We start from the raw sequence: 62,206 nt of genomic DNA on the forward strand, positions 1-62,206 counted from the left end.
AATTGCAACGCAAAAATACGAAACATTTCAATTTAATGAATCTTGTTTTCCATTCAAGACAGGAATTCCTCAAACTCAAACTAGTGCAAACTCTATACCACCATCTCTGTTAATTCCTTCTTCTGTGCTTCAGACTAAGCCCATAAGAACTAAGGATACTGACTTACCGTCTATACCTGCTACGATCACATCGCATCTCACGGATCAGGTTTCTGCTCCTAATTACACCGAGGATCCTTGCTTTCCACCAATCAGTCAGAATTCTGCATCCAGGCCAAAACACTCCATGACTACAAGGATGCAAACCGGTTCTCTTAAACCCATCAACAGACTCAATCTGCTGCACCAAGAAGTTGTGCATACTGATCCTACATCTTACAGTGTAGCTGTTAAGAAGTTGGAGTGGAGACGGGCTATGGCCGAGGAGTTCTTTGCTCTACAAAAACAGGGAACATGGGATCTAGTACCACCTCCACCTAATGGATCTATTCTTGGCTCTAAATGGACATACCGCACAAAATACAACTCGGATGGGTCCGTTGCAAGATTCAAAGCTAGATTGGTGGCACAAGGTAATCAACAACAACATGGTCTCGACTTTCATGACACTTTCAGTCCGGTAGCTAAGCTACCAACAATTAGAATTCTTTTTACGATAGCATTGTTCTACAAGTGGAACGTTCATCAGTTGGACGTAACAAATGCTTTTCTTCATGGAGACATTCATGAAGTTGTTTTTATGAGACAACCGAAGGGGTTTGAGGATGCTTCACACCCGAATCATGTTTGTCATCTTCGAAAAGCTATATACGGCTTGCGACAAGCACCCCGACAGTGGTATACCACGTTCACCACTCATCTTCTTCATCTTGGGTTCCAACACAGCCAGGCGGATCCCTCCTTACTTCTACTACATAAAGATCAGATACACATTTATTTACTGGTGTACGTGGATGACATTTTGATAACGGGCAATAACACCAAGGCAATAGATGATCTTATAGCTCAACTTCAATCAAAGTTCACAATGAAAGACCTTGGTACAGCAAACCATTTCTTGGGAATCAAAATAGAGTCGGCATCAGATAAGTTTTTCCTTTCTCAAGCTCATTATGCAAACTCTATTCTTCAACTCGCCGAGTTGCAAGGTTGCAACTCGGTGGCTAATCCGTCTGTTACCAAACTGACAGATAAAGAAATCAACGATCCACCTTGCTTCAGTTCAAAACTCTACCGAACAATTATTGGGTCCCTTCAATATCTAACTCTAACAAGACCCGACATTGCTTATGCCGTTAACGCTCTATCTCAACACATGCACGAACCGGCCGCTCAACATACTGCTCTATTGAAGAAGCTTCTCAGATATATCAAAGGAACTATAGAGTTCGGTCTTCCTATCACTAGATCAAATCTTTTACTTCGCACTTACTCGGATGCCGATTGGGCTTCGGACCCTATCACTCGCAAGTCTACTTCGGGATTTTGTACATTTCTAGGTACTACTCTAATATCCTGGACGGTTAAGAAGCAACCTACCGTGTCAAGATCTTCCACCGAATCAGAATATCGTGCACTGGCTTCGGCAACAGCCGACACTATCTGGATAAAAAGGCTATTGGCTGACTTTCATATAGATCATTTACAACCTGTGGATATATTCTGTGACAACACTTCTACCATTGCTTTGGCGAACAATCCAGTGTTTCATGCGCGCACAAAGCACATTGAAATTGATCAAAGATTCGTCCGTGATCATATTCAAAACCACACCATTCGGCTGCTACCTATTAGTACAATAGATCAAATAGCCGATATTCTAACAAAACCTTTGTCCACCATTCGTTTCAAAGACCTTCGTTCCAAACTAACCATTGCTACCAATACTTAGTTTGCGGGGGAATGTTAGCACAGTAAATACTTAATGTTAATATAACTCTGTATATCTTAGTCTAGTTGTACACGTAGGCAGTAACACATAAACAAATGTCTATTTATACCTACAGGTGCGGCTGTACTAGAATAAGGAAAATAATACATTTACATTTATCTTCTTGTCTTCTTCTTGATTACTCTTGGTTCTCTGAAATGAAGTCTTGAGTTTCTACAATTTACACATCTAACACCTAAACTTACCTATTTACACACATACCACTAAAAAGCTATTTATCTTTCTAAAATACCACTCCGTTTACTCTCCCGTGAAAACCTGTCTGATACCCTTATTTGCGCGCAAAACTCATCTTCCTCAGCATTTGCTCATCTTCTCCATTCCTTCGAAGAACAAAACACATCTTTGCTCCCGTCAAAACGCGGCCCACCGTTCCCATTGACGCCTCTCGACTAGCCTCATGTCTGTTCTACCTCTAAAATAGAACAAAATTAGGTAAATAGCCTCTCGTCCCATCCAAACTCCTGTTTCAGTTGTTCGATGCAAGTAACTGAAGCAGATAAGGAGGTTTATGGCTGGTGTTTGTGAGATCTAAATGTATAAACCCTAAAAACAGAAAAAAATTAAGAAATCTATATTCTTACATATAACTAAAAAAAATCAATTTTACATATAAGAATTTCTTCATTTTGAACCACAACTAAATTTTTTGAGAAATTGTACATATATTCAAGTTTGAGAAATTCTGGTGTGGTTTGAGAAGCAATGGAGAAAGGAGCTGCTATTTTTTCATCGGAGCTCCTCTGCTCAGTTTGCTTCTCTCATATCCTTTGCCCTGTTTCCTAAGTGAAGATCTCTGTTTGTTTCCTTTGCCTGGGGATCCATGTTACTGTGAGATCTTTTGTGTTTGTTGAAGGGATTTGTGAGAGATGATAGAATTCCTTCTGTTGATGTTTGTATGAAGTCCTGTAATTTTGTCTTGCAAGCGAAGAAGCGAGCGATCGAATGGATTTTCACGGAGCAGAAACGGAATGGTATTATAGAAAGGTAAAGAGCTTTTAAGTGGTAGTATGTAAATAGGTAAGTTTAGGTGTTAGATGAGTAAATAACATAGTTTTAAATGTTATATATGTAAAAACCCCTATTATTTATTTATAAATTTAACACATGTACTTTTTTTTATCATAATCTATTATATAATTATAGATATAAAACTCACTCTTTCTTGTAATTAAAGAAAATGATTTCATAATTGAAAACATTTATCTGATATTATTGTAGGGATCAAGGAATTTAGTGTCTACTTGTGGATGGTTGAAGTCTAATAATGGAGTTTGATGTTGGCAGACACGCAACAATATTTTGATGATAGAATTCAAACGATACAGGTAGTGATTTTCGATGGTTGTCGTCACTGGTGATTACCGAAAAATATCATATAGTTCTTGTTGCATCCATTCGGTGAAATAAATTAAAATATGGTTCTATATTTATTATATATGATTTCTTTATAAGAGATCATTATAACTATCGACCGCTAAGATCGAGTGCAGCTAAGCAAGATCTCATGAATTCGAGGACCATAAGTCCCCTGTTATTGCTTGTTTGTGGGCGGGTGAAAATTTTCTTGAGCTACTGAAATGGTTGTAGCGTTGGTGTATGTTAATATTTCTAAATCTAAACACTGAATAATTTTTGGTTCCATGGCATTTCTAAACTCTAATACCAGAAGTAGTGATGACTAGTTCACTAATTTTAAATATAACTATTTGCTTAATTTCTCTACGAGATATAATTTGCTTTGGAAAGCAAATTAATATAGTCATTTTCTTACTATTTCTAGGAGTTAGACTTTTCTTTATCATAAATTTCATGATGATGACTAAGTTATTTTCAAAAGCTGAATTTTTTTGTAAGAATAATTTAAAATTATGTAAAGCATTTATTACTCATAATATTTTATAATCTAAAGAAGTTAAAGATTTTGGTAATTACTTAAAAAATCCTGATGCATATCTACATAATTTTTCTTGTAAAATGAAAAGCTTCTTTAAATGGTTTTATTTTTAAATCAGCTCCCCAACCTTGTTTGGATGCATCAACTACTACTATTTTATAATCTAATTCTAAAAGTAAAGTTAATTTTGGTAATGTTTTATTTTGATTTTTATTTTTTTGTAATATCTTTATATCTTCTGAATTAAAATATTTTTGTCCAATTTTACTAGTTTTCTTATATAAAGATTTTATAGTTTTACCTAAATCTTTTATATAAGGGCGTGCATAATTTAATAAACCTAGAAATTTTTGTAATTCTTTGGTTTCTTCTATTTTATCAGGAAACTCTAATATTTTTAAAGCTGTATGATCTTGTATTTATATTGTTCCATTACCAATTTTTTGCCCTAAGAAATCAATATATTTTTTTGCTACTTCAATTTTTTTATAGATAAAATAATACCATGTGTTATACAGAGTTGTAGAACAGTTTCAATATGTTTATAATGGTCTTTTAATGTATGTGATGCTATCAATATAAACTAAAACATAATCTAGATGTCCAAAAAATTTATTCATTTTCCGTTGAAAGATACTAGGGGCATTTTTTAATCCAAAAGACATTATTTCCCATTCATAATGTCCTATTGGTGTTGTAAAAGCTGGACAAGGTATAGAATTAGGATGAAGTTTAATTTGCCTAAAACTTGATTTACAATCAATTTTATTAAAATATTTGTTATCTTGAATTAGACTGATAAGCGTGTCTTTATCAGCTATTTTGTAACCATCATCTTCGATATTATCATTTAGTCTTTTGTAATTAATAACCTTACGTGCTTTATTTCTTTTTAACTCAGCATGATTTCGTATCATGAATGCTGCTGATCTGTAGGGTGATTTTGATGGTTTAATTAATACTAACTTTTTTTAATTCATCAATTTGACTTATAAATTCATCTTTGTCTTGTGGTGAATATTTTAATTCTTTAGTTTTGATTATTAAGCCGGGATTTAAAATGGGTAATTCTGCATATTCTTGATTTTTATTTGAATGTTTAATAGGATTTTCACCTATGATTTGGATTTCTTCTGCTAATTGAAATATTTTTTGTTAAAGCTTTAGGAATGCTAAAAGTTGTTTGGAGATCTGAGCTCTTCAATCTAAATATAACATCCCTTTTCTATCTCTTTATAAGCCAAACGATTATAAGCCAAACACGAGGGATACAATGCAAATATATTATTTGCATAAAGGAGCAAGTCAACCTTGGGATCATAATTTTTCATCAGCACGAATTGGGAATAAGTTATGAAGATTTAATCATGTATGGTTTGATGAACACAAATGCTGATTAGAGTATAGTATTATAAAAGATACAGCTTACTGCTTGTATTGTTATCTTTATAAACCTGAGTTTGTAGAGTAAGATAATGATGATAGTTTTGACACTAAGAGATTCATGAATTGAATAAAGAAGGATAGCTTTTATTTTCATATAAGTCAAATTAATATCGCTCATAGTGTTACTTGGTATAAATGCTAAGATTTAATAAATTATGATCTTGATATTAGATTTGCTTTTGAAAGGCCTTCCTATCAAAATCTTAGGGAATATAAAACGCGTTTGACTACTAATATACGTGTGCATTTTCTTTAGCATCAAGGTTTAGCTTTTAGTGGGCTTCAAAGAAAAGATCAAGAAATCATAAATGTCACGAGTTTGGTAAAAGTATCTAAGCAAGACACCAAAATATGAGAGATAATGGTTGTGACATATTGCTAAAAGATGTTTATTTATTCTGTGAGGCAAAGAATATAAATGTGTCAAATTTGAATGTTATTATTATAATGCGATAAAGATCAATGCAAAAAGCTGACATAATCACAAATAAATATCATTATCAAGTTGAATTTGTTTTATAATGTGACTGATATGTAACTTTCAGAGCTCAATAATAAATTTGATAAAATAAATATATAGCTACTTATGTGTGTGACATGCTTGAATTCATGTGATTCATTTTCAACTTTTGATAAAATACGATTGATAAGTCTGACCAAGTTTTTTCCATCATATTTTTCAAATATAGATCTCATCATAATAGACAATCAACTTGATAATTTAGTTATTGAGAAGAGATCTAGTGCTCCATTTATGAAATTGAAAAAAACTTGGAGAACTTGCTTAGAAACTGGTGAAGACTAAGAAGGATGAAGTTTATCGACCTTTTGGTATTCCTACTTATAAAGCCTGTACTGATTTTGCCAATTGCTATAACAATAGTCGAACAAATATTCTCAGCTATTAAGATTGTAAAGAATATTTCAGGAAATCATATAAGAGACTCCTGGATGAATGAATATTAGATACTGTGATGCCCCAGATATCAATAGTGAAAGGATTCGTCTGACATTCTGATCGAACTCCATTTCAGTTGCCTTGCTCGGACCTGAAAATTTTAACCACATATAATGAGCTTTACAAAGCCCAGTAGGTCACCTAATACCTATAACTGAAATCAAAGCACGGCTATGCTATCAATATGCATGTCAGTCAATCAAATCCATATCAGTCAATGGTCAATAAGTCTATGCAATACGGAAATCCATAGTCAATAAAATCAAGTCTGTACAGCGGAAACCAAATCAGTAGTCAATGCAGTACGGAAATCAATAGTCAATAATCAATACAGCGGAATCGCGTCGGACGAAAAGCGCTCCGCGGCCTCCAAAATCCAGCTTTTCCTCTTTTCCCTTTCTCTTTCTCTCTCCTCAAAATATCTGATTTTATAAAAAAATGATTTTCTCTCTCCTCAAAACGAGCTGATTTTCTTATATCATTAAGCTGATCGGCCCGGCCGATCGCCAAATCGTCCCGGGACGATCAGACCAAAATCATCGGCCTGGACGGTTCCCAGAACTATTTTCAGACCGATATTTTGAACAGTACAGATCGGCCTGGACGATCTCACGATCGTCCCGGACGATCCTGGGAGGAAAATCCAAGTCAGAGAGGAACAGTAAGGGAACGAAGTCTCACAGATACATATATTGAAAAATATATCTTTAACAATATTGAAAATGAAAGAATTGTGCAACGATTTCAAAATATGAAGACTCGAAAAGAGAAAATTTAGTCAATGTCGATTTCAAGTCCGGATGAAAAAAGTTGAGGGTATTTTAAAATCAATGATTTGTGTCCTATCAGAAAAAAATACCCGCTCCATCAATAATCAAAAGTGGTGTAAGAAAGAGATAAAAATCACTATATAAATCAAGTTTTATCTTTATCACTAATAGTCATATTAATTTTTTAAAATATTAAATAATGAAATTAAACTCATTTAAATGTGATTTAATAAATATATTTTTCTTTTATGTGAAGTAAATAGTATTTACTTTTGATAAAATTGATCACAGAGAGTTTTTGATCATTTATAAAAACTCCATCTCAAGTAACAAATTTTTTTAGTGGGATAAAGGCTTGATGTTGTTGTCGTTGTGAATCCTCTAAACCCTCCATCAAGACACGCCCATTAAATATAACGGAATTATTGTGAGAGCTTCTCATTCATACTTTACCCTAATTTCATTACTCCTAATGAATTCTTATACATCGTTATTTATAGTGTACTTTAGTATATAAGAAATTTTTTCTCATTAAAGATAATTTTATGTGAATAAAATTTAACGTATCAAGTCAAATATTTCTTAAAAATTATATATTCCTATGCATGAAAAAATGATAGATATTTTTACGGCTCACAAGTGGCTAAGTGCGAATGAATGGTCCCAAGTGGCAGTGCTAGTTAGGAGTGTCAATTCGGGTCGACGGGTCGGGCCCGAACCCGAGTTAACCCGGTTCTAAATGGGTCAACTCGAATCCGGCCTATTTTTTGAAAACGGGTCAGCTATCTCAACCCGGACCGACCCGTGCAGGTTGCCTGGTTGACACGACACGACCCAATTATTTAAACTCGAAGCGGTAGCCGGCAGTGGCAGCAGGCGCGGCGACATCAGGTGAGTAGCGGCAGGGCACAGGCGGACCAAGTGGCACCGCGGCAACGGCCAGCGGGCTGTCGGCAAGCTTCGCGACTGAACCCGAAGCAGGTGCGGGGCGCTGGCACGCGAGCGGCAACACTGAAGCCGGCCTTGCTGCGCTGGCACTCGAACTGCAAACGACGAAGCCGAAGAGGGCAACGGGGCGCTGGCGACCTGGCACGCGTGGGGCAACGCGAGCAGCCGAGCAGGGACCATTTCCAGGTCATGTTTGGGTTCCTGGGTCGACCCGAACCCGACCCGATTTTTGAAATGGGTTAGTTTATTGAACCCAACCCCTTTCACAAACGGGTTGACCCAAACCCATATTTTTCCATGTTGGGACTAGCTAGGTCGGGTTTTGAGTCGGGTCAAAAATTGACACCCCTAGTCTAGTAAATTTGGCCATGGTCAGGATTTGAATGTTGTGATCAAGTTAATTTGCTGTTATTTCGCCACGTGGAAGAATCAGTGAGGCTGCCCTTACATCAGGGGGTAGAGGTGTCAAAACGGTTCTTTGGCTCAGGTTATGGTCGAACCTAAACTTGATCCACTGTAAGCTAACTCGACCTGAACTTGACCTCGGCTATGGTAGCTGGTCGGGTTGGGCTCAACTTGAATTGACTTGCCAACCCGGTTTTGTGTGGGCACGACTGCGGCGGTTGAACTGGCGAAGCGTTGTGGGTAGGTGAATCGATGAAGAGTGTGCCGGTCGACTTATGCGGTGTGGAGTGGCCAGCATGTACACTCCGTACAAAACACATGGCACATAGAATCAAGCCCCATCGAAGCCAGCAGGTGCTGTAAGAATTGCGGGCGAGGCTAGTGTGGACAAGGCAGAGCCGAGATCGAGCATGACAGAGCCAGGATCACATATTTGCGTGCGGGATAGGATTTTTAGATTAGTTCTGGTTGATTTCAGATTTTCGGGTCAACTCGAACCCTTCACAGTTTTAGAAATGAGTCGGAATCTCAAACACTGATTTGACTTGTAAGACAAACAGGTTGACCAAAAATCAGAATTTTTTTGGTGGTCAAGTTTTGACGCCCCTAAGCAGTGCTATGAGTATCATCACATGCAATCGATAGTTGTGTCTAGCTTGAGCGTCGTACGGAAAAAATTAATTTTATACGGTCACCGAACGGCGTCTGCAGGAAAATCAAAAGGCGCCACAGCTATGAACCGATGCTTTGTATCAAATGATATAGCGCACTCTATTTTGTTTCTAAACATCTGATGACCTAATCACCGCACAAAATAATTTTCTTCTTCGGGTTCTCTCAATCTAACGCCGAATTAGGGCATGCAAGGCTTCTATAGCGAACACCAGCGCAATAATAAGATGTTCAATTGTCACGTGTTAGCCTTATCCTCAATATTTTTTTTTTTGGGGAAATTAGAGGGCAAAGCCCAAATATCATTAAAACAAAATTCTAGTTACATGTGAGAAAAAAAAGAACAGTAAAGGAAGTAAAAACTTCCAGCAACAGAAAAATTGGAAATAACAAGAAGAAAAAAGTCAGTTGGAGGCATCCAAAATCGGGCTCAGGGTATTGCAGAGAGAGCAATCGAACCCCTGGTTGCAGAAATAGAAGCATAAGTTGGTCAGGTAGCCGAAGAAGACCCCCTGCCGTCCAAGGGGAAAAAGGCAATACAAACATCATCGCCCGCAAAAACCACCCAACCGATCAACATCAGACAAAATTCATAAGACCATCCCAAAACGGTCTCTGAGCCCATTGTAATTCTTCCAGTTTTTAACCTTGGCCAAAGTAGCATGTCGAATACTATCAGCAATAGCAAAAGGATTTTTCCAGACATTTTCAAATTTTCTAGTGTTTCTTTCCCTCCAAACAAAGTAAATAGTGCAATTAATCACGAAAAAACAAAACTGTTTTTCCCTGCTGGTGAAATGAGAGGAGCTTCCAAAGTAGTCATAAATCTGCAATAGGTTTGGCCTTAGAAGAAAAACATCCAGTAATGGAAGGAGAGAGTTTATAACTGTGAAAGTGAAGTCACAAGCGAAGAATAAGTGTGAATGGCTCTCAATACCAGAATCACACAACGAGCAACCATCCAGAACATCAATTCCCCTCAGCCTAAGTTGATCAGCCGTTTTAAGTTTACCAAGAACTGCCATCCAGGCATAAGAAGAGTACCTCAAAGAGAATCGCTTATGCCAAAGAAAAGAGTGCCAATTAACTTCATCCAAATGCTTGAAATAACTATAGTAAAAAGTTGAAAAATTGGGGGATTCAGAGCCGTCCCAGGCCGTAGCCGGTTGCTCTGAAAAATGTACCCCAGCAAGAGTATCACGCAAAGCAATCGGAGCAGAGGAAGGAAGAGCCCAGCCAAAACTGTCAGTGAAACTATCCACACATTTTTCCTCTAAAAAATAGGAGGGAAAAATGTCATTGAGAGAGTTTCCAAAGCACCATGGATCCCAATTCATGGATAACTTGCTGTCAAAGGAAATTTGAAACCTAAAACTGCTTTTAACCGAGAGAGCCACCGTATGAATCTTCTTCCAGAATCTGGAAGCCATAGAATTGACAGGCTTCCAAGGAGAGATGTATTTATTCCTGAACCAAGACATTGCTGCATTATCTCTAGTAAAGAACCTCCATAAAAAAGAGCAAAGGCTGGCATGGCAAAGTGCATCAAAAGAGGGGATCCCGAGACCCCCATATATAGTTGGTAAAGCAGTTTTATCCCATGCAATCAAATGAAGCTTCTTGTCATTGATGTTGCCATGATACAAAAATTTAGAACAAAGTTTGGAGATGTATTTGAGACAAGCTTTGGGAAGAATTGCCCCTCTTATCCAATAAGCGAGAGTATTGGCGATTGTAAATCTAATAAATTGGACCCTACCTGCAAAAGACAAAAATTTAACTTTCCAACCATCCAGTAGAGTAAAAATTTTACTCATGAGTGGTTGGAAGTGAGAAAAATTGAGGCGGCAGGCAGCAATCGGGATGCCCAGATATTTGAGGTAAGAGCTAGAGTTCAGGATGCCAATAGTCTCCCCAACTCTGTGAACAGCAGAGACATCCTTAGAAAGAATAAGGGAGCTTTTAGAATAGTTAACAGTAAGACCTGAACCTTTAGTGAAGATGGAAATAGCCTTAGCAAGAGTTGAAGTGTTAGCAGGAGAAGCCTTTCCAAAGACCAAAACGTCATCTGCGTAGAGCAGATGAGAAATCTTGCAATCTTTCATTTGAGCGCCAATAAAAGGAGGGACCATATTCTCCAAAGAGCAAGAGAAACCATCCATGACAATGCAAAATAGCAAAGGGGATAAAGGGCATCCCTGCCTTAAACCATTTGAGGAAGCAAAATAACCATTTAAAGAGCCGTTGATGGAGATAGAGAAGAACACATTGGTTATGCAGCCTTTGACCCATTTAATAAACTTACTAGGGAAACCCTTTTGGTTAAGCCTTTGGAAAAGAAAATCATGTGAAACCGAATCAAATGCTTTGAAGATATCTATCTTTGCACAAAAAGAGTTTTTAATACTTTTAAGGATGTCGGAAGCAAGGAGAATATTGTCAGTGGAACATCTATCCTTGATAAATCCCGATTGGCTCTCATGGATTATATACGGGAGAACAACTTTTAATCTATTGGCCACAAGCTTGGCAATAATCTTATAAAACACATTGCATAATGAGATTGGCCTATAATCTGAAACAGAAGATACATGTGGCCCTTTAGGAATTAATGCCAAAACAGTGGCTTTAACTCCTTTAGGCAAATAACCAGAGTTGTAAAATTCCATCACAGCTCTATGAATGAAGTGCCCCGTGATATGCCAAGTCCTCTTGTAAAAAGCAAAAGAAAAACCATCAGGCCCAGGGGAGGATGTGTCATTCCCATCAAAAACCACTTTCTTGATCTCAGCTAGAGTGAAAGGTAGCACCAAAGAGTTAATCATTTCCTGGGGAATACATTTACCACTATTAATGAAAGGAGAGTCAGCTTGAGAGGGCTTAGGAGCATTAAAAAGCTTTTTGAAATGTTGGATGAAAGAGGCGGCAATGTCCTGCTGGTTACAGTAAGAACCATTATCATCAGAGATATCATACACATTGTTATGATTCTTCCTAGCCCGAATTTTTGCATAGAGAAAGCCTAAATCATCCTCTCCATGAGACAACCAATTTGTTTTTGCACGTTGGGTGACCCAGGAGGTCCAAGAGGCTTGAAGGCTAGCAAGCTTGCAATTAATCTCTTTCAGTAAGAGATTCAATGAGGGATCCAGAGGAGAGCTTTGAATGTTGTCTAAACAGGTTTGAAGGTTACCTTTGAGTTCCAAAATGCTGTTGGAAAGAAAGTTGGAAGAGTTCCAATCCTCAATATTCGAGCATTGGTCTGTATGAAATAAAAACGTGGCGGTTCTTTATTACATCTTCATTTGCTGTTTCCTGTTGTGAGGTCAAGCAAATCAGAAATTTCGTAGTAACTCCCGGCACTCACTGCGGGCTCCACGCATAGGACAAAAGCTATGCAATATCTTCTAAAGCTTATTTTGCTTTGGAAGCTGTAATGCCTCATTAATTGCACTTGTTTACACAGCGGGTAAGCCAGCCGCCCCTATGCGAACACTTTCACTGCTCCAATGGTCGTGAATACGAACACGCTACACGCTTCATGATTCTGAATCAGATACATTGTCGACACGTAGCCAACTTGTCTTTGTCCATCTGCCGGAAGAATCCAAAGGCACCCCTTGGCAATAAGGGGAACACAAGCTGGCTACTACACCATAAGAAGATTTGATCCTGGTGTATATTACACGTGTGGAGCTACTTTAATATTTAAAATTAAAATATTATGACAAATGTTTTGAAAATTAAGTTGCTATCTTAATTAAATTTAATTTTTTATATTAATTATAAAAAAAATACTATCACATAAATATTTTGTGAGACTAAAGTTTAAAATTGTTATGTTTTTATTGAAGCAAGTCTAATATACTAATAATTAGTTAAATTTATTTTATAATTTATCTCAAATTGAATTTAATAAATTATATGAGATGTCTTAATGAAAACCTTTTATGACCCATTTTGTACCCTTAACTGATTTGTCACCAATTCACAATATTTAATTTAAAATGAAAAAAAATATAAGAATATTTTAATTTATTTAGTGGCTAGGAGGTGGTTGAGGAGAAGCATAGTGTTCAGATTTTTCTTCATTCTTTCTCTTTTTTTTTAAGAATGTAGGTCTATTTATAATTTTTTTGAGAGTAACATCGCTAATAAATAGAGAGAATATCAAGGATATGTTAGGAGAGTTATATATGGACGGCTGATATCGATTCTCTTGATCATAGATCATTTTATCGAGCATTTGAGTGCATTCATAATGTCAGAATTTGGCGATCTTAGACTTGTTGTATTTGCCTTGTTGAGCCGCTCGATTCAACTATAAGCATGTCACATTTGAGATCATTTGGTCTTCCAATTTATACTTTAAAGCATCCAAAAGTATTTCATACCCTCAATTTGGACCTATTTGGGTTTAGATTGGATCAAATTTAGTGTAGTTGGATTTGTCTTTTCGAGATATTCAGTTCGACTACAAATTTTTTTAAATTGCAGTTCAGATAGCCTGAAAATTATTTTTAAAATTTCTAATTTAATTTTCTCTTGAGATTCATGTCCAATCAAAATAATTTTTTAATAATATATCAAATATAATATTTAAATATTATACATAATAATAGTTTCAATATAATTTTTAAAACTTCGAAGTTCTTATGTAATTTTATTTTTATTATTTAAAATTATGGTGCTTAACTATAATTTCTTAATTAGGTCGGGTTGAAGCATTTTTTATTACATTAGTGATTTGACCCAATGTCATTGGGTGTTTGGGAACAACTTTAACATGTTAAAAAATTTGTTAAAAAGGACAAAAAATGAGCGTTTTTAAAAAAATTAAAAAAATATTTTTATCAGTCCCCCACATTAGAGGAATATAAGAATATTTTTTTTATTTAGGCATGTTACTCTTGCGTAGGCTATATTTTTAATGGGAGAAGAGGAGTAACAACAGCGCTCCAAACAAAAATTATATTAAAAAATATTTTTTTAGGAGGGGAATTTTCAAAAATATTTGAATTGTACTTTTATATGCTGAGCAGCTTTTTTTTTTGGACATTATCAGCTAAATATTGAGGAGATGTAACTATTTTTGCTTTAAAATATTTTTTTTTCTATTCAGCTCTTTAAATAATTGCTAGAGTACTCTAGCAGCCAATAATTCGACAACTTCCCCTTATTACTTTTAATATTTCTTTTTTTTTTAATAGGAACTATGAGTAAGAACCTGATATATTAAAAATAAAAATTACATGCATAAATTAAGTAGCTCTAAATAAATAAATAAAAAACAAATATATTAGCATATCTCGAAGGAACATAAAAAATGTTATATATATATATATATAATTTTATGAGAAATTATCTCTTCCTTGAACAAAAATCTACACAATTTATAGCTCATAAGCAGTCAATAAAATGGAGTAATAAAAACAATTTGCTCCCTTAAACTACTATCAACTAACCTCATTTGTTGACTTCATAAAAAGCTTTATCAAGTCTTTCATTATAATTTTAAATGGATTACTCAAATACATATATATATATATATATATACTCTCTAAGAATCTTTAGTTGATCTTTTATATTGTTGTCAACATCATAGACCTAACAATTCATCACCAACTTCCACTGATGGCATGTTATCTCCTCCAAGTGAAAGCACATTAACATTTCCTCGTCTAGCTATGTCAAACCTACTAACTTTTTTCTAGCATATGAAAGTCTTTCCAATTCAAACTAAATAAGCTTTATTATTTGCAACGAAGTTCAAAATGCAACTCTCAAAGTGTATTGAGGAAAGACTAATTTGATTGTTCAGATCATTCAATTTGAACCAATACTCTCTGTCCTCATTATTAATAATATTGTGAAATGTTGATTACTCTTGATAGTATTTAAGAAAGCACTACTACATTGATTCTCAACACTTCTTGAAAGCATGTATAGTTTTTAATAATTAACAAAAATTTCGTCATAAATTTGCTACATAGACTTTTAACAAATGCACAAACATTATTGAACATAAGACAAAAAATGGTGAATATATTAGTTTAATATTCATTTACTTCATGAAATGTTGAATGCCAAGGATCAAGAGAATGAAATCATCCAAGAGCTTCAAGAAGGTCCATTAAAATATACACTCGGTTAGCACTAGCCAAATAAATTGGCAAAGTTATTGGATTTGTGTGTGTGTGTGTGTAGCGGAGGGACTCATGCACACATCACATATGCAAGACTCAAATCCAACACCTCTTGGTTGATAGCCAAAGCTCCTAACCAGCAGACCAACATGAGCTGCATAAACAGTATAAAGTTGAATCTTTTACTTCAAATACATCACATACGCATGGCTCGAACCCAACACCTCTTGGTTGATAGCCAAACTCCTAACCAACTGACAAAAATTGATTGGATAAAGAATATAAAGTTGAATCTTTTACTTCAAATACAGTCATCATTTAGAAGTTGCACAAAATACATAGCAACATCATCATAATTGTCCAAAAAAAACATCATTGAGACTTCAAATCAATTGACAAAAGAACCCACCAACATATCTAATGTCAAAATTAATGACTTGATTAGTGCAAATTGAACTTAGAAGCCCACCAACTTTTCACACAGTGGTTAGAGAGAGATGTTGCCACTATCAAAATTGGTCTTCAAGCTGTATTCCCTAATGGGTATCCTATGCTAAGCTAGTCAATATAGGCTTCGTTTGGGACGGCTTTTTTATTGCTTTTAAAACGGAATTTTAGTACAAATTTTTTTATTTTTTTATTAAAACTCCGTTTTAGAAAGCAGTAAAAAAATCGTCCCAAACGAAGCCATAATCAAAGACACAAAGACACATATCAAATAAACTTCTTCTACTTGGTGAACTTGTTATTGCAACAACTTCATAATACATTCTATTGTGATTAATTCAATAAAATATACTCTGGGAACTCGCCCACATGGCTCTACTTAAAATAAAGAATTTGAAGTTTTATTTTTAATTTGAAAATTTAATATATAATAGTATAATTTTCAATTGATTCTATTGAAAATATAAGAATCAAAACAAATGGTCTTATCCTGTCCCTTTCTAGGCATCTTAGGTTCAACGTCGATTTCAATGGTCAGGTTTTAGTGTACTACCAAATTCCACCGGCTTCCTAATCCATCTTGCCTTTCCAGTTACTTAATACGCAAACCACTGGCTGCAAGGCTTAGAAATATAATGATGAAAGCTTAACTTCTCATATATATTTAGAATGACATTGTATTCTTAGTGTTAAAATATCAAAATAATATTTTTTTCAAGACAAATGCCAATGGACCAGAAAAAAAAAAAATTTCCTGTGAAATTTGAGGCTCAGAGAATAGTAAATGATAGGATAGATGTTCTTCTATAAAGTCACATAGGGGTGTTAATATTTGAATATATTGTATTTTTTTAAGCCAACCAAATAACCCTTTTATAAAGAACATTTTCTTAACTCCCCTCCTTTAAGTCAATGTGGAACCGAGATCATCGTGCAACACATCAACACCAGCCTTCACACACTTTTTACCGTTATTTCAAAGATGTAAACCGTAGCTTGAATTATATATGTTATACTAACAAGTTCTTTGAAAATAGATGAAGGGTAATCCTCTATAAGGTTGTACTAAAATTAGTGAAGTATTTTTTGACTAAGTTTTTGTTAAAAAAAAAAAATTTTGTACAAAAAAAACTGCTTTAAGAAACAGTAAAAAAGTCATCACAAACCAAGCCTAGGTTATGTCTATGATTTTCCTTTTTATAGTTTTGTAGATTGAAAATCTTGAATATTATGTGCATTATTGCTTATTTTATTATTTATGAAATCTATATTTAAATGTAAGATAATAAACTCTCTCGATACTCATAATATTTTAACGTACAAAAATTTATCACTATTTGTAAGAAACACATCATACATTTTACTTATTAATTAATGGAGCATCACTAATCTCCGGCTCTCCGTCCCCTCACATAATTTTGAAATAATTATAACAATTAAAACATTAATGCATTTGCCCCTAACACTCTCGCACCCTCCAAAGATGACAGTGTTCACTCATAACATACACTGATAACATCCCTTAAAATATCTTCTTTGACAAGTTTCATGTGTATTAAAATTTTGCTCATAAGTTATGAAATTATTTTTATGAACACAAAGTATTTTATTTGTCTTTTAATTTTTTTTTTAATATATTACTATCTTGGAGGATCGTAGTTCATTAATTGCAGTTGGAGCTAGGATTGCAACCGGGCAATATAAAGTGGAGGGAAGACTATTTTTGTAGAATTTATGGTTTTGTGATTTCCACTATGGGTGCAAACGAGCCGAGCTCGACGAGCTGCTCAGTTTTGCATTCGCACACGCCTGCTTTCGAATATTCGTCCCACATGCGCTTTGGGGTTCACACGCATCACGAGGTTATGTAGACAAGAGTTTCTACGGTTCGCACGCTGCATGAGCTCCGGTTAGCTTTTATAGCATAGTCCTGCATTGGGCACCCATACCCAAACTCACCTATGTGCCCATCCATACCCAATGGTTATTGGTGGATACTCAACATCAGTGGATAAATCAATTTACATTGTTAATCACCATATGTTATATATTACTGCAATCCTCTACGCAGTGCGTAGCATTGAATCGTGCTGTGACCATGACAAATTCTGATATGAAGTTTGAAAATCTCAATTCATAGCAAAGGGCAACAAGCCTCAATGTCATTAGTCCATGGCAGACTACATTCAAAAAGCACAGAAAGTGGTGAGTATGGGTGGGAACAACATCCCGAAAGTCACTATGGGTGGGCGTGGGGACCCAACTAGGACCTTATATAGGGCCTTGCTTTATAACCTAAGATGATATCATTTTATAATAAATGAACATAACATAGTTAAAGAAATATGACATAATTTTTAAAATATTGTTAATGAAAAAAATCATAAATAATAAACACCTTTTGGGGGCATCTTTCATCAAAACCTCCAAGAGGAGGGCTCCCAGCTCCATCCAATCCCATGGCAACCTTGACTTGAGGATTAAGATTTTTAACCATTCATTTTCGACAACCTCAAACATATTATATCAAAGGGCTAAAGGTACTAATCAAACCATATGTTAACACAATTTTAAACAGCTCGTAGCTGATGAGGAATATAACGATCATTCGAAAAATAAAATAAAATAATTGCTCCAAGCTTATTATTATTAAGATTATTTCTAGCTGCTACGTTCGAGTAGGCTCAAAATTTAATCGAATAACTTCACATGGAATCCATTCTAGCTGTCGAATGATTAACAATCTTGTCTGTAGGGCATCGTCTTGAAAATGACTAAGACAATACAGCAATAAGGAATAGTTGAAGAAGCAGCGAAATGTGGGGCCCTGTTATCGATCACAATATTTCTCTGGAATCTCTTAGGTGAGCCGGTTGAGAGGATAGATTAATAAAAGCATACAAAAGGATCACCGTGTAGCGTTTTAATCTCGAATCTTATCAGCATAACAGTCTTATCAATGAGAAAATAGCCATCTTCCTTGTTATTATTATTATTATTGCTCTTATTGCTATTGCATCCAAAAATATTCATGGAGGTATATAAATTTTAACGTCCTAATTTTGTATAAAGATCAAGCACGCAAACAAATAAAAGATATGGATGTAGCGTTCATAAGAAACAACAAACTTTTTACGTAGAAACCCCTGAAAATGGAGAAAAATCATGGGGGTCTTGCTCAGTTTAAATGAATTCACTAGTGTTTGCAGTTGATTACAAATGAGGCACTTCCTTGGGGGAAGACATTGGCTCAATGTAGCAAATATACATAATATAGAGTGCATTACATGCATGGTGGGAGTTGGAAGAATCAGTATTGACATGTTCGGGCATAGAGGTTGGAAATATCGTAGTCGGGTGATGGTGGTCGGAAGGACCGTAGTTGGTGGACGACGTACGGAGGTCGGAAAGACCGTAGTCTGGTGACTGTGGTCGGAAAGTAAGTAATTAGAGGACAACGGAGGTTTCAAAGACTGTAGTTGTGTGACTGTGGATGAAAAGACCATAGTCAGGAGACGACGCTCGAGAAGACCGTAGTCTGGAGATGGTGGTTGGAGAGATCATAGTCAATGAGTGACAGTGGTCGGAAGGATCGTATTTAGGAGCGGTTGGGGAGATTGTAATCAGGAGATGGTGTTTGAAGAGACCTCAGGAGATGGTGTTCGAAGAGACCGTAGGTGGCGAGCGATGGAGATTTGAAAGATAATAGTTGGACGATTGTGGTTGAAAGGATTGTAGTAGCGCAATGGAGGACGAAAATGCCATAGTCAGTGACGGTGGTAGGAAGGATTGTAATCAATAGGCGACAGTGATCGGAATGACAGTAATTATCTCTCACTTATAGGCTTAAGTTTTTCGATTAGATACGAATTTGATTGTTGGTATATTTGATCTAGTTTTAGTCTCATTTATGTTCACATTCCCTAATTAGTGCTATTAGAGATGATGATTTTGTTGGAATTAAAGGCGTTCATGTAATTTATGGCTTTGATTGCCTTTGGTGATTTGTACTTTGGTTGAGCAAAGTCAAAGTACATGTGCTTTCATTTAATTAACTTCTATTTGAGGAACAATGATAGTTGATGCAGAGTGATCTAACACTGAAAAAGAAACTATTATCACGTGTTGTTTAGAGTTCTTTAATTTATTTAAACAAATTTTTATTCAGTTATTGCTCATGGGTCATTTAACTCGTTTTTTAAGTATGGTCGAGTTATAAAAAACCATCAAATAGTTGAAAAGTATTTGATGTAAAAATTCTCAGTAGTTTGCTCTCACCAGTTAGCCATTTATAAGCATAAACTTTTAGAGTAAAAATAATTAGTATTTAATACAAATTTTATCTCCTTTAATTCACACTCTTTAACAATATTTAATATATCTATATAGCATTTATATAACATATAATATAATAATTATATATCTAATTAAAATTCAATATTAGACTTTCTTACTGTATCAAAATTTTAACATTTGTACTGAAAAGCTGCTTTAAGAAGCAGTAAGAAAGTCGTTCCATTTGGAATAATTTTCTTATTGTTTTCTAAAGCTGATTTATAGTACGAAAATTTCTTGTTTAAAAAATATTTGTACTAAATTTTTTTTTTTCAGAAAGCAATAAAAAAGTCACCACAAACGAAGTTTTAGATGTACCAATAAGACCTATATATATTTTAATCTGGGAAGGTTATTTTTACATAGTTTTTTTTTTTTTTTTTTTTTTTTTTTATTTTTTTTTTTGAATTTTTAATCGAGTGGATGGAGTTGCAATAATTCGAAAGAATAATTTTGAGGAGATATCTTAACATAATGTCACCCATGTTCTACCACATATCATTATTGATGCACATTAAGCGCATATCAACGAAGGCATCAAAGTCGGTGCGAGGACTCAAAAGCATTTACAGTTTACTTTTACTTAAGCTTTACAATATCAACGTGAAAGTGGTTGATATTAGTTGTAGCGAATCCCATTGACGAGGCACATGGATTCATCATCCAAGCTCGCCATGGAAGAATCCTTTTGGTTTTGAAGCAGCTCATAGTCGCTGGACTAACAGAGCAACTGCGCATATATATAGCTGTAATTCTATGGCCAATTTTCTTTTGCTTGCTCGTACAGCACTTTTTAACTTTTTTTTTTTGCTATCCACTACGGGCTTCGAGGCTGCTGCCTTCTTATATTGGGGAATATTTGGAATGGGGGATTTGCTTGGTGATATTTTGCTTTTGGGTATTTTCATTCTGGTTTCGTTTGTCCAATTGAAGGAGAATCTGGCTCCTTCAATTCAATTTCATATTTGCTTTTACTTTAATTGGTATTAGAATTTGAAGAACTCAGGTCATATTTGAGGTAGGAGGACACTATGATGTGGCTATATATCCTGTTGTGTAGGTACAAGCACGTTGTCATGTAATTGCATGATTAACCTATGAAAAAATGAAACAGGCTGTAACAATTGGGTATAAATTAGAGGGAAACCTCAAATTATCGCAGCTTAAATCTGCTGGAAAACGAGGAATTCTGTCGGAAATTATGCATTTCCGGCGAATTACCGGCGGGGATATGGTTGACGGTAAAATGAGTGTCGGAAAGTTTGTTCTAGCAGAAAATTTCCACCTGTGATATTTCTGTTGTATTTACCGACATAATCCTGACATAATTTTGTACAAATATTCGTCGTTTACGAATTACTCTTCCAGACAGTTTATCCGCAGGAATTTTCGGCAGAAACATACTGCTGGGAACTAACCGGAGGACCTTTCCGATGGTTTATCCGCCGAGCCGGCGAAATTTTTTCAGTTGGAAAAATGATACCATTTCATTGTATCTCCAACTTTTTTAGAATATTCTATTGGAAATTTGTATCATAAATAAAAAAATGGCACTCCCTCATATGTTTTCTATAACATAACAATCATGCATAAAAAATATACACATGTCATATTCACATTCAAACATTGAACATAAACACATGCTACATGCATGTAATAACATATTTGATCACAAAATATTATTGAGCAATCATCAAAGAGTTTAAAAATAAACATAAAGTTCATTGCACAAAAAAAAATGACAATAAAATAAATAAACATAGAAATAAAATGTCTAACATAGAAATGAAATGCCCACTAATAACAAAAAAAAAAAAATTCCATCAGAATTTGTCTCATCAACATCCTCCTCTACTGTATCTACTGATGCTGACTGCTTTACTGAACAACTCCCTCAATTTTTGCAACTCATCCAACAATTGACTTTGCTGCATCTGTATCTACATGCAAGCTTGAATTTTTTGATTAAGATGTAGATTATTGATAAGATGTTTGATGAAGAGCTAATATACTAAATATGAATATGAAATACATGACATGCATATGGCTACTGTTCACTTGGCATAACATGCATTTCAGCATAACATATGCTGGGGCGGATCCACCTTATGTCGGGGGGATGCACAATTACCTTCCCTGAATTTTTTTTTTTAAAAAATGTATTATATGATTATGTAGGTAATTTGTCCCACTACATCTACTTTTGAGTCTTTATTACATAGATTTGTAAATTGTCCAAGATTATGGGGAGTTTGGAGCGCAGCGAGGGGTCAGCTTCATACAGGGAAGAAAGCCCTTGGATATAAAAAAGCAGAAATTTTTTGGGCTTATACAGGAAGACGACGCCAATAGGCCCCCTCCCCTCCTAATCTCCACCTTTTTCCATCGTTGCCGGCACCCGTCGTCGTCGCTCACCACCGCCCACCATCGTCATCACCCGTTGGTCATCACCAATTTTAAATTTTACACTACATTCATTTTACTTAAGTTAAATAAAAAATGATTCACATGAATTTATTTTACACTATTTCAAATGAATTTAATTTTTTATGTTATATTCCTTTTGCATTGTATTATGCTTATTTTTTAAGCCAACAAAACATCTAATACTATGATTTGTTGGTAACGAAGGTTGAATAACTCTTCGAACTTTCAAAAATTCTCCCCTCCAAGGAAATGCCCGCCACCCATGGCGCGGCGATCCTTCCACTTCCTCCACCTTCACCCTTCCCCTTCCTTCTTACAAACCCAGCTTGCCCACTCCCACTTCCTCAAGTCCGGCCTCACCGCCGACGCCCACCTAGCCGCCAAAATCCTCTCCCTTTACGTCACCCACCACCGCTTCACCGACGCCACCGCCTTCCTCTTATCCCTTCCCGAACCCGAAACCTTCTCCTTCTCCTCTCTCATCTCCTCCCTTTCCCGTTCTCCCTTCTCTTTCCTCTCCCTCCTCCCCCGCATGCTTTCTCTCCGTTTCCTCCTCGACCCCTTCGTTCTCCCCTCAGCTCTCAAGGCCTGCGCCGCACTCACTTCCCTCATTGCCGGCCGGAGTCTCCACGTGTTCGCTGTAGTTTCAGGACTTTGCAATGACCCCGTCATTTTGTCCTCCCTCCTCCACCTGTACCTGAAGTGTGGCGTCCAAAATGATGCACACAAAGTGTTTGGCAGAATGCCCCAACCATCTGTCGTAGCCTATAGTGCCTTGCTCGCTGATGCTGCTTCTCGTGGCAGTGTTTCCGTAGTAAAGAGGCTCCTTTATCAGATGCAGATGTCTGGGGTGGAGCCGAATTCGGTCACTTGGAATGGCCTCATTGCAGGATTTAGCCGAAGCGGGCATCCCCACGAAGCACTTTCCATGCTTCAAAGTATGCATTTTGAGGGGTGTGGGTTGGATAGTGTCGGTGTCTCCAGCGCTCTGTCTGCGGTGGGGGATGTAGAAGATTCTTGGGTGGGTTTGCAGATTCATGGGTGTAGCATTAAGCATGGATTCAATTCAGATGTTTGTGTGGTGAGTGCACTCATCAACATGTATGGGAAGTGCCGGGTTACGGAGGAGATGAGTAAGGTGTTTGATGAAGGTGGTCATATGGATGTTGGATCTTGCAATGCCCTTGTTGCTGGGTTTGCTCGAAATGGTCTTGTCTGCGAGGCTGTGATGAGGTTTAGGAGGTTTCAAGAGCAGAGAATTGAGCTGAATGTTGTGTCATGGACCTCCATTGTTGCTTGCTGTGCTCAGAATGGGAAGGATGTGGAAGCAATGGAGTTCTTTAGGGAGATGCAGGGTGTCGGTATTCGACCAAATTCTGTGACTATCCCTAGCCTTTTGCCTGCGTGTGCCAACATTGCTTCTTTGATGAATGGGAGATCAGCCCATAGCTTCTCTCTTCGAAGTGGAATTTCACATGATGTGTACGTTGGCAGTGCTCTCATTGACTTGTATGCTAAGTGTGGTAGAGTTAGAGAGGCCCGGGTTGTCCTTGACGCAATGCCGATTAAGAATGTAGTATCATGGAATGCAATGTTGGGTGGTTATGCCATGCATGGAAGAGCAAAAGATGCGATTGATCTTTTTTGTTTGATGGAAGTGAGCGACCAGAAGCCTGACTCAGTAAGCTTCACCTGCTTGCTTTCATCCTTCAGTCAAGCAGGAATGAAAGATGAAGGGTGGTTGTTTTTCCACAAGATGGAGAAGGAATATGGAATTGCTGCGAGGATGGAGCATTATGCATGCATGGTTAGCCTCCTAAGTCGAGCTGGCAAGCTGGATGAAGCTTACAAATTCATGGGAGAGATGCCGTTTTACCCTGATGCTTGTGTTTGGGGAGCACTTCTCGGTGCCTGCAGAGTGCATGGAGAAGTGAGACTTGGTGAAATTGCTGCAGAAAACCTGTTTAAACTTGAGCCTCAGAATGCCGGGAACTATGTTCTCTTATCGAACATTTATGCGGCGAATGGAATATGGGATGGCGTGGATAGAGTAAGGGATGAGATGAAGAGATTGGGCGTGAAGAAGAACCCTGGCTGCAGCTGGATTGAGATCAAGAACAAGGTACACATGCTTCTTGCTGGAGACAGCTCACATGCAGAAATGGAGCAGATTGTGGAGAGATTGAAAAAGCTTGGGGTTGCCATGAAGAGACTTGGTTATCAACCGAGCACCAACTTTGCGCTGCAAAATGTCGAGGAACAGGATAAGGAGGAGATGCTTTGCGGACACAGTGAGAAGTTGGCTGTGGCATTGGGACTTATAAGCACCTGTCCAGGGACTCCTCTCAGAGTCATAAAGAATCTTAGGATATGTGGCGATTGCCATGTAGCTATAAAGTTCATATCAGAATTTGAAAGGAGAGAGATACTTGTGAGAGATACCAATAGATTTCATCTTTTCAAAGATGGGAAGTGTTCCTGTGGGGATTATTGGTGAAAAGCTTTGGCGTTTGCTGCTCCTGCTTAACCTACCTGGCGATAACCCTCGAGCAGAAAGAGCGAAAGGAGACGGTTCCTGCAATCTTTAGGCAATGAAGACTTGCCGGGTGAGTCTTTACAAATTATAAGAAATTCCATAGCAACCATAACATTTAAGTATCATAGTTTCAATGGTTACTGCTGCAGCTAGTGCAAGCTGTTACGGCTACTTAAACCATTTTAACTTCATCATGGAATATTTAATGTGTTGTTGTAGTATTTGCTGAACGGTTATGTTTTGTTCATGATTTCTACTGCACTTCTAGGATTAACTATAGGTAAAAGGTGTATACACTTGCTATGTCAACATTGAAAAGAGCAATGCCTGTTAGAAAAAAGAAACTAAACACATTTTCAACATATAATATATGTGGCATATTGTACAAGATAGTGCTTTAGACGAGAATATGGTGGTCTAACTTCACATCTTTTTACACTATTGATGTTAAATTTGTGTCGGCTTGTCAGAGCATAAAAATTTTTTTTCATTGAAAAGGAGCAATACTTCTTAGCACCAAAAAAGTTGATGCATTTTCAAGATGAATTATGTTGCATATCATGTTCATTTCACAACTCATGTGGCATATCATCTTCAACACAACATATTTTCAACACCAAATAAATCTTTGGAAAGGTAAGATTAGTGTTATAAAAGATTGTAATCATCAACATTTTGATAGAAATGTGTAGCCATTAAAATTCCTTTGCACATGATCTCGAATCCCGGGAACAAGGTTACTCGCATAAATCATGGCCATGCTCTGCGATTTAACATTACAAAGTGAAATTGTTCATGATAAGCAGCTGTAAATGTGAATAATAATCTTAATTTTTTCTATTTAGATAGTTTTTTTTTCAACCTGAATTATGGAGGTCAACCTTAGAGTGAAGGATAAGGTAAACTTGAATTATGGAGGTCAACCTTAGAGTCTAAAGGTTTTCACTTGAGTAGATCTAAAGCAAAATATATAGAGTGTAATTTTAGTAGTAATAGACCTAGTGAGGGGATTGTGACTTTGGGTGATCAAGTCATTAATAAGAGTACACGTTTTAGATATCTTGGATCTATTGTTCAGAGTGATGATGAAATAGATGGAGATATTATCAGCAGAATTCAAGTTGGATGGTTAAAGTGGAGGAATGCATCTGGTTTGTTATGTGATAGAAATGTACCCCTCAAACTTAAGGGAAAATTCTATAAGATGGTAGTGAGGCCTGCAATGCTTATGGTGCCGAATGTTGGCCATTAAAAGAGAAGCATAATACTAAGTTAAGTGTGGCAGAGATGAGGATGCTCATTTTTTTAAGGAGCTGCGAGCACTGGAAGCCAATTTTGTTAGCTGTTAGTGTGCTTGAGCTTGGGTTGAGTGCAAGGTGGCAAAGCCTCCCAACCACTCAACCACAAAATAGCATGAATATAAAGGAGCCTGTGAGACTCTTCATATAGATAGCACTGAGAGTTGGGATTTCGAATTCCTGCATAAGAATAGTAAGCGGCATTGGTCCCACTGCTGTGCTGCTTCCCATGCCATGCTTGGGCTAAGCATGGCCTAGGCAGTGGCATTTTAACGTATTTTTGCAGTGGATTGGCAGCGAAGTCTTGCCAAATAATTAGGAAGGTGTTCTACCGTGCTACTAAACAACCTAACCCAACCATATTGTTTCGTATCATCACACTCATGTCCTAACCCTTCAAACTCTGGTTTCTTTGATATTTGATAATTACCAACGGTAAGAGATTGATTTGTTTTTTTCACCTCACCAAACTAGAAAATGCTTTTTTCCTTGAAGAAATTCCATATTGAATGTGGTTGGACGTTACTAGTTACTGGTTACCAGTAAATGTCATCAGCAGGTTCTGCTAGTCATGGATTCAAACTATTGTAATGTTGGAAGCTCTTTATCTCTAAGTTTATCTTTAGTTTCATCCATTGCTTATTGCTGTTCATATTTGAATGCTTCCAATTTTGAAACGGATATGAACCAGAAAGATACTAGTTACTTGTTTTGACTTTTTCAGGCAGGTCCTCATTTTTGTTTCAGAACCAGTTTTAACAGTCTCCCATTCTTCTGCAGACATATAAGCACTCTCATCTTGGCAGTCTCTTCGCTGCAGAAAGCTGATGCAGCATTTGTTCCATCACTTAGAACACTACACACAGTATCCACTGCCTTGCTGGTCTTTCATTCTTCAATGAAAATGAAATACGGTTCTCTATAACACAGGTAGTTTAAATTTTCCAGTTGAAGACCTCTTGTAAAATCAGATATATCTGTCAAATTGAATTCCATCCGACTTATAGCAGCCAAAGTTGTAGTTAAAGAAGAAAACATGAAGTCAGCTAGGTGTATTCAACAGTTGCATGACAGGTAAGGAAGGAAGATTAAGCACTGGAAGTACAGCTTCCAATTATAAGAGAAGGAACTACTAGTTAGCTAAATCACACAACTATATTCATAATATCTGCTCCATCTTTATTTTAGAAATTCTATAAAATGCCTTAGTGATGTCTCCCTCACTGCCAAATGATATAGTACATTTAAGGGACTTCCAAAAATAATAAATAAATAAAAATTAAGGGACTTAAAAGTTTAAGCAGAGCAATAGGAGTGTAAATGAGCTTGAGCTTGAGCAATTCCAAGTATTATTTGGCTCAACTCATTGCAAAAGAGCCAAAATTTTTTGTTTGCGTTTAGCTCGTTAGTATCAAGCCGAATTAGCGCTATTCATGAACCTAATGTCTACTTTAAAATCATATATTTATTATATAACCTACATATTGACCATGTGTACTTACATTCATACAAATATAAATATATGAATATGATTATATATAGTATAGATATTTATATGCACATTTACATGTATGAGCATATATAAGATACCTAAACATATATTTATATGCATCTTTTACATGTGCAAATATTATGAAGCTATTGTCTAGCCAAACACAACAATGCAGTTATTAGATCCCAAACTTTGTATGAGAAAAATAGAGGTATGCATTAGGTAGTTGATAGCTAGCATAAAATTTGTCAAATAATCATGACATGAGTCTTTTAATACATTGTGTTAATGCTAGGCATTTCTTGAAAGCGACACATTGTATAACTTGAATATAGTGAAAAGTGTGCAAAGGCCACTGTACCGGTGCTGGGTGTAGTGCAAAATAAGCAAGGGTTCCCACATCATGGATTAATGTGTGCAAAGAAGCTAGTCCTCAAAACCAAAATTATGATAATATCTTGGAATAATAGGAATATACATACTCTTATAGGCAAATTAATGAAATTAATAGATATTATGATTCATAAGAAGATAAATATTTTATATATTCAATAAATTAAATGGGTTGAGAAAAGGCTAAGGAGTTTGATAGCTTAGTAGATATTTCCTTTTGGATTGTATGCATTAAATGGTTTGTTTTCCTAGGGTTAGGGTATCTTGAATTTGGTTGAAATTTGAGATATCTTAGGTTTTTGGGCTATAGATCATCCTCTCGAATAGAGGATCAATTGTATCTTGTTATTTTCTTTCCGTTAGTTTGATTATTCTAATAAAAACTACCATTTTTCCGATTTTTCATTTGGTTTGGTTGATCGTTCTCACTGTTTTTGTCAAGTTCATTAGGCTTTACTTGTGTTAGCCATTAAAAGGGAAGCATAAAATTAAATGTTGTAGAGATGAGGATGCATAGGTGAATGAGTGGTTTTATACTAATGCGAAATGAGTATATAGTGAAAAGGTTGGAGTAGCTCCAGTATCAGATAAGATTAGTGAGAGTCATCTTAGATAGTTTGGTCACATAAAACGTTGGCTTTTTGATGACCCTGTTAGGAGAGTAGTTATATGAGATCCAGCTTTTGTTAAAAAAATAGAGATAGACCTAAAAAAGTTGGTTAGAAAATATTAAAAAAGATCTTTTTTTTTTTAATTAGATTCAAATAATGATAACTCTTAATAAGACACAATGCAGAAAAATAATTCATTTAGCCGATCTTATATAATAGAATAAAAACTTGTTGTTGTTGTTATTGTAGTAGTAGTATTGTCTAGCCAAACACAATCAAATGTCAAGAAAGAACTTTTTTAATAGCCCTATACATCAACCTCTCGCAAGACTCCATTGAAAGGATTCTCTTTAGTCTTTACAGATTTACTCTTGAATAGTTGAATGGTTAAATTTTTTTACTTTGTGACATGAAAATGCTGCAACTTGAACGTCACATCATCTTGTTTCTCCTTTTGAAATCTGGCCAGTAGCCTGTTGCGTTATTTTTACTTTTTTAGGTAATTATTGATGCAAAGTGTTGCATGATCTGATTTGATTTATATGCATGTGGAAGTGATGGACTACAGGCTACAGCTGGTTGTGGATACCGGAAGCGGAATCATAAGGACAAGTGGATGGCAGGCTATCAAATAATTTAATCCTAAAGTAAATTATTTTTTCCACTTTTGAGTTACGAAGCTTAAATTATTGTGACTGAATATAGGTTATAAATATGGACAAACTCAAATAGATGACTGAAACTTTTTTCTGATATATTTAAATTACCGAGTAAAACAATTATCTGAATCTTTTATGAAATTAATAATTAATAAATATTATTTCCTCCTTTTTCAGAGAAAATTGCAATGGAACTATTACGGTTCAGCCCAAACCGGCCTAGGAGGGGCCGGTTCAGACGTATAGGAGGCGGACTAAGCCGCCTACTCTAAACCCCACTGCCTAAGCATGTGGGCCCCACCTCCTTGGGTGGCAATAGGAGAGAGAGAGGGCGGTTTAAGCAAGAGGAGGGCAATTTGAAATTAATTTGTATTAGGAAGGATTGTATTTAAAGAACATGAGAGGCTAGGATTAGGGCATGCATATTATTGCTTCTCTTGAAGTTCTCTTTGGTGTCTTGGGCTCTAGGCTTCTCGTCTAGAGATTGGAAGAGAACGATCCTCCTCTCGAATTGAGGATCAATTGTATCTTTGTTTCTTTCTTGCTTCACTTTGATTTCTATAAAATTATCTACTGATTTTGATTGCTTCCACCCAAATTCTTCTATTTTTCTCGCTGAATTTACCCATTATTGTTAGGTTTGCTTGCGAACTCAAGTATTCCCATTAGGGTTATTTGAGAACTCAAGTATTTCCTATCAGGAACCTAATAAATGACAATGTATAATGCAGAGTGCATGCTGGCGCATCAGATCAACTTGAAAAGTACATAAATATGATGACATATATATACTGTTCATTATGGCAAAAATAAGCATGACCATTCAGGAGTCTGAATTTGAAGGAAACTCACATTTTGCTGAAATGTATCAATCTTTTACTGTTCTCTCGTGAACTTGACGCAAAATTGTTTAGGAAGAATATTCCCTTGAAGTGTCTTCTGATACGGAATTTCATTGCTTCAGTTTTTTTTTTCTTTTCCCTTTCGGGAATCATGTAAACTTCTTAATTTGCTTGCATTTGTGATCGCTACAAGAATCGCGACCTTAATTTCTTAGGCTAGGATCTGCAGGTATTTTTCTGAGGGTTTATCAAATCATATGTAATATATAGATGGCTTCCACAACGTATATTTTTGGCTTAGGATTTTGTAGACAGGCAATTAGAGTAGAGATTTTTCTGTGCAGAGATTGGACGCAGAACGCCGTACGGAGATCAATCAGAATGCGCCACATCAGCAGTACCGAACGCATGGGTGATGCAGCGAATTTTGGTTGATCTCCAGACGACGTTTGACATCTGCACAAAATAATTAATCCAATTCCAATTAGAGATCTCTCATTCCTTTTGGAGACCTCATGATTGTTTGTATAAGAAGGCTTTGTGTTTGATAAAATTTTAGTTGCGAGAGTAATTGTGGGTTTATCTTGTTTGTATGTCGGTGTACTGCTATGAGTGCTCTTGTTTTATAAGTCAGAATTGTAGTTTCTATATTTTTAATAGTTTTGATTCTCCATCTCCTCTTCCATACACATAGGCTTGATTGAAGTTGAGTCATTTATCTGAGCAATTTGTGCTTTATCGTTCTCTTTTATTTTTTTGTAGCATATTATTTTCATATTTGTTGATACTTCTACTCCAAATTATTTAGCACCCTTGTTATAATAAACCAGCATAATAGTGTAAGGAATTTGATCTCTGAACGTTATGATAAAAGTCTATAATAAGAGGTTAAGATGATTTAAGAAGAGTTTAGGAATTTTTTCTTGAGGTTTCCTAATGATGTATCAATTAACTAAAGGTGCCTTGAGCATTCTTTCATGTTGCATAAGACTTCTTACAATTTTATACCTCTTCTTCTGTTGGATAACACTCATTGAATCAACAACAACTAAGGGATGTAAGCACCGACAACAAATGAATGCCAGTAGCAATAATATTTGGAATTAGCACCAGCAGCAATGAATACACCTTCGGCTATTGAGTAACCATTTGAGCAAAGAACTAATATAAATGTGCAGTGATCCAACTCACACCCTATGCAAGTGATCCTATATGATTTTTCATATGCATTTGAGATTATTGCATGTTTGCTTATCATCCTTGCATGTTCCTTCATGTAAATTAGCCTTTTTTAATACTACATGTTTTAATTTATAAGCATGAGAAACTCTATGATTTATGTTTTGACAGGCTTTTATGAGTGCAATGTGTGCTAGAGATATCTTGTGTAGCTTATATATATATATATATATATATATATATATATATATATATCAACTGTTTGTTATACACTTTATTGGATATACCATATTATATGCTTTAAATTTTCTATTATTCTTATTACTCTTATAAGCCTCCAATTTACAAGTCATTTGCATTTTTTGGATTGCTTTTAAAGTGGCGAATAATTTGATAAAACTGCAATAGAGGACCAATCATAAACTGATTGATGCACTCTATGGGCCCACAAAGATCAATGGAAAGTAGATTGAGTTTATGCTCTAGAGATTTCCCCTATAAGAAATATGTCTCCAAACAGGTTTTATTTTTGTTATGGGGATTGAGGTTTTTCAAAGGTGTAAGCTCCTAGGGCTAATTACATCCCAGGTGTACCTGAGATCATTTTCGATTAAGAAATCAATGCTTGTATTCAAATTTGATAGGAATAATTGATATTTAATAAGGCAAAAGCCATAATCATTGCCTACAATTACTTCTTTCTTAATTGGGTTGTATAATTTAGGTAACTCAATAACTTTACAAAATTCAAATTTATTTGAATTTGAAAAGTTACCTAAAATATCATTCATATCTTAGGAAAGTTCCCAAATCCTATCCTATTGATTTTAATTTAAATTAGGATGAAATATCTCATCCCAAATTTGATTCCCTAATTTAAGGAATCATTAAAAGCTTCCTTAAACCCCCCTCTAGTCCATTAAGCCGCCGACCCCATCATCATTAAGTCCTTGGATTTATTTCCTAAACCCAATCTCACCTTTTGGAAATAATTCAAACCTCTTCTCCCCAAATTCAATTTGTTTCCTAAAATAAAATTCTATTTTAGGAAACTATCCAATCAAATCCAAATTAAATTTGAATTAGATTGGAAGTAATTCATCATTAAGTCCCAAAGATGCAAGCATTAACTCTTCTTACCAATCCCCTCCCCCCTATGGATGCCGCCGGCCCCATGCCTCCCTCCCCATTTAATTTCTTTCCAAACTTGGAGTAGGGAGATTGAGAGGGAAACCATTCAAATTCTTCATCCAAATTTCAGATTTGAAACCTTTCCTCTTCGGTCTACTTGCTGTCCAGAAATTCTTGGATGCTAGCAGAGGTTGTCTTCTCTTCCAAACCTGAGAGCACTGCTGTCCAAGAGAAGACCAGCTGCTGTCCAGAAATAATTCTTGAATTCGGGACAGGATCTAGTTGCTCTCCTGAATTTCAGAATCAGGAGAACTGCTGTCCAGCAACCTGGAAGGCAATAATTTGCTGTCTGAAGCTTCTGGTAGCATAGAAGAGCAGTCCAAAGCTTGCCGAACCTCATAGGGTGCTGTCCAGAATCTGTCCCCCAGGCTTCCAACCTGCTGTCCAAAGACTCCAGCCGAATTTGTCATTGTCCCGCTGCCTAAGAAGCCACTACGTGTTGTCCACTTCCTCTCAAGCACATAAACACCACACCAGAGCTTTGTTTGTCTTGTTTATTTGGGCAATTTTTCCTCCTACTCTTTTATCTTTTAGTCGCTCTCAGTTGTAGTTCTAATTGACTCATGGAAAGTTGTGTTAATCCTTCCCGCTAAAGTCTAGTACTTATTAGGAGTTGTGTGAGAGATCTTTCATAACACTACTCTTATTGTTAGACTAGGGATTTCTTGTTGAAACCTATCTCGTATGTAACGTCAAGAGTAATTGGTTATTTTGTGGATTTTACTTTTCACAAGTGACTTGGCCTAGGCTTGTGTTTACCGCTCTTTGTGTTTTATTTTATTGTTTAAGTCCACAATATTAATGAAGAAATCAAATTAAACTCGGGTCAATATCGGGTTGTCGGGTTGAACCGAACACTACCCAAAACTAAAATCAGGTCAGATATTCGGAATGCATTTTTGACATCCAATTGTTCTAGATGCTAGTTATAATTAGCTACTAGTAAGAGCAGGATCCTCATGGTGTTCATTTTGGCAACAGGTGCAAAAGTTTCCTGGTAATCAATCCCATATGTTTGAGTGTACCCTTTTGCCACCAGTCCAGCCTTATACATTACCAATATACCATCAGATTTGTATTTCACTGAGAACACTCATTTGCAGTCGACTAGTTTTTTTCATACTGGTAGGTCAATCATCTCCCATGTATTGTTCTTTTTCAGGGCATGCATTTCATCTTTCATGACACTTTTTCAATTTTCATCAAATAAGACTTCAGAAATATCATTAATAATATAAATATCATTTAGTGTAACTAGAAAATTATTGTGTGAATGTGAGAAGTTATGGAATGATACAAAGTTGGTTATGGGGTACAAGGGAGTTTTTTTGGTGAACTTGTATTTACCTCAATTTTAGGAGGCGGTTCAGATTCTTGGATCTACTCTGGAGCATAATTTAGATTTGTATGCCTTGAATACACTTTCCCAAACCTCTTATTATCCATAATAACTTTGTTTTCAGTTTCTCTGGCTTTGATTTCAGGTTTAGGTGGATTGATTTGAGGTGGAGTTGAAATGTCAAGAGGGGCAAACTCACTTTCCTCATCTTCTTCAGTTCCAATCACCCCCTGAAGATAAGGTTTGGTGAGATTAGATTTTTGTTCATCAAAAGTAACGTTAGCAGATACAAGAGTTTTTTTAGTAGAGGGATGATAACACTTATAGCCTTTTTGGGTGGATAAATATCCAACAAAGATATATTTGAGTGCTATTAGATCTAATTTTCCTCTATTTTGACTGTGAATGTTAACATAAGCAGTCCACCCAAAAATTATGGGTGTAAGGTTTTTATGGGTTCGAAATTTGGGGTAAAAAGAGGATATAATATCCATTATTGTTTTTAGTCCCAAGGTTGTTGAAGGTAGCCAGTTATAAGATATGTGGCAGTTAAAAGGGCTTCCCCCTAGTAGGATTTGGTGGTGGAATAAAAGTGCATGGATGGAGGCCAGAAGATGACCATTTTTTCTTTCTGGAACTCCGATTTGTTGTTGGGTATGAATGTAGGACGACTCATGAATGATACATTCCTTTTGAAAGTAGGAGGATAAAGTTTAGTTAAAATAATCTTACATAAAATCAAACAGGGTTCAAAGAAAAGTCAATAAATGAAATTTTTGAATGTGTTGAAATCGTTTATTCTATTAACGTGAATAAAAAAAGATCATTATTTTAAATGCTGACATTTCTCAAGTTATCTAGTAAAAAGGTTCTGGTAAAAGATTCATAATTTTAATCACTCACTTTATTAAGCTATTTAAAATCATACTTTAATGGAAAAAAATAAGTTATAACTCTAAGTTAATACAAGCATGCTCATTGGCATCTTAGGTGTAGTATTTGCCTCTTTCAATTCCTTCAAAACAAGTGGTGCCTAAAAAAGAGGGATTTTTTTTTTCAGAGAAAAGGAAGCCAAGCGAGTAGCAAACAAAATGATTAAAAAGTATAAAACAGAGAAATTAACTCTTTCAATATTAAGTAACATAGATTTTTCTCAAGCAAAAGTTAAGAGAAATAAGACCATAGAGAACAGGAATGGTGATATTTCATGAATCGGACACATTTCAGGTGTTGATGTTGAGCTTTAAGAGTAAAAAAAAGTGATAACTAGAACCAACAAGAAAGAGGATGAAAATACCTTATAAGCCTGTCTTTCAGTGAGGAAGGAAAATCGGTGACGGTTCATTGACACTCTTGGTGATAATACAAGAAGCAGAGGATGGTAGCACGAGGAATAGAGTTGATTGAGAGAAAGGGAAGAGAATAATCTTCGAGAGGGAAGAGAATAATCTTGCATCACGTGTGAGGAGATTTTTTCTCTACAATTTGCTGTAGGCTTTCAAAGTGAGCTTTCAGGGGATTTGCATTTATTTTCAGCTCCCTTGGTAATTACATTTTCTATTAATTTCATAGAAGCGAATGAGTCCAAATAAAATAGTAAAGTAAAACATATTTGCATTTTACTTGACTATATAAACGAAAAATAAAAAAATTTAGATTTCTCGAACCTAAATTGTAACTGAACACTTTTTTGAACTTGAATAACTTCTCAGTGAGCTGTACGAAAAATTTGCCCGATTCCAATATGAATGAATTGTAGGTGCCATACTTGTGAAGAATCAAACTACACTTTAGGCTGAGATTGGTGGGAGAGCTTTGATGATGAATTGAATCCCAATACGTCTAATGGAAGATTATATGATAAGAAATTGAAACAGGGTTCTGCAATTCAGTTTTCACATTTCGTTAGTATCTTCTTCTGTAAAAGTACTATCTTTATTCCTAGAAAGTGGTCATAACAGTTTATATTTATAATAACTATCTTAAACATTTTATAGTGGCTTTTACCTATCGAGCACGGCTATTTGGAGGCTGAATGTCTAGAAAAGACATGGAGGATCAAGCAAGAAACTATCCTTCAAGAAGTAGATATTATTGGTTCAAGGAAACCATTCGATATGGTCTTGAAAGGTAGAAACTAAAACCTACTTTTGCTTATCTCTTAGGGTTTGCATAAACTTTCCATAATTTTATTTGTATTTAAGTGGAGTAGAACGTGTTAATCAATTTATTTTTTATTTTCTCTTTTCTTTCCTCTTTCTAATATGTTTCCATAATTTTGGAATATTTTAAACTAGCAACTTGCTTTGGTCTTTGTTTCTGTTTTGAACAAATTGAAATATAAATAAATGCTGTAGCGAACATACCTTTGTTTATGATGATTTCAAAACTTTGATTAAACACAATAAAATTTCACAACCAAATTATAGAAATTAGAAGCGATACCAAAGAACGCCATAGTTGCGTGTATTATTTTGTTGCCAATAACATGGATTTACTTTTCTTCAATATTTTTTCCTTATTTCTTTTCTTTATGTATTCTCTACTTTTTTTTAGTCCCTCATTATGGGCAAATTATTAGGTTCGGTCACCAGACCTATTTTTAGGTCTGGACATCCACTAAAAATTTGCCACGTGGACTCCGCTTTGACTCAAAAAGCGCAGTCAAAGCGCACCTAAAGTGCAGTCAAAGCGCAGTCCACATGGCTAGTTTTTATTGGATGTCCGAACCTATTTATAGGTCAGGTGACCGGACGTAATAATTTGCCCTCATTATGATATGTTTTTGAAATTGTTAGAGCACCCTAAACCTGTTTTCTGCTTTCTTTTCTGTTTTGAATAACTGGCAACAACAAACAAATGCTGTAGCAAATGTCTTTGTTTCCTGTCTCCAAAGGAATTTCGGAGAAAAAAAAATAATTCCAATAGTAAATTGACAAAATTAAAAGTGATACCGAAGGACACCTTAATTGCAAGTATTATTTTGTTAGCAATATCATTGATTGGCTACGTTCCCTATGGCTTTTCTTGCTTCAATGGAAATGATTCTTCAAGCAACTGAGATCATGGTTGACGATCCAAATTCTGAAAATAAAATGCAGTGGATTGGTCACGTTCCTAAATTTCTTTCTTTATATATATATTTTTTTCTGTTTTAGTTCTCATTTCTTTTGAAATAAACTTGCAGATTTAGGTCTGTACATATTGGATTATACATTGAGTGGCCGATATATGCTTGTTGGAGGTCGAAAGGGCCATTTGGCTATGATAGATATGATTACTATGGATCTCATAAAAGAATTTCAGGTATGATTATTTTTCATGCATCTTTTATGGCATCTCATTTCAGGTATGATTATTTTTCATGCAATCTTTTATGGCATTTCTATCATTGATGTCCGGATGATCATGCCCTGGTGATGCGTTGTAGCCTTTAACTATATTACTATTATTATTATCATAGTGAAGTGGGGCAAAGGCTTGATGTTGATGTTATTGTATTATCAAAGTTAAGCTATGGTGTATGATGTGTATCTTTTCTTTGGAAGGCTTTACAGCTTGTTGATAAAATTTTGTGAATCTAAGAATTCATTGGCCCTTATTTATTCATGCTGAAATCTGAATCACTTTTCTTCATCGTTAATTGTGTTAATCACATGTTACATTAAACTAGGCTGTGGCCCCACGAATGGCTCATTATAAGAACTTGAAGAGCTAGGTAGCATATGGATGATTTCCTGTTGAAAACGCCTCATCTATATTCTTCTTGGTCATCTATCTTGTCATGGAATTGGTATTAAAAACACAATCTATCAATTCTCAATAAATTGATGCGATCTTTAATGTTCAAATCATTTTATTTGTTTCAGTGGTTAACAATGACTAATCATTTTGTCCAACAGGTTAGGGAAACAGTGCGTGACGTGGTTTTCCTACATAATGAACAATTTTTCGCAGTCGCCCAGAAGAGTTATACTCTTTTTTTATTCTATTACAAATTACTGCTATTGTCATACTGATATGCAATGGGGTTACCTTCCAGCTTATTTTCTTCTTTCCTGCTCCATTACAAACTATAAATTGAAATGGTTATGATTTGCAATTTTACAATTGCCAAATATATTATCATTATGATTTTTAATTGTTATAGGGCAATAATCTTGTTCATTGATATATTAAGTGAGCATGTCTACTATCTAGAACATTGGAAAAGCATAAAAGAAAAGTCACACCTACACATGGGAGCATGAATTGATAGTAAGAGAGTTGTTTTGTTTACAATTCACTGCCGCCCAAACTATTTTTTGCTCAAATTATGTTTATTTTGTTTGATAAGTAGCATTATCTGTGCTTTAATAGTTTCAATTTTTTTTATATTGCTGTCATGAGCTGTCAAAGAAATTAGAGTATTAATTTATCAGTGTGTGATATAAAATTATTCATGGATTTGTTCACCAAAAAATAGTTGCTTGCACCCAAATTCTCGTATCAGGTTTTATCCGACAGAATGATTACCTTATTAACTTTGGCTTACTACTACAAGTTATTTCAATTAAACTCTTGGTATCTGATTTCCTATTTTAGCACACAATTGATCTTCTGAGTTGTCCATCAACTAATTTGGAACTTCACGGTTTATTGTTTACATAAATTATTAATGTTTCCATAAATTATTTTAACTTGGATGCAAGTCACTGTAGCAATGCCGGCTGCTAGAATTTCTTCTATTCCCGTAATCGGAACTAAAGCAATTCTCGATTTGTCTTATATGCTTATTCGGTGTTGTAGCTTCGTTCACTGATTGATTTTCTTTTTGTATTTTAGTAGAAAATCCAATATTACTAGAAATATATTTTTTAAATTGGAAAGTCATTATTTTGTTGAAACTAAGGTAGGAATTTAATGATCTTGCTGGAATTCAAGTTTTTGGGATTGAAACTTGTAATATTATGTTAGATCTAAGAATATTCATATAATTTACTTATTTTGGATTTTCTTGGGCTATAAGTAGGGCTAATGGTGTATATATGCTTCGTTGGATGATTGAACAATTGAATGAAAAATTTCAAGTTTGCTTTCAATTCTTATGCATATTGTTGGATGTAGATTCTTTAAGCTTTCTACAAGTCTCAATGATAACTTCGGGAGTATAATTCTCCTTGTATTGTCATGAAAATTATACTTTCAATTGATGATTTATATCCTTGTTCTTTCTTATAAAATGTGTAAGGATTGATTTGTGTGCGTAGTAGTAGTAGTATAGTAGTATATAGTAGTAGTATATAGTAGTAGTATAGTATATAGTAGTAGTATAATATAGTAGTAGTATAGTTGTAGTAGTATTGTAGTAGTATAGTATAGTAGTATAGTTGTATATAGTAGTAGTAATAGTAGTAGTAGTAGTAGTATATAGTAGTAGTATGGTAGTATATTATAGTTGATGGGGACCAAGGCTTTTAAAACCTGACCGGACCGGCCGGTTCAACCGGTTGAACCGGGAACCGGCCGGCCGGCCGGTTTCGGTTCGGTATAGAACCGTGTTCGCAGAAAGCCGGCTGCGGACCGCTCGAACCGGCGGTCCGACCGGCGAACCGGTTCCGGTTTGCTTTAACCGGCCTGTTCGCTAAAAAGGGAAACGGACGGCTGAGATGCCATCTGAGTGCGAGCGGAGGTATTCAAAGTAACGACGTGAAAAAAAAACCCTATTCGATTAATCGTGTCGCCTGCGGCCTGCTTGCTTGGCGTCATCTTCTCTTCCTCGGGTATCTTCTTCTCCGCATCCCACTTCTTCTTCTCGGCTTCCGGTGTTTTTCTATTCTTCTGCTTTCTACATGCTCTTGCACAAAACCATTTCAAAGTACATGCTGGCATGCTGCATATTAACTTGTAATAATATTTGAACAGCAATTTCATGAGTGGTTGTCAAGCAAAGCTAGGCCAAAACCAAGGAGTCCGTCTTGGTCATCTCAAGAAGAAGATCCTGGTCAGCTGCTAGAGGCAAAGCATACTGCAGCCGAGCAAAAAAGGTTATACTTAAGTTACAAATCATCTTTTCTTTTTCTTCTTTTTTTTGTATGAAATGCGTTGTCTTTTTTTTTTTCTTCCTAGTTTTGTTATCCAGCATGATAACTTGCTAGGTTTTTTGTTTAGGATTCCCTAATGCTTTAATTATAATTTAGTTTATTGTGGATTCTGATCTAATTTAAGTAGTTAATAACTTAATATAATTAGATATTATTTTCTAGCATTGATATAGTATTATATGAGGTGAGCCAATGCCTGTTATGGAGATGCTGGAACTTTCTATTCCTCTTTTCCTACTTTGCCTATGCAGGGATCTTATTTCTAGCTCATAATGAATGAATGGCTTAAAATTTTAAAAAGGGAATGTTTAGAAAAGCTTAATAATGATTTTCTAAACCCTAATTCTTATTTTCTCAAGAGTTTGTGAGAGTTCTAAATTAGGGCTTTGATGGGGACATCAGTTGGAAAGTCTACCGTCGATATGGCCATGGATCTACGGCCACGATTTATCCGATGTACTTTTGATTTTAGTATTGTTATTTTCTTATTGGTGTATTTTATTTTCTTATGGATGTAATTTATTTCAGCATTTTTTCCTTTTTACCCTTGCTTGAGGGATTGAGTCATGTAGCCCCTTGAGGGTATTTGAGTCCTTTTGCTTTAAGTCATTGTAATAGGCTATTTAAAGCCTTCATCTTGTACTTTTGAAGCTAATGAATGATATTGAAAATTTTTTCTGTATTTGATCTTCTTGAAGCTTTTGTGTGAGAGCTTGAGAGAGAGTTTGAAAGATTGGTGGAGCCTAGGAGAGGCCACCCGTAGTACCCAATAGTCACCACCGGTGGCTCTTAGTTTATCTTCCCTTCTTTCCCATCTACCCAACGCCCACCACCGGTCATTCCCCACCACTAACCGCCACCTCCTAATTTCACCCACCCAAACTCAACCTCCCCAAAACCATCCCCTCCCCATCATCCCGCCGGCCGCCCCTTTAACCGCCGGCCATCTCCCTAATCTCGGCCTCCCCTTCCACCACCACCCCATTTCCCCGTTAATTGCCGGCTCCTTTGCCGCCACCTCATGTATTTTCAAATTTGAAATTTTAAAATTTTGATGAGTGAAAGTTTCCAAATTTGTCGGTGCCAAATTAGGAAAGTTTCAATGAGGTTTCAATTTCAAATTTGAATTGAAACGGATTTGAAATTTTTCTTCATTAATTTGTCGGAGCGAATTAGGAAACCCATTACACTCTCCCCAAAACCCCTCCCCCTTCACTATGCCGCCGGCCCCCCTTGGTGGTCCCCCTTCTTTAATGCTACATTAAGGCCCCTAATTACATGTATTTGAAATTCAAATTTCAAATTTTTCCCTCAACTTCTCAACTTCTACTAAAAATCTGAGAATAGTTTTGATATGGAGATTATAACATTTTTCTTCATCCCATCTAGTTCTCCCCTAACCCTAGCTTCTTCCTCCCTCGCACTGTCATCTATCTCCCTCCCTCTCTAGTTCATTCTCTCTTTACATGATATTAATGCATGGTCGATTCGGCGTTTGATTCCGATTTTGCATCCGACGGCCAAGGCGTCGTGTCTCTTCTCCAATTTCCGACGTCTGCGCGATTCCAATCATTGACGGATCCCTAGAAATTTCTTCCTCCCGTAGTAATTGTTGAAGAGGACTAACGAAAGGTACGTGGTGAATCACGACGTCTCTCCGGAAGGTGATATTCTTCCTTGATTCACTTACTTTCAAATTCAACTTACTTTGTTGAGAGTTTGTTCAAGCAAGAGATTGTGTCTACTAATCGTCATCCACTAGTAATCGTAGGTTTGTTACTTCTTTGCTCTTAGATCTCATTGTTATGTCTTGGTTAAGTTGGAAACTACTCCACATGCAATGTTTTAATTTTTCGATGTGCTTTGATTTTGTTTAGTCTCTTGCGTAGCTTAGCCTAAACGGAATTGACCATTATGAGTTTTACTTTGTTATTTTAATCACGAATAACGAAAATCTAAAATTGTTCTTAAACTATTTTGTGCATGTTTCTGATTTTGCATGTAGTCCTACATCAATAGTATAGTAGTATATAGTAGTAGTAGTAGTAATATAGTATAGTAATATATATAGTATAGTAGTATAGTAGTAATAGTAATATAGTATAGTGTAGTAGTATAGTATAATAGTAGTAGTAGTAGTATATAGTAGTAGTATAGTATATAGTAGTAGTGTAGTATAGTAGTAGTATAGTAGTATAGTATAGTAATATAGTATAGTAGTAGTATATTATAGTATAGTATAATAGTATAGTATAGCAGTAGTAGTATAGTAATATAGTAGTATAGTAGTAGTAGTATAGTATATAGTAGTAGAAGTATAGTATAGTAGTATGGTAGTAGTAGTATAGTATATAGTAAAATAGTAGTATAGTAGTATAGTAGTATAGTAGTAGTAGTATAGTATATAGTAGTATAGTAGTTGTAGTATAGTAGTATAGTATATCGTATAGTATAGTATATAGTAGTATAGTAGTAGTAGTATAGTAGTATAGTATATAATATAGTAGTAGTATAGTAGTAGTAGTGTAATATAATAGTAGTATAGTTGTATAGTATAGTAGTAGTAGTATATAGTAGTATAGTTGTAGTATATTGCAGTAGTATAGTGGTATATTATAGTAGTAGTAGTAGTAGTATAGTATATAATAGTAGTATAGTAGTAGTAGTATAGTAGTATAAGATAGTAATATAGTAGTAGTAGTAGTAGTATAGTTGTAGTATAGTATAGTAGTAGTAGTAGTATAGTAGTATAGTGATGTAGACAAAGGGGGGGTCAACTCATACCCAAAATAAGTTGATTTTGGCTTCCCTTGAGTTTACAAGCTCAATCAAATTTGAGCTGAAATTTAGCTCATTTATGAGCTGGTCTTTAGTTTATTTATTGAACTAAGGGTTAGCTCATTATTAGCTAAGTTTTAGTTCATAGTTATCTTTTAATTAAATGTAATTTTTATTGTTTTTATGCCTTAATTAAAGTTTGTCTCTTGGAATTCCAAAATGGCTTTTGGAATTCCAAGATGGTTTGTTTTCCCATGCCGTGGCTCCTTGGCTTCCACGGTTGGCTGTTGTTTTCCGTGCATGGCCCCTTGGTTCTCAAGGTGGCTGCTGGTTTTCCGAACCGGGGGCCTTCCCGTGGCTTTTGGCGCCTCGGTCCGTGCGGCCTCTTGGGTTCCCGTGGCTGCTTGCTCGGTTCCCTGGCTGGGCTCTTTTGCCGTGAAAAGCAAGGGGGCTTTTCCATGGCTTGCGATGTTTGGGTTCTTGTGGAAATTTATTTAAGTGTCTGTTTGTATTCCCCTTTCATACTTATAAATATGTGGGGTTATGTATTGTTTTAAGAGAGTGAAATATGAATTTTTGAAAAGAAATATGCAGATTTTCTTGGAGAAGCTTGCGAGCTTTGTCCACCCTTCTTTTTCCAGCTCCTTTAGAAATCTTGCGAGCTCTTTCCACCATTCTTCTTAGCTTCTAACCTCTTTCGTCTCTCCGCAAGTGACCACCCCATCTGTATCCTTCGTTTTTTTGAAAAGAAATATGCGGATTTTCTTGGAGAAGCTTGCGAGCTTTGTCCACCCTTCTTTTTCCAGCTCCTTTAGAAATCTTGCGAGCTCTTTCCACCATTCTTCTTAGCTTCTAACCTCTTTCGTCTCTCCGCAAGTGACCACCCCATCTGTATCCTTCGTCTCTAAGTGAAGCAAGTTTAGTGTGTCTTGTTTTTAGATTCAAGTTTGTAAGTCGTTTAATTTTAATCTGTGTTGTAAGTTTTATTTTTTTAATTTCTAAGTCTGTTTTAGATTTGAAATGGAAGAGTTTGTTCGTCTTCTTTCTTTGTTCGTTCTTATTACGAGTGTTTGTTTTTCGTCTGGCCGGCGGAGGTCCTCGGGTCTCCCATCCCCCGGATTTTTGCTCGCATCATTTTGGTATTAGAGCAAGTTAGGAACTCTTATGATTTGGTTGTCAAGTTTTGTTTTAGTTTGACAAGTTTTGTTTAAGTTTGTCAAGTCGAGTCTTATTGTGAGTCTTAAGTTTAAAAGTAATTTGAGTCTAAGTCTAGGTTGAGATTTTGGAGTCCTTTTTTGAGTCATTTAAAAAAATGGAAAATAACAAAAAAATGGCTTCATTCATGGAGGAAAACGATCATGATAATCCTGATGTCCCTCTTCCGTTGGAGAGATGGATTCCTACAGAAGGTGATTCAACAGATCCGCTTCAAGACCATTTATACAAGCTTCAATATCACATGTTCTTATGTGATCAAAAATTCGAGAAGTTGAAGAGATATCTACAAAGGCAATTCTAGAAAGAGCGGGAAGAAATTTTAAAGAAATTTGAAGAAAAGATCAAAGAGATGGATGCACCGTCTTCACCTCCTCAAGAGAACCAAAAGCTAACTCATCGGGAGATGAGTTCTCAAGAAGGGGAGTCTGATGTAGGCAAATGGGGGGGGGGGGTTCAACTCATACCCAAAAAAAGTTGATTTTGGCTTCCCTTGAGTTTACAAGCTCAATCAATTTTGAGCTAGAATTTAGCTCATTTATGAGCTGATCTTTAGTTCATTTATTGAACTAAGGCTTAGCTCATTATTAGCTAAGTTTTAGTTCATAGTTATCTTTTAATTAAATGTAATTTTTATTGTTTTTAAGTCTTAATTAAAGTTTGTCTCTTGGAATTCCAAAATGGCTTTTGGAATTCCAAGATGGTTTGTTTTCCCATGTCGTGGCTCCTTGGCTTCCACGGTTGGCTGCTGTTTTTCGTGCATGGCCCCTTGGTTCTCACGGTGGCTGCTGGTTTTTCGAACTGGGGGCCTTCCGGTGGATTTTGGCGCCTCGGTCCGTTCGGCCTCTTGGGTTCCCGTGGATGCTTCCTCGATTCCCTGGCTGGGCTATTTTGCCTTAAAAAGCAAGGGGACTTTTCCATGGCTTGTGATGTTTGGGTTCTTGTGGAAATTTATTTAAGTGTCTGTTTGTATTCCCCTTTCATACCTATAAATATGAGGGGTTATGTATTATTTTAAGAGAGTGAAATATGAATTGTTGAAAAGAAATATGCGGATTTTTTTGGAGAAGCTTGCGAGCTTTGTCCACCTTCTTCTTCCACCTCCTTTGGAAATCATGCGAGCTCTTTCCACCATTCTTCTTGGCTTCTAACCTCCTTCGTCTCTCCGCAAGTGACCACCCCATCTGTATCCTTCGTCTCTAAGTGAAGCAAGTTTAGGGTGTGTTGTTTTTAGATTCAAGTTTGTAAGTCGTTTAATTTTAATGTGTTGTAAGTTTTGTTTTTTTTTAATTTCTAAGTCTGTTTTAGATTTGAAATGTAAGAGTTTGTTTGTCTTCTTTCTTTGTTCGTTCTTATTATGAGCGTTTGTTTTTCGTCTCGACGGCGGAGGTCCTCGGGTCCCCCATCCCCCGGATTTTTGCTCGCGCCATATAGTAGTAGTAGTAGTAGTATAGTATAGTATAGTAGTATTTTAGTATATAATATAATATAATATAGTAGTAGTATAGTAGTAGTATAGTATAGTATAGTAGTAGTATAGTAGTAGTAGTAGTATTATAGTATAGTAGTAGTATTATAGTATAGTAGTATAGTAGTAGTATAGTAGTAGTATAGTATAATAGTATTGTATAGTAGTATAGTAGTATAGTATAGTAGTATAGTAGTATATATAGTATAGTAGTAGTAGTAGTATATTATAATATATAGTATAGTAGAGTAGTAGTATAGTAAATAATTAATTAATTATAAAAAAAAATCATAAACTATAGTACTCTTGTTAAGGAGAATGAGCCTAATAGGTACATGGGGCTGGGACAAATGCTTTAGTGGTACCCAATTTTAACCCAAAAAGCTTAAACTTTTTTTGGCAATGAATGTATTTCTTTGTGAATGTACTTTTTATCAATCGAATGTGGCACTAAATATAAGGCTTTCATATAGTTTAACATTAGTATGGTCTATCACTTGAAAATCTCAATACAAGTTTGACTACTATAGAAAGCTTTCTATAATTGTAGAGGATAGTTATTGTAAGCTGGGAAGATTGACCTGGGCTATAGATACCTCTCAAAGTTGCTGTTGGAGTTAATGCCACATTTACATTGCTGCCAATACATCCTCTCCCCTTTTCCTCATTTTCTTTGATTTTTTAAGAAAGTGAGAGTGAGTGAGAGATTGAGGCTTCATTTGTGATAATTTGAAAGAAAAAAAATTTGTACTAGAAAGCTATTTTAGAAAATAGTAAGAAAGTTATCCCAAACTAAGCATGAATGAAAGAGTTATTATGAAGTATGTAATTGGTGCCCATCGTAAGTATTGTTTCTTGAGAAAAAGTATAACTATAATATCAAGTGTTGGATCACATTTGTTTGCAAGTAACACCATAATCTTATAGACAAGAATGATTAAGAAACAAGAGATAAGAGATGAAAGATAGAGAGTCTAGAATGAAAAGTTTTGAAATTTCACTAGATTGCCTGGAAGTATAAGACTAAGGCAAATGATTGTTTGTCCCAGATTCATGGTTTGACACCCTATTTATTTATAAGCTCAGGTAGAGGTACTTTGCTACAGAAAACACTATGGGGCTGTTTGATAGCAGGATTTAGGCCATGTTTGGGCCGGATTTGAGCGAAATCCGTCAAATGGCCAAAAATGCAAAACCAAATCTCATGGCAAATGAAAGATGCCGTAGAAGGAAAATACCCCCTTTTTCGTGCTAAATTCCATATTTCTTAAATTCTATTTGTTGCCGGATTTAAGATTCTATGAGCACGAGAGGGAAGAGTCCGCCGATTAAATATGCTCTGTAGCCAAACAGCCACATGAGATTTAATAGGATTTATCATTAATATTATCAAACAGTTTTCAGGATTTAGGCCCCTTGGGATTTCCGAAATCCAGATTTAGAGGATTTACAAAATCCTACTTAAATCAAATCATGAGTGCTACCAAACAGCCCCTATATGAGTTACATATCATAGCTTATTATAAAATGAATAAACTTAACTAGTTTGTAGAGAATAAAATGTGGAAATTACATATTGGTTTGTAAGGGCTGAATCCATATGATGCTCCTTGCGACATCATTGAGATTTGCCGAGTTGGGCGAGTAGCCTTGGTGAACCAAGTCGAGCAATGTGTCAGCTTTGGCTACTTTGAGTGACTTAGGTTTCATTCGTGACAACTTTCTTACTGCTTCTTAAAACAACTTTCTAATAAAAAAATACTCGGTCCAAGAAACTACAATAATGAAGTAAAATATATGAAACGATTGCATGACATAAATTGTTTGACATTTGTTACTACTCTCAGCTACCATCTTTAATGATTTCAAAAAAATATTGAACTTTAAACCATTCAATTGACTTCTGCAACATTGCACATCATTTATAAAGAATGAATGAATAGGAAATTTGAATGCTCCCATATTGTCCCCCATCTGCAAAGTTTGAAAAGGTGGAGCAGTAAAATAATGGATTCTTGGTCATTCCTCAGTCTACAATTCAATCATTTTCTGGTTAAGAGCCACACATCTCCATCTCTCCTTCTCAACAAAATCAGCATCCAGAAACTTGGCAACAAAAGCCCAGAGCCTGTAAGAATCTTCAAATGCAAGCATTAAAAGTTTGGTTTAATTTGTAAGCATTAAAAGTGTTCATGGTTTAATTTGTAAATAAAAATAAATAAATAGATGGCCATTTGAATTTTTAAATGTTGCAAATAAAGAATGTCCATTGTGATCATATATTTGACATTCTTTTTTTAAGAAGTGAGGCTTGTAATATTTCATTGGGAGGTATGAATTGTTTCTTCGAATGAAACATAAAATATATTGTTATAATAAAAGGAAGGTGTCGAATTGAGAGCTTTTATAATTGATAAGTTTGTTAGCGTTCAAGGTTTGATTTGGTAATAAAAAAAGATTAGATGTTCATTTTGGTAATATGCATTAAAAATCTATTGTTAAAAATGTTGCTTGTAATAGTTTTTTAGGGAGAATGATTTTTTTTTTTTTTTAGATTGAGCTTTAAATAGAATGCCATCATAAATAATGCAAAAATAAATTCAATATAAATTATATGGCTATCAAACAAAACTATTAAAAATATCATGAATGCTAACTAATTAACTATTGCCGAATTTGGCCTATTCTTAATTCCACTTTTATACTTATCTTCCGTGTGATGATAAAAAGTAAGTGATTTCTCAAAAATTAATAAGGTTTTTTTTTGTAATTATACTGTAAACCGCTAATTAGGTTGAATTTAATTAAAATATTAATACTTGTAAATATTGATTAGATGGTATACTAAAAGGTTTAAAATTGACAGTACCAGCCATATTTTCTCTTTTAACTATACGACCATGCAGGATAATCAGCATAACATACTAATGATCGAAATAATGCCAAAAAAAAACAAACAAATTTTAGACAACATAAACAGACAGAATTGTTATTTAACAGTCACAAAATTGGCTTACCAATATGTCAAATGGATAAATAATAACTCACATTTGAAAAGTAGTAAAAGAGCTGTACATTATATCTAGATAAAATGGTTAGAAAAACAATTATTGAATAAAGTAGGATCCTTCTTGATTCTATCAAATTCTGGGAGACAAAATGGCCTATTAAAAATGAGGCAAATGCCAATTCAACCTTCACTGAGGCTTCTTTCTTCCAGTCCATCATGCTCGCCGGATCGGCTTGGTTGTTCTTTCCTATTTTGAGATTCAAAAACCGGGCTGACACAAAGCTCAACACACCAGAGAGCTAATGAACAACATTTTGTTCGAGTTTACCACACCAGAGGGCCGAGTCTACACACATGACTCACATGCTTAAAGGCTAAACTCAATACAACTTTCACTCATTTATCTGAAGGTGGTTAGTTGGTGAAGCCACATTTCCCAACTCATACACCTAAGTATTGAGTTTGTTTTCCTAGCTCATCATGCCTTATTGGCCAAGTTAGGACTTTTCTTAATTCAGCATGTCGGAGGGCCGAGCCTACACACAAGGCATACACACCTAAAGGCTGAACTCAGTGTCCCTTTACTCATCCAAGGGTCAAATTGGTGAAGTCACATTTCCCAACTCACACACTTGAGGATTGAGTATTTCCTTATTCATCACGCTCTTGTAGCCGAGTCAGGATTCTTCCCAAATTTAGTATGTTGGAGGGTTAAGCCTACACATAAGGCTCACACGCCCAAAGGCCAAATTTGGGATCTTCTTCCTCATCCAATGGTCAAGTTAGCGAAGCCACATTTTCCAACTCACATGCCTGAACATTGAGTCTTTCTTGATTCATCAATTTCTTATTGTCGAGCCTAGGATTCTACCTAAGTTCAACACACTGAAGGACCGAACTTGGACACTAGGCTCACACGCCCAAAGGCCAAACTTGAAACATTATTCCTCATCCAAGGGTTGAGTTGGGGAAGCCACATTTCCCAGCTCATACACATGCAATTCATTGTTTCTGTGATTCACCACACTCTAGCAGCCAAGTCTGGATCCTTTCTGAGTTCAGCACGTTGGTTGGTCGAGTTTATACATAGCTCATATGTTTGAAGACCGAACTCAATCACCCTTTCTCAATGAGTTTGAAGACTGAGCGTACATACATGCCAACAAACTAAATTGGTTCCATGCACTTTTGCACATATACCCTTTGTGTGGTCAACGCCGACTTGTATGGTATATTTTACCAATACACCATACTTTTGCACATATACCCTTTGTGTGGTCAACACCGACTTGTATGGTATATTTTACCAATACACCATACCTATTAGGGGACTATTTGTTTAGGGTTCAGGGCGAAAACTCTTTCGAGGGCAAGGTTTGTTGTAGTTAAATGCATGGTCATCATGTCCATTGGATTGTCTTTGAAGTCCAACCTTGAGGGCAAGGTTTCTTGTAAGAGTGGGAGTAATGATGTAAACCCTGTAGTCATTAGTTCAATAGATTTTTGATTAATTACTATGAGAGGTTAGCATTTAATCTTCCCTAAAATTTGTGCTAAGAGGAATGGTTAGTTGACGAGTTAGTTTTGGAAGCCTATAAATAACCCTGATTGAAGAGTAAGAGGTATGATGAAATGATTAAGTCTTTTCCTTGGTATCTTTCTTCTTTCTTTTGGGAGTGAAGAATAACTCAAAAATGTGCTAAATAGGATGTTGGATCCTATCAGATGATGATGATAATAATGAGATGAATGTCTTGTAGTTTCATATGCTTTTGAATGCACGAGGTTGAAGTTTCCATCTTCTTTCAGTAGCTGTTTTTTTTTTTCCCTTCTTTCATCTGATTGTGCAATTAAGTTGGAATTCTTTTACTACAGAAAGGACTACAAATGATCTGTATTACTTACAGAGATCTTAGTTTTTGGTTCTCAAATGGGCCAATAAATCTCTCAGCTGAAGATCAACTTTTTGTTGCTTTCATTCATGGAGATGATTAGTTCCATTTTAACTGAATTCCTGCGGGGAATTGCTCGGAGGCTTCTTAAAGCTACTTTAGTAGAAGCAGCAAAGAGAAATAGGAGATGACATTCTCTGATCTCAAGAAGAGTGATTGCTGGTTAAGCCGCCATTTCCATGATGAAAGCTTACTCAAGCACAGGCCACACTATCTGTAAGAGGGGGAGTCTTAACTCTTTCTGCTAATTCTTTTGTAAAGTGTACATTACCGTTGCAGCTTCGTGGTTCCTGATAAAGTAACAATTTTTCTCATTTCAAAACTATAAACATACTAGTTTGCTAACATGGATGTTTGATGACTGTTTTCAAATCATGTGAAGAAAGTAAGAACAGGTAATTTATGATTTGTTTATGAATCTAGGTATTAATTTATGATTTTCAACAATTTTCAACCACAATTTCACCTTCAACTCTGTTGCGTAATGCGATGTATTTACTCTTTTATTCAATCAAATAGTTTAAAAAAATTAACATGATTAATACTCTTTGGCCAGTGGTGGTTGAATTCAAATTTATTAGCAACATTGAACTGTTATTGACAAAAAATGATTAAGAATTAAAATTAAAAAAATTTGAGATTAGTTTTTGTGATTTTCTTATATTATTAGTGTATAATACTGTGGTAATGATTAGATGTGTGGCTTAATATTATTAGCAGTTTTCTTATTGTATTTTATAGCAAATTTTTCATACAAAAATATCTTGAAACCAACAAAAAAAATCCTAGTGACACAAAAAGTGTCCCAAATGAATCCTTAGATTCTTGGAGCAACTTTGTTTAGCTGGCCCTGAGATCAAGATCATCTATCAGACGACATAACTTTGATAGCAAATTCATTTTTGATGGCTGCGTTCATATGATGAAACCTCTTGCCCAGCCAACTAGTTTTGGACCATGCTCATGCTCACAGAAATTTGGGAAGAGAGAGAGGGCATACCGACACTGAAGGGGAAGAAGAAGGAGCGGGTGGTTCTTGGCATAGTAAATTTTCATCTGGAGGATCCGCTCGGACTGGAAAATTTTCACAACTGCAATGTCAGTATGATCCTTCTGGCCGGGAAAGAAATCAGATCTGAGAAAAAAGAGAGGTAGGCGCAGCGTGATTCTCCCACATCTCTTTTCTTCTCTAAGGAAACAGTGAGCCTAAGCGGCGGATGCAACTGCCACCGCGAGATCGGCGGCCTTAGCCGTAACCAAACGTCATCTACCTCCGGGCTCTTCCAGCTCAAAAGTTGATTTTACAGTAGATTTTTAATATATAGCTGGTGATTTGATGACTCTAGGGGGGTCCACATTGGACCCGAGCCGAAAAATTCGGATTTGGGTTGATCCGAATCCGAAGCAGGTTGGGTTTGGGTCCTAAAAACCGACTCATTTGTAAAGTCGGGTTGGGTTCGGATTGACCCGGGAACCTGAGAATGACCCGGAAACCTAGCTGCCCCGCTGACCTGCTGCACCGCACCCGTTGCCCCGCGCCAGCTGCCCTGCTACCTTGCCTGCCCCGCTGCTCCGCGCATCACCGGCACCGCTCCGCTACCACTTCCCCGCCGGTCGCCGACACTGCTGCATCGCCTGATGCGTTGTCCCTAAACCCTAAACGGGTCTGGTTGGGTTCACCCAAACCCGAAGCGGGTCGGATCCGAGTCCGAAAAATCGACTCATTTGCAAAAACGGTCATGTTGACCTGAACCCGAATAGTGCCAGATCAATTCCGAGTTCGACCCGTGACCCGAAATTGACACCCCTAGATGACTCGGCCCAACCAATTTTATTGACGCTCATTTTTTTAGAAAATAATCCTGGAAAGGTCCTCGAATTTTAGGGTTACCAAATTTTAAAATTTTAGCGGAAATTTGTTGTAGAGTTAGAGGGATCAAGTTCTCAAATATGTCTAAATCTTTCAATGAGGAATTTATAAATGGGGCGACAACCAGTTAGCTGACATATGAGTACACGAGGATGATGATGAATATCATTGACTTAGAGTAACAATTGCATGAAATTTAATTTTAGGTTAATAATGATAGTTAAATTAAAACATATCATTATAATCATTGATGGTTCATATGTTTTGATTGAATATATTCTTTAATTATTTATATGTTGAATGTCTCAAAGAGGCATGCTTTTGTTCATTTTGTGATGTTTTATAAACTTATATGTTGTATGTATATAAGAGAAATTTTTTTCAATTTTATTTTTTATCAATACACAATGTGTATTCATTGTGTACTACATTTAAAAAGTTAGGATTCAAAGATAAAAATGATTTATGTAGTGTTTTTGTTCAATGACTGTGTATTACGTATGTATCGGTTGTGTATTAAGTGTGTTTTGAATGTGTATTGACTGTATATTGAGTATGTATTGATTTTATATTAATTGTGAAATGAATGTGTATTAACTATATATAGAGTGTGTATTATTGTGTATTGACTGTGTAGTTCGATGGCGGGCAATTGATCATCCTTAAATCATAGAAATGGGCCACCCTTAAATCTTTAATCATAGTTTATATGGCTAATAATTATGTTAGATAGTTAAATTATAAACATTAAATAACTAATTAATTAAGCTCAATTATCAGTCGATTTCTGCCCAAACTTATTATAAAAAACTAATAAATAAGCTTTTTAAAAAATTTAAATATCATTTCATATTCAAATTTAGATCAAACTCAATAAGAAAAATAAGTAAATATATAGTCTATACTAAACCATATGGTACTTAGCTAGATTAGATTTATTTGCAATCCTACTCAGAATAAATCCATTAAAATTTTCTCCTTTAGTGATCTTTTCTTTTGTGACAAATACTTTATAAAAAGTTCGTGAAACAAAAAACAGAGCTTTATATATGTCTAAATTTTCACGAAAACAAGCTAAAATGATGTGTTCTCTCTCATCTTCCAACCACCGACTATGATCCTTCTTACGCCCGACTATGATCATTCCTACCACCGTCGCCTGACTATATTCCTTCCAACCTATATCACTCGCTGACTACGATCATGCTGACCAAACGAACATGTCAATACTGATTCTTCCGACTCTCACTATGTAATGCACTCTATATAATACATATTAGTTATATCAAGCTGAGACCTTCCCCTAAAGAAGGGCCTTTTTGTAATCAACTGCAAACATTAGTGGCTTCATTTAAACTGGGCCATATCCCGTAGTTTTTTCTATCATTTAGGAGTTTCCATATCAAAACTCTGGTGTCTCTTATGAATGCTGCACCTTTTTTTTATCTAATTGCGTGCTATATTTTCGTATTAAACTAAAATGTAAATTTTATCACTCTTTACCATCAAGAATATTCCAAGATGCAACGAGAATAAATCTATTAAAATATTCTCCCTGCTTGATCTTGTATTTTGTGACAAATACTTTATAAAAAGTTTGTGCAATAAAAAAACAGGCTTTATATATGTCTAATTTTTCAGGAAAACAAGATAAAATGATATGTTCTATGATTCTTATCTCATTCTTCAGGTTTCTTTCTCTTTCTTTTCCTAATCCCCTTATGGGACCACAATTAGGGGCGGAACTATGAAGAGCTTAGGGGGGAGGGGTAAAATTTTTTTTTTATAGGAGTAAAAATTTTTTAAAAAAAAATTATAAGAGAGTAAAAAATTTTTTTGCCCCTTCTTAAATTTTTTTTTTGCCCCCCCTAAAAAATTCTTTTGTCCTAACTTGCCCTAAAATATCTATATATTTCTTTACATTTAGTTCTAATATTCTCTTTCATGCTTTTAATAACAGTTTAATTACACATTTTTTCTTAATTTTTCTTGCTTAATTTTTTTTAAAAACTTTTCGTAATATATAGATATATAATATTTTTTTTTTTAATATTTAATTATTTTTATGTTGTATTTTTGTCCTCCTTCAAAGTTAAAGCCGGTTCCGCCCCTGACTACAATCACTTTAAAAGCACAGAACCTCGCTGCCATTTATCAGAAACTAGTTCCACAATAAGGACACAAAGGGCCCCAGAGGACGAGCCGAAGTCCTAAACCAAGACAAGAATACCCAACGGCTCCCCAACATCTGAACAACTCCATCTCCTTAGCCGCACAAGAACTCCATTAATTAGCTAATAATACTCTGATGATTTGAGCCATTCCATATTTTTATTATTTTTATACTGTATTATAAGCTCCTACGCCCACATATGATCTCATAAATGAGTGTGTATTGGCTAAGATTATGGAGACTCTTAAAAGGCCATTTCATCAAAAATGGCTATTGAACTCCATCAATGCTCCATATATGAAATTCATGGAGTTTTTCATAATAATTATAGATTTTTAATTAGAGAAATAATGTCTGTTTTGTATAATTCATTTAAAATAATTTATTTTTTTTAGGGGTGAATTAATGAACTATTTTTAGATGTCATTTATGTTTATTAAGATTTCGTTTAAGACAAATTTCTTTTTGCTTTTTAAAATAAATTTTTATTACACAAATTTTTTGAAAATAATAAAAAAGTTGTGATCAAAATATGTAGCAAAAAAAGCCTAAGTCACGAGCATAGGCAAAACCACCTTGTGGTCAGGGGGGCAATTGCCCCCCCCCCCCCCCAAATTTTTAAAATACTATGGTCTTTAGGTAATTGCCCCCATTAGGTTGAACCTCACGAGGCGGCGCTGCCCCCTTGGACCCCCAGGATATATGCCTTATAAGTTTTGCCCCCCTGAAAATTTCATTTGGTTCCGCCCCTGATCACGAGGAAAGTTCACAAACAAAACAAAGTAAGTCTTTTCATTGAACCATTGTGTAATTTCTTCAATAATCAAAATTCTAATATATTATATTGTTACAAATAAAATAATATAATTTTTTCAACAAAATTAATTGTTGTTTGTAAGTTAGTCGAATATGTCTTATTTATCAAGCTTCTTGTGTATTATTATTTTTAAATTATAATTATAATTTTTATTTGCTCATTATTTTATTATTTTTAAAAAATCCTCATATTAAAAAATTATTTTCTACAACATTTAAAAAAAAAATATTATTCTTTAACAATTTTATTATCACTTTTATAAAAAAATTTACAAGGTTATAAAACAGGTTATATAAAAAATTTATTATATTCTCATTAGGGTTCAGGGCTTACCACCTTTGGCTGGAACTTTCCTCTAAGGAAAAAAAGAGAAAAACCTCTACCTCACCCAGGGCTTCCACTAACAGACAAGACGCCACCGCTCTCTCTTGTGTACCCTCATTCTCCTTCTCCCTCTCCAGCTTCACTCTCTACTCCAGCTGCCTTCTCTAACCCACTCATTTTCCATTTCATAGTCATTTCCCCTGCTTTCTTCCTTACAGGTCCCCTGTTCTGCTGTTTCAATATGGGAAACTGCACCGCCTCCAAGCTCGGAGGCGGCAAAGAGGAGCCAGTCTCCCTTTGCCGCGAGAGGAAGCGCCTCCTCAAAGCCTCCGTGAAGGGCCGCAAAGTTCTTGCCGAAGCGCACGAGCGCTACGTTCACTCCATCCGAGCTGTCGCCGGCGCCATCAACCTCTTCGTGGCCCGTCATTCTTCCCCCAACCCTGTTCTCATCACCCTCCCCTCTTCCTCCCCTTCGTCGTCCTCGTTTAACCCTTCCTTCCTCCGGCAAACTCCCACCGAACCCAAAACCGAAGCTTTAGCATACCGTTCCTCTGTTTCTTCTTCGACCTCTTCGGCGCCAACTTCGAATTTGAGAGAAGGGGAGGAATATTTCTTTGCAGAGATGCCGATGGCACCTCCTTCGGAGACGGAGACGGAGGTTTATGGGTGGGATTTCTTTAACCCGTTCGAGGGATTGACGGCGGCGGTCATGACGGTAGGGCTTGACCGGAGCTCGGAGGAGGAGTTGAGGGTGGTGAGGGAGCGGGAAGGAATTCCTGAGCTGGAGGAGGAGGAAGAACTGCATGACGTAAAGAAAGATGTTGCGCCGATGTCAGTGGCAATGAAAGTTAAGGAAAATGGGGAGAAGGTGGTGAAAATAGTGGGGAGTCAAGAAGGAGAAGGGGCCGAAATGAAGGAGAGGGAATTGATGGTCATGGAATCAACAGAGAATAAAATGGAGCTACTTGATGCGCTGAAAGATGTGGAAGAAGAATTCTTAAAAGCGTATGATTCTGGGAAGGAGTTAGCCAGAATGCTGGGAGCTGATATAGTTAACATTCATACTCGAGATGATGAAATCAAAGGTTTTTTCCCCCCTTAAATTTCCAAAATTTATCCTTTTTAATTGTTTCTTGGGCGTTATCTGCTCCAATGGGGTGCCTCTAATTAGTAATTGCTCCTCATTTCTTGGTGTTCTAAAACCTCTTTCCGTGGGGTTTATGAGTGGTAAAAGGGTTGGTAAGCTGAGTCAAAAAAGGACATTGTTTTTATCAGGTAATGTTTGTTCCTACTTCTCTTTTTTACTTTGCTTTCTCTGTTTCAGCTCAGGAGCTTGCAGCGCTTGTACTCTTCTCTTTTTACCTTTGCTGTAGCGCATCTTCTTCTGAACTGTTTTATGGATTTGGTTTAGTACTAATTATACCTGATTTATATTAACTGAAGAGCGTCATGTTCTTTGACTAAGATAATAATAACCTATGGGTCCTACTTATTTTCCTTATTTCCTTCAGTTAGGAATATAATAAAGATTCCTATGCAAATTGCTTCTTTGCTTAACCATGCTTATGATTTGAGTAATTTTTTATGAAAAATGAGTAATATTGATGGAGACTGCAAATAACCATTATAGGAAATGCTGTGATGATTCTGATTCTGTAAGCATATTTTTGGTCAATTTGATGAAACAATTTCTCGTGCTCAGCAACAATTTTTGGTTATCTATAAATTCTTGCTATTTGATTTTTTTTTCTGTGTGTATTAAATTCTTCTTTTATGTAGTGATTTTTTATGCTTCGGTTAACCATGCAGATAATTCATCAAAATTTATCCAGGCTATCACATGGCATAGGTCATCCTCATCTTTGTCCTCATCGTCGAGAAGATCTCTCGTGTGTAAGAACACTTCACTGACTGAAGGAAGGAGTGAGATTTTTGAAGATTATGGGGGAATGGGATCAGGAAGCCATTGGCTCACACTAGGAAGATTGTATGCGTGGGAGAAGAAGCTCTATGAAGAAGTGAAGGTATCATCTTAGTATTATAATCTCCTGAGGTTCTATAATAGCTTGATACTACTGAATTTGGAGGGTGATGATATTTTCTGCCATGGAGATGGATCCATATAGCATTTACAAATAATAGAACCTTACAAGTGTGTATGCAGTAACTGGAAGAAGATATGTAAATAATAATTATTTATTTCTTCATCATTGGGGTTTAGCTTTATGGTTTGGGTTGACCCGGAAACTCGAGATTGACCCGGAATGACCCGCACTGCATGTGTTGACTAGACCTGCCCATGCTGACCGCGCTTGACTGGAGCTGCCCGCTCGTGTCCCAAAGCCTCGAGTCGCATCTCGAGGCCAGCGTTTCGTCCCGGACCTACTCGTTGCACTGACCACTGACCTGCATGTCTGCCGCCCTTGCGTCCTGTCGTCGGTCGCTGATCCACTTTCGCCGGCTTATGCTGCCTCTGGCCGCTAGCCCCCAGCGCTACTGCCGACCCGCCACTACCGGCGTTGCCGTGTCCGCGTGTCGGGTTGGGTTCAGGTTGACCTGAATAGTGCCGGATTAGTTCCGAGTTCGACCCAAACCTGACCTGTGACCCAAAATTGACACCCCTAATGGTTACTAAGCTTAATCTGCAATTTGTTTATTGGTTGAGAACTCTGAAAGAAGCAAAGAAACTCCATCTCGAATGTTGTTAAAAACTGTATGTCTGCAAAATATGCTTCCAAGTTTGCTATTATGCATGGCTACAATGGATGATTTCTGTTTGTTGCATAACCATGACCTGAAATATTAAGGTATGTGGGGGATATGCTTATAGCTTCACTCTTCAGAGGTCTCTAAGTTGATTAATTATTCTGTGCAGACGCCGAACGTCAATCTATGACCAACCAGAATGTGCCACATCATTCCTTGCTCGGTACTGTGGCTCGGTACCACTGACGTGACGCATTCTGGTTGGTCTCCGGACGGCGTTCTACGTCCGGTCTCCGCTCAGAATTTTCTCCTCTTAAGTCATTTTATCAAATTTGAAACTTCCTGTTTCTTCATTTCTGCTACTTGCATGTATACTAACTAATGTTGATTATTCATAGTAAACAAACATTAAGATCATCTATGTTATAAATAACCTATAGCAGTTATATCCACTGCATGAAGCTCCTTCCAATACAATTTTTTGTATGGATTGATCTATGCAAACCTTATCCTTGAATTGCGATCTCCATTCTTTCTAGGCTGGAGAGCAGACTAGGCAAATGTATCAGAAGAAATGCCTACAGCTTAGAAATCAAGATGCCAAGGGATCCGGTTCACACACATTAGATAAATCTCGGGCCTCTGTGAAAGACCTGTATGCAAGAATATGGGTTTCCCTGCGAACCATAGAAACAATTTCTATCAGAATTCAGAAAGTGCGAGATGATGAGTTGCACCCACAACTGATTGAATTGCTGCAAGGGTAAGCAAGGCAATTCCATTCGATAAGAAACATAGAAATTCTTTGCTTTAAATCTTTAGCAGTGCTTCTGATTTCTTTTTCTTGAATAGAATGATGAGGACATGGAGATCAATGCTACAATCACACGAGCAACAAAAACAGATTATGTCTAACATCAAAGCTTTCACTTGCCCCTCTTATGGGAGATATTGCAGTGACTCACAGCGTCAAGTGACTAAGAAGCTGGAGGAGCAACTTGAAAATTGGCGATTTTGCTTCAAGAACTATGTTTCTGCTCAGAGATCTTATGTTGAAGCTCTTTATGGATGGCATTCTAAGTTTTTTGTACCTGAGTATTCTAGGACTAGGTGCTCGGTGCCATCATATGGAGAAGGATCGCCTCCTCTTCTTTTGATCTTGCAAGAATGGTCGAGCTCATCTATGAAGCTCCCTGATAGAGCTGTCTCACTCTCCATGAAAGGATTCATCAACAATATGAAGGTTGTATTGGTAAAGCAAGGGGAGGAACAACATCAGAATAGGAAAGTTGATGCTCTTGCTAAAGAATTCGATCAAAGGATCGCCACATTGCATAAAGATGAGAATAGAATATTGGAGCTCAAGCTATCAGATGTGAAGCCTGAACCAGAAGTTCGAGATCGGGTAGAGTTGTTATCTGGGAAGAAGAATTTGGCTGAGATGTTTAGGCAGAAACTGGAAATGGAGAAGGCAAAGCATAGGAAATGCATGCAAGAGACAACAGAAGCAACCATGAATGGCTTCAAGTTTGGTTTCGGTCATGTTTTTGAATCACTGGCAGATTTCTCCCGAGAGTCTCTAAAATTGTATACCCATCTTTTGGCCCGAAATGAAAGAGCGAATGTGGCAGATGATAATGTAGCAGAGAAGAAGATATCCCGCATAGAAGATTCAAAGGTGGAAGTGGATATAAGATGATAGAACTATTGCATTCTCTTAGGAGAGGCAACACTTGGCTTGTATATTAAGTTCTATCTTTCTTATAGCTTTACTGTTAGATCATCTCTAGGTAATTTCTGCAACCCTCAATTTTGTGAATCTAGTTGAAGCTGCTGAAACTTACAGAGCTTTTGTTTATAGAGAGGTTGTTATTGATCTTGCAGAGGGAGCTCATGGTTGTTGTAAGTATTGTTGTAACTCATTTTTCTTCTTTAAAGTTATGCAATGGGTCAAGTAAAGAGGGAATCAGTTGCCTTGATTGCAAGTGCTGTAGTTTTTATGTTTTTAACACATTTGAAAGCTGGTGTAAGTGTCATTTTGCGCAAATTTTATTAAGGCTTTTTTTTGGTTACTTGGTAAACAGAGTGTATTAGTTTATTGATAGTTTATTTTTTCTTCTTTTTGTTTTTAAAGATGAGGAAATTTGAGATGTTATGGAAAAGTTTTAACGGTTATAAATTTGAGGCAGTTCTATCACATCATCAGCTTTATATCAATAATTGATATTGATGAAAGCTCTTGCAAGAGTATAAGATTTTGTTTGGGATAGTTTTTTTATTTTTTTTAAATAATTTTTTTCACAAAAGGTTATAATTTAAACAATTTTGTATTAATAGTTACTTAAAAAATAGTAAGAAAATGTCTCAAATGAACCATAAGATAAAAAAATTCACAATTTTTCATTGAGTTTCAATTTGTTGCTGAACTGATCTGATTTTGTTACCACTGGCAAGCAAAGTACAATCATGGGTGGATCCCCGTGTACTTAGGGTCGGAAAATGCTCACCCTCAAAAAATAAAATATTTAGAAGAGATATTTTGGATATTTTGGGTATTTTGTCTTTCTTTTTTTAGTTTTTTTTTATTTTTGCCTTAATTTTATCAATCCTAAACGTCTTTATTTATTTCCCAAAATATAAAATTTTTTTTGCCCACTTTTGAAAAAAAAAATAGTTAGATCTGCCCCTAAGCCCCTAAGCGCAACGATGGAACAATTGCATTTTAACAATCGTAATTTAGTTATTTATTAATCTAATATATTCCTGCTACTACTGCTGATTAAATTATCATTTAATTTTTATCTATATTTTTATTTTTATTAAAATTGTGATTTGATTGTGATATGTAAATATAAATTTGTTAGTTTTTTTTTAAAGATGGTTTGTAATTTTATAAATATAATAATTTTTAATAATACGGGTAATATTCTTCTTATTTTTTTATTTAGGTTGGAATTATTTTTGATTTATTTAATCTAAGAGGATAAAATGACATGTTGTGTCATGGAATATTCAAGGCAATAGAGAAATATAAAGTTTAATGTCTTAGCTTTGTACAAAGATCCAACGCATAATCAGATAAAAGAGAGGGTGAAGCGTTCATAAGAGACACCAAAGTTTTTACATGGAAACTTCTAAAAAGGGAGAAAAATCATGGGGCCTAGCCCAATTTGATTTGATTGAATCCACTAGTGTTTGCATTCAATTTCAAATGAGGCCTTTCCTTGGGGGGAATGCCTTGGCTTGATGTAGCAAATATACATCATATAGAGTGTATTACATTGTGGGAATTAAAAGAATCCATATTGACATATTTGTTTGGTCGGCAGGATCATAGTCAGCAGACGACAGAGGTCAGAAAGATTGTAGTCGGGTTATGGTGGTTGAAAGGATCGTAGTTGACAGATGACGGAGGTCGAAAAGACCGTTATCTGGCGATGGAGGTTAGAAGGGTAGTTTTGCGACGAATGTCGGAAAGGCCGTAGTCCCGGCAACATAGGTCAACAAGACCGTTGTCTGGTGACAAAGGTCGGAGAAACTATAATCTGGCAACGCAGGTCGGAAGGACCATAGTCGGCGAGCGATAGTGGTCAGAAAGATCGTTGTCTGACAATGGAGGTCGGAAGGACCATAGTCAACAATTGTCAGTGGTTAGAAAGATCGTTGTCTAGCGACGAAAATTGGAAGGACTGTAGTTTGGCGATGGAGCTCAGAAGAACCATAATCGGCAAGTAATAGTGGTCAGAAATATCATTTTCTAGCGATGGGGGTCGGAAGAACCGTCGTCGGCTAGTGATAGTGCCCAGAAAGACCATTGTCTTGCATTAGTTGTCGGGGGGGGGGGGGGGGGGGAAAAAAAAAAGGGCCC

The 62,206-nt window shown here is 36.0% G+C and overlaps 2 protein-coding genes across 12 annotated transcripts; both read left to right on the forward strand.

Moving 5' to 3' along the window:
* The first annotated feature begins 22,596 nt into the window (after positions 1 to 22,596).
* Positions 22,597 to 50,905, forward strand: LOC110096812 (pentatricopeptide repeat-containing protein At1g20230). Of its 11 annotated transcripts, none has more exons than XM_028701323.1 (8): positions 22,597 to 25,008; positions 26,961 to 27,166; positions 29,288 to 29,379; positions 35,940 to 36,072; positions 37,130 to 37,248; positions 37,616 to 37,735; positions 37,845 to 38,199; positions 50,372 to 50,905. In XM_028701323.1, the coding sequence occupies exon 1, from the start codon at positions 22,665 to 22,667 to the stop codon at positions 24,897 to 24,899; it is 2,235 nt and encodes a 744-aa protein (XP_028557156.1). In that variant the 5' UTR covers positions 22,597 to 22,664; the 3' UTR covers positions 24,900 to 25,008; positions 26,961 to 27,166; positions 29,288 to 29,379; positions 35,940 to 36,072; positions 37,130 to 37,248; positions 37,616 to 37,735; positions 37,845 to 38,199; positions 50,372 to 50,905. The 11 variants fall into 11 exon arrangements, with proteins under 11 accessions (XP_028557156.1, XP_028557153.1, XP_020678576.1 ...); XM_028701320.1 differs by having other exon boundaries at positions 27,017 to 27,166; XM_020822917.2 differs by lacking the exon at positions 37,616 to 37,735 and having other exon boundaries at positions 27,017 to 27,166.
* Positions 50,906 to 55,723: 4,818 nt separating this feature from the next.
* LOC110096805 (nitrate regulatory gene2 protein) lies at positions 55,724 to 60,316 on the forward strand. The gene is made up of 4 exons (XM_020822904.2): positions 55,724 to 56,717; positions 57,442 to 57,656; positions 58,878 to 59,101; positions 59,191 to 60,316. The coding sequence occupies exons 1-4, from the start codon at positions 55,874 to 55,876 to the stop codon at positions 60,035 to 60,037; spliced, it is 2,130 nt and encodes a 709-aa protein (XP_020678563.1). The 5' UTR covers positions 55,724 to 55,873; the 3' UTR covers positions 60,038 to 60,316.
* The last annotated feature ends 1,890 nt before the right edge of the window (positions 60,317 to 62,206 follow it).

Source organism: Dendrobium catenatum, unplaced genomic scaffold (genome assembly GCF_001605985.2).
Source record: "Dendrobium catenatum unplaced genomic scaffold, ASM160598v2 fragScaff_scaffold_1676, whole genome shotgun sequence".
NCBI classification, from domain to species: Eukaryota; Viridiplantae; Streptophyta; class Magnoliopsida; order Asparagales; family Orchidaceae; genus Dendrobium; species Dendrobium catenatum.

Coding starts and splice junctions, on each gene's coding strand:
- LOC110096812 (XM_028701323.1), top strand. CDS start 22,665: ATGGCGCGGCGATCCTTCCACTTCCTCCACCTTCACCCTTCCCCTTCC.
- LOC110096805 (XM_020822904.2), top strand. CDS start 55,874: ATGGGAAACTGCACCGCCTCCAAGCTCGGAGGCGGCAAAGAGGAGCCA. Junction 57,657..58,877: donor AGCTCTATGAAGAAGTGAAG/GTATCATCTTAG, acceptor CATTCTTTCTAG/GCTGGAGAGCAGACTAGGCA. Junction 59,102..59,190: donor CTGATTGAATTGCTGCAAGG/GTAAGCAAGGCA, acceptor TTTCTTGAATAG/AATGATGAGGACATGGAGAT.